Consider the following 72,089-nt stretch of genomic DNA (forward strand, 5'->3'; position numbering starts at 1 on the left):
ACTTAATCCTCCTCACACCATTCGGGCAACTTAATCAAAACTCAAAAAAACACAACATGTGCGTTCGAAGATCCGAATCCTCTATAACTTCAAGGATTAAAGAAAAGTTTTATCTGAGGTGAACCGACTCTTGCAATTAGTAGGTATTCCAATCTAAATGAAAGCAGGTCGATCTCCAGGATCCTGTTGGAGGTTTAGAATCCAAGAGCAATCCATGACCTGACAGCAGTCAGAGAATAATTTCAGTTCTAAATTGGTCTTTGCGTTTGAGGGACATTTAACCAACTTGCGGACTGAAATAAGTAACAGCAGCTAGACCTGAGAATTTACTTAATTTAATAGGGGTGAGATTATGACGGTCTAAAGTAGTCTGAGAATCTAAATAATTTAACAGCAGTCAGTAGAGTTCCAATCTCACCATACATCAAGGTATGCAGAGGAGAATGATTAACCTAGTCATAAACTAGTACAGATGCATACAAACCCAAGGTTCCCTAATCCATTCCATATAGATGGATAATTTCATAAAACATTCAGGATCAAAAAGGAAACAGTTGATGTCCAACCCTTCATTGGAACAAATTGCATCGAACTCTACTGACTGTCGACATAAACATAAAAAGATGCATCATTCAGGCCTAGTTTAAAAAACATTTAGAGCCTGACTGTCACAGAAATTACAGTAGCACATTCAATTTTGCAGTTGTACAAGTCTGATCACGGAATCAAACATTCTTTTGCTATCACCCCCAAGGATCCAACCTTAGCTATCAGTTGGATATGCTTGGGATTTTCTTCCTGAATCTTGAGCAGTGAACAGAACCCCTGTTATCCAATCAAATTGTGGTCTAAGATTACTTCAGCATACAAAAATGTGCTCCCTATGCTGCAAACCAAGGCCCTTGGTGACAGCACTGCCACTCAAGTATAAACCACATTCAGCAAAGTAGCGTATGTTGCTGAATAAGAAGCTGCCCTGGCTTGGTCAGCAGCAAATGTCAAGTATTTTGCTTGCTCTCTCTTGTATCGTTTCAGTTCTTTAATAGCCGCTGGGAGCACATGCAAAGAAACTGGAGCGAAAAAGGGCTGCCAGAATAAACAAACAGGAAAAATAACCATATGCTCATCACAAAATCAAATAAAAGCTGTTACATGAAGAGCCCACCAAAAATAAACTACACTGGTAAAGAGACGTCTTGCCAGGTACCAGAGCTGTTTTAATAAAGTGCAAACATATGATGAACAAAATTTTCAAAGAAATGCCCAAACAGGGTGGAGGCAAAGCTCAGCATCGTACCACAAACTTCAAATTTTCGGTACATGCTGGTTCAATACCAAAGGTAAGCAGAATTGCAAAATGAAGGGCAACCAAGCAGGTCCATAAAGCTATTATTTTGATAATCTTATCTATCCGGTTCACAGACTGCATCTGACAGCTTTCTAATTTGCATAAGATATGCACAGGATATCTACCTTACAGATTGCATCAAAGACGAGAGAGCAAACAAGTCAATATCATAGCAGTAGAGCAGCAAACTATATTAGAAAGTACTAACCATGTATATCGCAAAGTAGTGCTCAATGGAGGAATAACTGATTGACATAATGGATGGATGAAAAAATGCATCTTCTGCTAAAGCCCTAGCTTTCCTAGCGGACACTAAAAAATAACAAAACAAAAGGAGAGAAAAAAAAAGAAGCATCAATTATTTGCTTGTCTTGCTTGTGCATGCATTAGAAAACAAATATATATTTCTTATAAAATTACCAGCTGAAGCATCATATATTCCAAGAGAGGCATTTCTCAGAGCTAGACTTGCTGCTTCAAGTGAAAATTTTACCCGAACAAGCAATTGCAACAGCCACATTAAAGCAAAAAAATATGCATATAATAGGAGGGCAGGAATCTATTTGACTAAATAGGGTAATGTGCAACATCTAGACATATTTGAACTACTCAAAGTTTTAAACAAGCATTTGGACCAGTATGCAGCAACTAGCAAACATAAAATAAGGCAGCTACAGAGGATCTTTAATGTCCTATTTTTATTTTTTGCTAACATACAACAAGCAAGAAACAAAGTAACAAGTCGGCAAACTATTGTGTTTATTCTTGAAAGAGTAGAAGAATGACATATGTTTGCCAAAAGCATCAACATTTTCAAAATGATGGTGATTGTATAATGACAGAAACTTTTCATGGTTAAATATAAAGTTGTGGCATGCAGCAGGGGCTGGCATACAAGTCTAAACGCATGCAGCAAGAGATGGCATACAAGCAAGGTATGCTGAACCGGTACCACCGGCCATATTGGCCGGCCGACGGTACAGTTCGGTACGGTTTCGTACTGTACCGAACTGACGAAGGCAAGAGGACCCGAATCGGAAGAAAAAAAGAGAGAAAGAGAGAGAGAGAGAGAAAGAGGAAGAAAGAAAAAGAGGAAGGGGAAGGAGCCGGCGGGCCGCCGGACGGCCTCCGGCTGGCCGCCGTGGTCGCCGGAGGGTGCAGTCCACGCACACAGCACCGTAGGCGTAAAACAAGGACGTCGCCCCTGTTTTGCAAATTTTTTTAAAAAATCTAGTTTTAAGTGAAGTCGGCAAATAGTTTGTCGGCTTCATGATTTTTGTATTTTTTTTTTTAAAATCCCTTAAGTTACCGACTTCATAAGTTTAAAACCAAAAATAAAAAATAAAAAATCAAAACAAACGGTCGTCTATTTAGAAAAAGAAGAAGTCCGGGGCTCCGCCCGCTTGACCGTCCTTAGGCCGTCGGCGTCGGCTCGCCGGCCACCGGGGCCCTCGCGACAGAGGCGTCGTCCGTCCGGTAGGTCCCTCACCCCCCTCCGCGGCTCCGCCTGCTCGACTACCCTCAGGCCGTCGGCGTCGACTCGCCAGCCACCAGGGCCCTCGCGACGAAGGCACCGTCCGTCCGGTAGGTCCCTCGCCCCCCCTCCGAGCGCTCTCTCTCTCTTTCTCGCTCTCTTGAAAGTCCTATCGGGCGATACGGGGTTCGACGGCTCCCACCTCCCTCCCTCTCCTCTCTCTCTCTTTCACTTTCTCTCTTTTTTCCTTCCGTACTGCCCGTGTATCGAATTTACCGGCCGAATCGTGCTGGTTCCCCACCGGTCCGGTACGATACGTGGTGTACCGGCCAGTTCGGCACGGTATGGAAAACCTTACAAGTATAAACAAGCAAAGTAACAAATGAGAAGCCTAAGTTTGATAATATCATTATCTTTTCCACTTGGCCAAACTTACTTGCAGCATTCGGTATGGAAAGAATATAAGTCGACTGACACATCAATCTTTTTCATCAGTGCCATACTTCACCAACACCTCATACTGTAGACAATTCTTATTGAAAACAAAACAAACTAACTCTTCCATGAGCATATACAAGTCATTTCAGAATTATAGGAACAACCTTATTCATCGCCATTCCACGTTGGTATTTAAGATGTCACTGATCAATTTTTCTTAGTTTTGTGAACCGATCAGGTTGCCACCGGCACCTATAAGCAATAAACTGTGCCTAACATGTTGAAAGTTCTAAATAGGCAATCAATGGGTTTGTTTAAATTTTTCTTTTTTTGTCTATTATCGTTCCTACATGTATTAGTCATACAATTTCAAAAGGTCATATAACGAGAATCCAAACCTCTTAAAAAGAAAATAACCAATAAAATACAACCAAATTTGGAATAAGCTGAAGATGACTGCAAACAAATTTCTAAAGCAAAGCCAAGTAATAGAAGATTTAACATCAAAATGCCCTATAAAGCCCTATTTTTTGTAAAGAGTTTATCATACAAGTTGGTTATCTAAAATGGTTCTTTGTATTTATCTTAGGATACAACTTCAGGAGTACGTGTCACTAGCCTGGGAGGTGCCAGCTAAACAAGTAGTTCCACGACTGCCCATCTCATGCCAAGAAGGAAAAAAGGGACTTAAGGACCTTTTTTAGTTCAATATTGAGTGATCATCAAGCTGCCAATCCATGCCTAACCAGCATGGGCTAATATAGGCTGACACCACTCTTTTACCTATCTAAGTATCAAATAACAACCAAGTGTCAGGTGCCAGGACTGGGCCTGCATGGTATGTGCCAGCCAGCATGTACAGGCATGGACTGGCACTTGTAACCACGATTAAACTAGTAAATTTTCATTTTGCAAAACACAATATATCAAATGTTTTGTTAGAGTAACAATAATGATTTTTCAGTGGACCTGATCTATTGGGTCTTGAAAAAAACAAGGCACTCACCTGCTTTCCTATTTCATCCATAATGATCATTCTTGGAAGTGATTGAACCTAAAAAATGATGGAACCAACCAGAACAAAAATATTGAACATCAAAGAAAACGGGAATAAGGTTTTATTTCATGAAACAATACAAAAGACCAAGGAACTATGAAACATACTAATTTAGAGAGAGGCTCAAGTGTGGTGGCACATGAAAGCAGATTGAAGCATGTATGATGTCCATATAACAAATCCAGCTCCCTTCAAACAATAAACACTCAATGTTAGTAGCTGACTTCACTCAGCTAACCTACTTCAAGCTAGAAAATGCCAAATATCACATTTTGATGCTTTCATGGGGTTTTAAAAAAAAAAATTCACATAAATGGATATGTTATATGTCGATCAAATAAAAATCATGATGCTCAAAACATTGGAGACAACAGCTTGTTGAAATTACTATATGGCATATCAATACATTGATGATAGAAGAAAATTCACAATTACACAAAAACAAGTTTGGTAAAGTGTTAAAAAAATACAACAATATGTTATCATATTTTACTATAGGTTACGATTACGAATTTGCAAGAGGAAACATATTAAAATTGAAAGCCTTAATAAAGATCTAAAACTATGATGTACTACAAATCATATCCAATAAATTTGCAGTATCACTTGCATTGTTAAAAATTAAGTACCAAGTTTAAGTTATGTTTCATGGCTCTCCCAAGCACCTCTGCTTTCACAAGACAATAACACATGAAAAAAGATTAAAAGGCGATGATTAGTTTTACATTTTGTTAGGTCATCTAAAATAAAATATATTTGAATGCTATATTTCAAGCAAAGCAAAATGGAAGAGTTTATGGCCACCTCAACAGCATTCCTTCCTTAAAAAATTATGCTTTTGGAGCCACCATATCAAGATGAACTCCAATATGGAAGATCGAATAATTGAGTGGCCGCAGACCAAAATTCACAGCTTTTTGCAAATCATATTTCAATTCCCTCAAAAGTGGGTAAGAAAGGAAATAAAAAGAATATTATACGCAATCTGAGGAGCATTTGCCAGCTCACTACAAAACAGAGGGCATCCAAAAATTTTCATTTTTGGGCAAAAAAATGTGGGGGGAAATCCAACCCATGGTCATAAAAGGAAAAAAAGGGGGAGAATATAAAACTTCCCATGGTAGGAAAACAGGGCATTCAATATTGGCAGTGCTAAGACAACTACATGACCTTACAAAGAGCCATAGCAGTTCCTAGTTAATGAACACACAATACATTCACAAATGGCATGTAGATATACAAAAATGAAGACAAATTCTAACGTAATTTACCGTCTGTTTCTAACCCAACCTTTCCACACCACACCCAGTATATCTTTCCCTTATGCAGGCTGAAAATACATAGGAGTACGGAGTCTTGGCTAAGTTACTTATTCCTTTCGAATAAAATATTAAAAAAAGGAAGCAATAGATCCTATGAGTAGCAGGAATTGATAGAGACAAATTTTGCTATTTATAGCTTTCAATTTGCCATGGTACAAGAAAAATGGATCATCAGAGACAACCTAAATTGGGATCGAGTTGACAAAGTCAAAAAATATGATGATAGGAACTACTTAAAACTCATCCTCAACACCAAAATAAGAATGTCCTTTTGATCTTAGCTAGATAAGTTGGAATGCAAATGTAGGTCATTAGGATGAGAAGCTCAACTAAAATTCTTACACCTAGGAGCTGTAACAACTAGGTCTAGACTTGGTAGCCAAAAATAAGTGTGAGTACGTTGAAGCAGCAAGCTTAAAAAATAAGGTGGAAGCACCTAGGACCTAGGTAATATTTGTATAAAGAATACAAGTATATTGAATACTAGTTATCTTATTTATTTATTTTTTTTTTGTTTCATACATTTCAAATAACTACCCTACAGAAAGTAGGGCCAGATAGAGATGGAGAATGAGTGGAGGGAGCTATTTTCCTTCTGTGTCCCTCCCCAAACAACAATCTCACCCCACCCCACTCTCAATCACAACTCACAGCTCTCAACTCCCATTTCCTCCTCCTGCGCACCCCCCCCCCACAAATCTCCTTCCTAACCAGGGCTCCCTCTCCCTCTCTCTCTCTCAAACACACACTCCACTGCCTCTCTTTATCTCTCTCTCCCTCCCTCCCCCACCCAATATCCAACACCTCCCTTATCCTGCCTCCTCCCCCCACCATCACCACCCACCTCCTCCCACCTCTTGTTTCCCCACTCCTCTTATCATGTCCCTCTAAGGCTCTAACACATTACCACCTTCCTCTAGCTGCCTCCACCTCCCTCCTCCTCCATCACTGCCCCCTCATCCCGCTCCCCCCCCCCCCTCCCCTACCATCATCACATGCATTCTCATCCCGACTATGATCTCCCCCCTCTCTGCCTCCCTCCATATCCCATCTCCCACCTCCTCCTTTTCTCTCTAACAGTGGCCCCTCGTCACCACCCCTCTTTCTTCCCCTCACCACCAATCATGTCTCTCTTTCCCTCGTTACAAGTTTCTCTCCACAACATTCAGCAACTCATCCCATAAATGATAGCTTCACTTTGAGAAACCATTGACCCTCGATTTCATGGAGTCCAGAATCCGAAATACTAGATATTGTCTAGATTTAGAGATGGAGATTTCCATGGATGGTGGATCTACCCGTTCAAATATTTCTTTTATGAAAATTCTCTTTTTGAAACCCTTTTAGATTTCTATCTTAGAAAGAAGGGTGGCGTTTCCACTTCCTTTGGATCCACGTTTTGGGGATTTTTGGAACCACATTTCCTAGCTGAACACAGTTCATAAACATGGAAATATTCTCGAATGAAAGGAGAAGCAGGCATTTCTTACTTCCAAGGGTAATAAAATAAGGGTGCAAATAATGGTCACGTAAAATATTTAAAAAAAAATGCAAAAATAACTGTCTAGAATTTACACCATTAATGCTGCCCTACAGAAGACATGGAGAAGACTGGTACTTCAGCCATGTTTTAATGACAGAACTGCATCTTTAAATAAATAAGCCAAACTTCTTTGACACAATGTAAACTAACATAGTACTAATAATCATCAATTATAGGTCACTGGATTCTGTAAAAGTTCCGCAACAAAAGGTGCCATCGTGTCAGTGTGGACAAAGAACCACATATATATTATGAACAGCTGGCCAATGGGTGGATCTCTAATGAAAAGTCTCCAGAGAAGTCACTACTACTTTGAGAAGATAACTTTCATTTTTGATCCCCCTGCAATTTGAGCAGCGAGTGGTCTAATGCTTCAATGTTAAATAGATGCACCATTTTGGGCTACATTAGACCATAGCCCCCAACATACATCATATGTGCACACTGCAACTATACCTACTTATGTGTAGAATGCAACCATATACTGTTTCTACTAATAGTTGAGCAAGAATGCTTGGGAAATGGGCTCATATAAGTTGTCATCTGATAGTTGTAATAAAACCTGCTTCTAGAGATTGGCATTAAAGCAGTTATTGATCCCTTTGTCCTATCTGTGCAGTCTCCTTGTACTCTCAGAACTACACTAAAATTTTTGGTGGTCTTTAACAGAAAAGCAAAGACCAAAGATTCATTAATAAGTAACTAATTAGATAGACAGTTTTTAGATTGCACAATAATCTTTTGCCGATAACTGAGCATATCATGAAGGTTCACCTAGAGGTTCATAAAGAAATCTTAGGGCATATGAATCTGCATATTTAAAACAAAGTTAGAAAATAAGGCAAGTTGACACCTAAGATGATATGTAATATCCAAGCAAAGTGGTAAGCACTTAATTATGCCTGTATAACATGTTAAGTAACCAGATCCCTTATGCATAAATTCAGATACTTGAAAGGTGGCAAGCCATGTACCACACCTTAAAACAAACTCAAAAATTCTCTCTTCTTACCATTCTGTAAAGCCTCTTTCACTGTTTAAAAATCTAGATATTCCCATCTCAGTAGCATCAAGATAATTCGATCTAAGACCAAATAAAAGCCGATGTTGCCCAATGAAAACTTGAAAAATCTTCTGAAGATCCTGTTTAGATCATGAAGTCATGGGTATTCTAATGTATTAGAAGCTATCTTAAGAGCATGAAGGCCAAAATTGAACTTCAAGTGATTAAATTAATTAATATCGAATTTATAGTACTTAATGATGCTTGCACATGTCAAATGGAAAACATGCATTTCTTAAATATGACGAATCACAGATAATCTGGAATTGTGAAACAAACTACATCAAAAAGATTGAGTTTGTGTTTGATATATAGTCAAAAGAAGATTATAGTCTAGATCCAAGAAAGGGTGTGGATGTAACTTCCCTGACACATAGACATGCTCCATACTTAATAGAGTAGGGACAAGTTAGAGGGGCGAAATGGACTCCTACCTACCATAGACCTTTTCTTATGGAAATATATCAGTTATCTATTATTTAATTTAATAAATGATTTTATAAATCTAAAAATTGCTTTATCAATTTCAAGACTTTTGCTTTTCCACGTCTGATCCCTGTCCAGGCTGAATGGCAGAGCTTCCATACTGTCCATCTAGGCTGCATTTACAAGCAGATATTTACCCATCTCGGCTCTGGAATTCACCAGAAAACAACCTGTTCAAGTCCAAACTTAACCTGTTTCAGATATGGAGCAGATATGACCAATGGGAGACCTGAAGAAAAACCAAGCAGACCCAAAACTCATGCAATATGTTTGGCCTATCCAACCATATCCTCCATATTCTATTGCTGTTAATAGTGCCTATACAATGTTATAATTGCTATCTCTAGCATAATATGTACATGGTATCATGTCTCAGAAAAAAAGTATACAGTAACACTAACACATTTACCCATGCAAATTATATTTTTTGTTTGGGTTCCTTCTAGCTTGACTAGACTCTCAATGGCCTATTTGGGAGCTCCCTGCCGGATCCAAGAGGATCGGTTGATGAGAGCAAATGTGGGGGAAGGGCAGGAGGGGGAGAGGGAGAACAAAAGGACTCTGGGACCCAATCGCTGCGGGATCATTTTTTGTGAAAAAAAGGAAGGACCATCCATTGGAGGTCCTTGTTTGATCCCATGGGGAGTGGGAGATGGGACACACCACACTCTCCCTTCTCTTCTGCCTGCTCCCTCCATTCACCCCATGCTCCAATCCCAGCCTATCCCGCAAGATCTAGCCAAACAGGCCCTAAAAACCTGAAAAAGACCAAATGGATCAATATAATAAATATTAAATCCAAACAAGTGCCATCCTAAATGGAAGTAGATAAGGCTTAATCCAAATTCTGAGTGAACTCAAAGATGAATCAGGCTAGCATTGTGTGCAAGACGAATCCAACCCAATCATTTTAAAGCATTAGGTCTCCTGCTCTTGTCTCACCTTTTGCATTAAGTCTTTCTTCACCCTCATTTATGGGAGCCTACTCAATCCACCATTTCAATTTGTCCTGAAAAAGTGTTAAACCTCAACTCAGCACACCACCTAAGAAAGCAGACCAATCAATTGGAACTCTAAATGAACTCCCAAGATATCATAACCTAATTTGTCCAAGTTGATGTAATTGATCCTGACTGTACTATTCTTTGTCATACAGCCAAACTCTGATAAGGTGTTTGCCTATGGCCTTGAACCTCCACTAGTTTGCTCAGCTTCATTATATTCCTTGAAAGACAATTCCAAGGACCAAGGAATGCCGAACCAGACTGATCTGCCCAATTCGGCCTGCACCGAGCCGAACAGGTGCAGAATTGGGTCGGTTCAGCCTTGATTTTCGGAACAGGGCCCGAACTGGGTGGTTTGGCCCTGTTTTTTTTTTTTTGGAGGGGGGTTACTGTAGTTATAGTGTTCGGCAGTGTTACTGTAGCTACAGTGTTTTGATAGTGGGATGTTTTAAAACAACACTTTTGAAAGGAAGAGAAGTCAGAGACATCTCTTCCTTCGGTTTTATCTTGTTTCCTTCAGTTTTATCTCTTCCTTCCCCTAAAAATGATCTCACCTGTCACCCTTACTGTCTCTCATGATTCCCACTCTCTCTCCTCTATTTTGCTCCCCTAGTTGTGATCCCATTTTGAAATGCTTAATAAAAAAAGAAAAGGGGGAGAACACAATAAACTAACCCAATCTCTCTCTCTCTCTTTCTCTTCATATCTCACACATCTCTCCATCTTCTTGGTTACTAATTTTTTTATAAAACAAAATTACCACTCCTTAATCATTTTCTGCTTTTAGATTCTTATTTAAAAGAAAAGCAGAAAAAACAAAGAAAATTTGCTAAAACAAGAACTGGAGGGACCATAGTATAGTCTATGGGCTGAAATAAGTCAAATACGATTATAGTTGAGACAGAGTCAATTTTATTTCAAAAGAGTGACAGAAATTTCAGCTAGGTGAAATATTGGATTTTCAGTACATGTATTGCCCTTCATCCCAATTAACCTTGTTCCCAAAATAACCATCCCAGAACACCCCCACACAATTAAAATTACACAGAGAGAACCTGCACTCTCTCAATCATATCTAACTCCCTTTCTCGTCTCGCACTTTCTCCTATCTGCCCCTCCCTCAAAATCATACCCCTCCTTCCCTCTATCCAATGCCTCTCTCTCTCTCTCTCTCTCTCGCCCCCCCCCCCGCCCAATCTCTTTTCTTATGCCTACCCATCCATCTCTCTCTGTCTCTCTCTCTCTCACACACACACACACACTCACAGTTATCCACCCTCCCCTCTCTCTTTCTTTCTCTAGTCCTCCATCTACTCATCCCCTTCTGTTTGTTTGAAAATGTCAAGACCACACATGGTTTGGGACCGGAGATCACCTATTAAACAACCTATATCAGGTCTTTACATTCGTATATACTTGCTTTTTTTTTTTTGTCTGGATTCGAAGTAATGACCCAAGCTGATAGAAATCTGTGATTTAATTTTTTAAGAAGATATCTATACTAAATTCATTATTTCATGCTCTCAAGCAAAATGCATGCCTGAACATGCTAGACACAATCTATGCATGCCTCATCCATCTGCACCAACACAAGCAGCCTCTACCCTCTATAGAACCACTTTTTCCAAATGTTAGAACTTAGAAGTATTATTAAGATATACTTAATTTTTTCTTGATATTTGTTAGATGAAATGGATGTCTAGTTGTCATTTTCATCCATCAACCTAACAAATATTCCAGTGACTAAATGACTTAACCGACTAACAATTTTAAATAATCAATAATCTCGATCACATTAGAAAGAACAATTCTTCTCATAATTGGACAAACCAATGGTAATACTATGGGCATATAAGGAAAACTACTAAGAAAGAATTAGTTTGTTTCATTAGTGAACAAAACATGCATACTGTGAATTTTAAAGCTAATGCTTCTATTAAACTTATACAGCTAAGTAATCAATTTTGCCATATAGAAGATGGAAATTAATTTAACCATTTTAAAAAAATTAATTGCGACAAAATGGAAGCATAATATATGTCCTAGGTATGCAACCGTCCATACCATCAATTTGCAAACCATTAGAGTTTCCATTCTAATGCCATGATCAAAATCATATTATTGAATATAGTTTCTTGAATTGTAGAGGTTTTGCATATCAGTTTATAAGGAAATATAAAGAACTTATGAAACTTAATAATGTAATTTGTTTTTGTTTTTACAAAAGGCCCTTCTTTCACCCAAGTTCTAGCGGCCATCAAGTCATACGAATTTTGAGGTTGATACTAAGCCAAAATATCCAATGAATCCATTGATAAAAGCCCTAGTGACTTACAACCCTCTATTCTTACCATTTTTTTGGGAGAAGACATAGATGATGGTGATGATAATTTTGTTAATGAAATAAACGGGAACTTCTTTACTGGTAAATGCAAATCTTAATGGGAAAATTATTCCATACAAAATTTATTATGGAAAATCCAAAAAGTCAAATGCTATTGAATTCTAGCATAGGTTATCTCTGCAATTATTATGATAAGAGATTTCTGAACCAGCATGACCTTCTGAATAATAAAAGATTCACCTGCAACTGCCCCAATCTTGACACACATGGATAAACCTCTCTGATTCTTCTTCTTAAACATTTCACAAGAAGCTTCAAACTCTTCCTAGCATATCCTTAATTATTTAATTTTCATGTTCGAACACTCGAAAGGATCTATTCTTAGCTTCACTATATTGAGCATATTATATAGCTATTAACTTTCTTTTTCCGGCTCGTGTCTTTATCAAATCTTAGAAGAAGAGGAAAGTGTGGATCACGTGGGGTGCTCAATGTTTATATACACTTAATATATGGTACATATCTTTGGATTCCAAACACAACAATAGTATTTATATGGATGGCCTATCCAACAATCTACCTTGATGCTATAACATCATATAATTTGTGTGCTCTAATCCTAATGAATAAACAGCAATATGTTAATCCGCTATATTCTCCCTTTCTTATAAATAATAAAAGTCCATATAAAGATGAGGGTGCAATGACAAAAGGCTTGAGTTGACAAGCGCAATGGCATGGGTTCAAATCCTGCAGTAGCTGCTTGGTGCAAAAAATGCCAAAGGTTAGGTCTATTCCCAGTCTGCCCCTCCAAGGACCCTAGATTGTTGAGACCCTAACTGGGTAATGACCCTTTTCTATAAAGCATCTGTACATAATATGCAAAAAGAAAAGCATGCTTTCAAGGCTTGCTTCGTCACTCCTCATGTGGCTCTCATAACTTTTCTAGTATGAGTGTTAATTTCCTGTTAACAACATCACCAAATGTATATCATGTTCATCATCTACCAACATATGCTGAATTTTACACCCTTTAGATATTTGATGCCAAGCAAATATATTTTGCAATTTATCACCAATCTTTGGATACTTCATAGTTCATAGTGAGTTTGAAAATCCAAAATCCACCAAAATTAGGGTTTTCTTGATCATGATGATTTCTGTAAGGGAACAAACATAATTCTTCTTTTTTAATAGCATATGCAGAAGGTCTAGGTTGAAAAATCTTGGAACTCAAGGACCACTTTCATGTCAGATTTGACTTTGAGATTGAGGATGAGATGGAAATTATGTAGAATCTTCACTTAAAAGAATGGTTTGGATCATCCAAAGAAGCACTCTTTTCAAATCATCCACATATTTTGTAGACACCTTCATCCATCATCTTATGCAAGTTGCTACCCACCTTGACTGTTCTCCATCATCTGCAATACTGAAATTTTTGATAAAGAGGATCTTTTGAACTCATCTGGGCACACAATCTACTTATTTTTCATTCTATAGAAAAGCCTCTTTAGTTCTTCATCCTCTATTCCTCTCTGTTCTTCAGTTTAGCATCATGTAACGAACAATCATTGCCAAAAGGACTTGGACACCATAAGACAATTTTGGCTACAATCTATCTTCATTCATTTCTAGCATGACCAAGTCTTCTTTCTAGTGGGACCATTTCGCTTATCACCTTGAAGGCATACTGTCATCGATATTATTCCTTTTACTTTGATTCTCCTATTTATTTGAGAGATTTGATGAATTACAGAAATGTGGATATTAGCTTATGATATAAGGCTCATGTGCTACTCACATGACTTGCCTCAATAAGGTTCATCATATGATCGATTTACTCAAGTGAGGCCAACCAACGGATCATCATTGTAATTCAGATGACAAGTGTATTTTGGACTAATATGGGAAAAATGACAACAAGGACCATCTAATCATGTAAAAAACCTAACCTCTTCCTTCTCTTGCCATGTCTCACCATGTTAAAGTGGCAACAACCCCAAACTAGCCAAACATCTCTGGCTGAACAACCAAACGACATGGGCCGAGACCCTCCCCCCCTCCTCTCTCACCTGCTTTTTACTCTCCCTGGAAGGGACGTTGTTATCTCGGAGGTGCCAAAGGTTGGCCACTCATGGTAGGGGCTGTTACTTTTTAATGATACCGACCACCCCCTTTCAAGGCTCTGGTCCTCACCCCACAACCCAAATCTCTCTCAAGGTTTGACCTCTTATTTCACCACCTTCATCCACTCTCAGGTGCAGGAAAGGCAAGGAGAGGATGCATGGCAAAGTGTGGTCTCCTTTTGGTGCACCTAACATGAAACTACTTCCTCTATTTTCTTGTTTTCCTCAAAATTCTCTTCAACGACAATCTTTTATTTTTTCCAATATTTTCTTTCTCTTTGCTCCTTCAGCAATAGCCCCTATTATTTCTGCCCACAAACTATGAATCGATGTATATTTGCCTCATAAACAACCCCAAGTTCAAATGTACTTTATGAGTATATCTATTTGTTAATTTACTGATTAGATATGATGCTAATCATATAATACAGCTTATTTAATTTAAGCATATTTATTACCTTAATCTTCCTAAGAAACAACAACAATCATTATATTCATATAAAGTAGTGAAAAGATGCATAAGATATAACTGTTGGTGCGTTAAACCAGTCTTAAGACACGTGGCATCATCATACGAGATCAAAGAGATGTCAATCTGATAGTGCCAGATCCCCGCAGACTAATTTACCGGTTAGCAGATTCAGTTCGGTATTGTACCGATCTGAATAAAGGACGCCCTTGCATTCTATCCAGATGATGTCTCAGCTAAAAAAGAAATGTTCGGGTCGGATATTTACCGACCTGAACCCCGGTGCATTCTTATCCGGAATGAATATTATGACATCTCTATTTCATCCCGATCATCTATCGAGGTGAACTATTATAGTGATAGACAGAATCGCTCTGCAAACGCCCGCTGCGGTTTTCTCAACCAAGCCACAGCTGGCCACGATCTCATGTCTAGCTCATATGCACGGCTGTCCGCCAGCTCACTTACATGTGGCTCTCTAACCGCCTAACAGACTCCTCTAATGACTTAACAAACTCTGGAATGACCTCCTCAACCCCTCTATAAATAGAAGGTCAAAGATCCTCCATGGGTAAGTTCTGCTTTCGAAAATTGAGGGAGACTTTGCCGGTAGAAAAACATGTCAGATTCTTGGCTTCCACCTAGTTCTCCTCCAGTTCCACTTAATCTCTCTTACTCTTCCATTCTTTTCCACCTCTGTTTTCAAGGCTCGAACCAACTTAAGTATTGAAAGATCAAGAATTGAAGGATCTCCATCTGGTTTCTTGACTAGTTTTGCAGATTGAAGAAATTCTCATCAGGTTGCAAGGATCGTTCCAGCCCAGCCTCACTCTAGTTGATCAACTCTACTCCAGATTTTGAGCCTTGCAGCAACAGATTGACGCTAGAAGAACGACTCTCTGATTTCTTTTGTCGAAAAGATGGTTAAAGCACGAGCCCAGCACCCCTCTCCCTCCACTTCAGAAGGAGCACCTGAGGCACTACTATAGTAACCAATTGCTGTTGATCCTCAACAATTTAGCCTCCTTATTCAGCAAGTCTACGCCCTGACAGCAGCTGTTCAATAGCTTCAAAAGGAGGAACAACCATCGAAAAAAGCTCCTCCCCAAAATGCTTTGTCCCAACACATCCCTCAACCAGCCCATCAAGATGAACACCATATTGATGAGGCTAACAGCGAATTTGCCTCCAATACTCTAAAAGTTCAAAGAGGGGGCGACTTGGAGCACAACGTCTTGGATCTTGAAAGATGTCTGATGGAGCTCCAAATAGGAGATCGATCTCAGAATAAAGATAGTTTCAATTTTCGATCTCCATTCTCTCATGAGATTTTGAGTGAATCAGTTTCGAACCGGCTCAAAATGCCCGCCATCGAGTCTTTTGATGGCTCTGCTGATTCGATGGATCATATCGAGGGTTATAGGACCCTCATGATTTTATAAGGGGCTTCTGATGCCCTACTATGCATTGCTTTTCCTGTAACCCTCAAGAAAGCAGCGAGGATTTGGTTTTCCAGACTCCCACAAGGGTCCATCTTTTTTTTTAGCAGCTTGGGAGATTGTTCGTCACTTATTTTGGTACTAACAGACCTCATTTGAGGCATATGGATAGTCTTCTCTCTGTTCAGCAGCAGAAAGGAGAAGATCTCCAGAAGTACGTGACTCGTTTCAATGTGGCCACCCTGGAAGTAAAAAATTTTAATGAATCAGTTGCCATGTCTGCTTTGAAGGAGGGACTCCGGAGCAATCGTCTGATTTTTTCTCTGAATAAGAACTTTTCGGATACCTACGACGACATACTTGATCGAATGCGTAAGTACGTTCAGGCTAAGGAGGAGGAGGCTATCTTAAGGCAGGCAAAGAAGGATAAAAATGAAAAAAAAATGATCGAGGGAGTATGATGAGCAGACTGAAAATTCAAATCGATCCCGAAAAAATCTAAGGTCAAAAAGCCCACCTCGGTGCTTTAACTCTTATGCCCCTCTGTCTGCTCTCCGAGCTCAGATTCTAATGAAAATTGAAAGGAAGAGATATCTTTGAAGGCCTGATCCTTTGAAGGCCCCTCCGGAGAAGAGAGACAAGTGAAAGTATTGCCACTTCTACAGAGATCATGGTCATAACACCAAGGAATGCAAGCAGCTGCGGGATGAGATAGAAACCTTGGTGCGACGGGATTACCTTGGCAAATATGTCAGACTAGCCAAAATCGGGGAATACAGGCCTCTAGCAGAAGGAACTTCTGATGATCATAACCGACTAACTGTTGGTGTTATCAATATGATATTCGGCATCCTATCTGGCACTGATGACCCGTCCCCCAAGAGGCAGAGAACTGAAGATGTTATTTCTTTTCTTGAAAATGATGTAAAGACGATCCAAATCTCTCATAACGATGCTATCGTCGTCTCTATGACGATAACAAAGTATAATATAAAAAAAAAATTTGTTGATAATAGAAGCTCTGCCGATGTATTGTTCTATGATGCTTTCTCAAAAATGAACCTGATCGGACAATTTAGACAGATCGATACTCCCCTCGTCGGATTTTCAAAAAATCCGATGGCGGCTGAGGAAGAAATTACTCTATCGGTTACAACGGGACAGAAACCAAGGCAGTCAATAGTGCAGCTCACTTTTCTAATAATCAGAGTCCCATCTGCTTATAATGCTATCCTCGACCGACCTGATATCAATGCCCTCAAGGCCATTGTCTCTACTTACTATATGTTGGTGCGTTTCCCGACTAAGAAAGGAGTTGGTGAAATACGTGGCAATCAGACGGTGGCTCGACAGTATTTTATGATTTCTACTAAAATAAACCAACCGACGAAAACTGTGTCAGTTGATATACCGGATGTATTAGATGAAGTCGGAAGAATCCGAGGTAAACTGGTAGAAAAGCTTGAAGCCATTCTTTTAAGAGATGATCTAGAAAAAATGGTCCAGATCGGTGTAAACCTTAAGCCTGATTTAAGAGAGAATGATCGAGTTTTTACGAGCAAATGTTGACGTCTTTGCTTGATCGGCTTCTGATATGTCTGACATCCCTGCTGATGTGATTATTCATAAACTAAATCTGGATCCAAATTTTAAGCCGGTTCAATAGAAGAAAAGAAATTCGCCCCGAAAAGGCAAAAAGCCATCGATGAGGAAGTTGACAAGCTTTTAAAAGCAAATGGAGGATATGCATCGACTATAAAGATCTCAATAAAGCTTGCTCAAAGGACAGTTTCTCTATCAAAAATTGATCAGCTCGTAGATGCTACCTCCAGTCATAAGCTCCTCAACTTTATGGATGCTTTTTCAGACTATAACCAAATGGCTCCAAAAGATGAAGAAAATACTGTCTTTGTCATTGAAAGAGATTTGTATTATTACAAAAAGATACCTTTTGGTCTTAAAAATGCAGGTGTTACATTCTAATGCCCCGTCAATAAAATTTTCAGGCAACAAATTGGCCGAAATATGAAGGTTTATATTGATGACATGATAGTAAAAAGCACCGAAGAAGATCGGCATATTATCGATCTGAAGAAAATATTTAGAGAATTTAGAAGGCACCAGATGAAGCTCAATCCTAACAAACGTGCCTTCAGAGTTGGCTCACGTAAGTTTCTTGGCTTTCTCATTGATCAAAAAGGAATAGAAGCTAATATTAAAAAGATTAGAGCATTATTGGAAATGAAGTGTCCGACCTCTATCAAAAAAATCCAGTAGCTCACCGGATGAGTGGCAGCCCATTGGACGTGGCAGCCCTCAATCGATTTATTTTCAAGACAGCTGAAAGATGCCTTTTCTTCTTCAAAATATTAAGAAATATCAAAAATTTCAACTGGATAGAAGAATGTCAGACTACTTTTGAGGTTCTTAAGAAGTATTTTGGCTCTCCGTCTCTTCTTTCTAAGCCAATCGAAGGTGAAGAACTATACATCTATGTTTCTGTTTCATCTTATGCAGGCAGCTCAGTTCTTATCCGAAAAAAATAGACATTCAAAGGCCTATCTACTACTAGCTGATTTTATTGCAGAATGCACTATCCCAGATGATGGGTCAATCCCGGCAAATTCTAAAAGTGATGATTTATTTTGAATTCTATATATGGATAGGGCCTCAAATTTTCAAAAAAGTGACGTCGGTTTGATTTTGGCTAGTCCTGAAGGATTCATGACTAAGCAAGTCCTAAGCTTCAATTTGAATATAAAGCCCTAATGGCGGATCTCAGAATGGCAATAAAGCTCGGAGTCAGAAAATTAAAAATTTGTACAGATTCACAACTTGTCGTCGGCCAAGTCCGAGATCAATTTAAAGCCAAGGATTCCACGATGGCTCGTTACTTATAGAATGTCAAAAAGTTATCCGAAAATTTTGAAGAGCTTGAAGTGCTCCAGATTCCTAAATCGAAAAATGTCCGGACTGATGCTCTATCCCACCTCACCACTTCGGGTTTTTTCGAGAATCAGAAGATACTGATTGAATAGTTGGACAGACCTAACATTGAGGTGCTCTCTGTATTTCAGGTCGCTCATGAGCCGAGTTGAATTGATCCTCTCATGGATTATATATCTAAAGGAGTTCTACCCAATGATCCAACCAAGATCAGAAGTATAGAAGACAAGCTTCATGGTATATTCTTCAAGAAGACCACTTATATAAAAAATCTTATTCTCTTCCTCTACTTTGATGCTTGACACCATATGAAGCTGATTACGCACTTCGAGAAGTACATGAGGGGATATATGAAAACCATTTTGGGAGGAAGTCACTTGCTTATAAAGTAATCCAACAAAGTTACTATTGGCCGACTATTCAAAAAATGCAACTGAGCTCGTCAACAAGTGCGGCCAATGTCAGATACATGCTAATATCCAACATCAACCTGCTGCTGAGTTTATTTCTATTACCACCTCCTGGTCCTTTGCAATTTGGAGGATGATATACTAGGACCTTTTCCAGTAGTGGCAGGCCAAAAAAAATTTCTGATGGTAGCCATTGATTTTTTCACAAAATAGATAGAAACAGAACCTTTAGCCCAGCTCACAGAGAAAAAAATGCAAGATTTTGTCTAAAAATCTATAATATGCCGATTTGATTTATCTCGGATCATCATCACTAATAATGATCGGCAGTTTGACAACCCCAAGTTCAACGAATTCTGCTCCAAATTTCATATTGATTATCGACTCACTCAAGGTTTGCTGAACCGGTACCGCCGGCCGTTTCGATCGGCCAGCGGTACGGTTCGATATGGTTTCATACCGTACCGAACCGATGATCCGAACCGGAAGAAAAAAGAGAGAAATCGAGAGAAATAGAGAGAGAGAAAGAGGAAAAAAAAGGAGGGGAAGGAGCCGGTGGGGCCACCGGACGACCTCCGACTGGCCGCCGTGGCCGTCGGAGGGCGCCGTCCACGCGCGCGGCGCCGCAGGCATGAAACAGGCCCCTGTTTCGCAATTTTTTTTAAAAACATGGTTTTAAGTGAAGTCGGCAAACGATTTGCCGGCTTCACGATTTTTATTTTTTTTTAAAAAAAATTCTTAAGTCGGCAACCCAGTTGCCGACTTCATAAGTTTAAAACAAAAAAAAAGAAAAAATCGAAACAGACGTCGTCTGTTTCGAAAAAGAAGGGGGCGGAGCCGCGGAGGGGCTCCGCCCGCTCGACCGCCCTCAGGCCGTCGGCGTCGGCTCGCCGGCCACCGGGAGCCTCGCAACGGAGGCACCGTCCGTCCGATTGGTTCCCCGCCCTCCCTCCGAGCGCTCTCTCTCTCTTTTTTGCTCTCTTAAAAGCCCTATCGGGCGATACGGGGCTCGAAAGCCCTCCGACGGCCGCAGCCGGCCACCGCCGGCCACCGCCGGCCTCCGACGGCTCCCACCTCCCTCCCCTCTCTCTCTCTTTCTCACTTTCCGTTCTTTATTCTTCGGTACTGCCGGTGTACCGATTTTATCGGCCGAATCGTGCCGGTTCTCCGTCGGTCCGATACGAGATGGAGTGTACCGGCCGGTTCGATACGGTATGGCAAACCTTAGACTCATTTCTGTTGGACATCTACGGTCAAATGGTGAGGCTAAAGTAACCAATAGAACTATCCTTCAAGGTTTGAAAATAAGGCTCACTGATATAAAAAGATTATGGGCTGAAGAGCTATAGAGTGTACTGTGGACATACCGAACCACGTATCGAATTCCGACAGGAAAGACTCCTTTCAAGCTCACCTATGGGACTGAAGCGGTGATTCCCGTTGAGATTGGCCTATTATCTGATAGAGCCAGAAATTTTCATGAGGCAACCAATTCTAACTGATTGAGCACTGATCTGGATATTCTTGATAAAGTAAGAGAGCAAGCCCATGTTAGAATGATGACCTATAAGCAGAGAATTGCAAAGTATAACAATGCCCGTAAAAAATCGAAGTCATTTTAGAAGGGTGACCTCATCCTGAGATGAGTTGAAGTCTCAAAGCCTACTGAACAAGATAAACTAGCTCCCAATTGAGGACCCTATTAGATCACTGATGTAGTTCGTCCAGGAGCTTATAGAATTGAGAATTTAGATGGGTTTGTTATTCTCTGCACTTGAAATTATGAAAATCTCAGAAAATATTATCAATGAGAATGCTCTAACAAGCCCCTTTCTCATATGTCATGTTTTTTCTTTTATCGAGATCTAGATTTCAATTCGATAAAGTTCCGAAGGGCATACATATTAATCCAGATTTCAATTTGATAAAATCCCGAAGGGCATATGCGTTAATCCAGATTCATGTTCGATAAAGCTCTAAAGGGCATACATGTTAATCTGAATTCCTGTCTGGTAAAACCCCGAAGGGTATACATATTAATCCGAATTCCAATCCCGTAAAGTTCCGAAGAGCATACGTATTAATCCGGATTCCAATCCGATAAAGACCCAAAGGGCATACATATTAATCCAGATTCCAGTTCGATAAAGCTCCGAAGGGCATACATGTTAATCCGGATTCCAATCCAGTAAAGTTTCGAAGGGCATACATGTTAATCCAGATTTTAGTCCGGTAAAGCCCCGAAGGGCATACATATTAATCCGGATTTCAATCCGATAAATCCCTAAAGGACGTATATGTTAATCCGAATTTTAGTCCGACAAAGCCCCGAACGGTAGACATATTAATCCAGATTTCAGTCCGATAAAGTCTGAAGGGCATGCATATTAATCCGAATTTTGATCCGATAAAGCTCCGAAGGGCACACATGTAAATCCAGATCCCAATCCGATAAAGGCCCGAAGGGCTTAATCCCTCCATCAATCGACAAGTCTTATTCTGAATACAAGACCAAAATGATCTTACGTCGGTTTCGAATCTATATAATACTATATCAATCTCTGGATTGAGATTATCTTTGGATTCTCTTGAGAATATCAATCTCCGGATCGAATCTTAAAACTTGATCCCTCCGCGGTCATACAAATAAAGGTACATCCGAATCTTGATTTTTACTTAATTGATGATGGGTGAATTTAAAGTTATCAATTTTCGATTTTGTTGAATTATAAAGATATGTGTGGTTATTTTGTCCTGACAAGCAATGAAATTTACTAGAATACACAAATTAAATCATGATGTCTGCAAAAATATATCTTGCATTGATATGAAAAGAAAATACATAAGCAAAAACCCACATCGGGTCTATATGTTCCAAAAAAGAAAAAGAAAAAAAAAATCTATATCAGGTCAATACATCTCGAGAAAAAAGAAAAATCTATCGGTGCATTAGAATCCCCCTTAATTGGTTTCTTTTTGGTCTGCTCCAGCTTCTCGATAGTATTAGTAGTAGCAGGCTAAGCGGCTAGGGTGGACTTCAATTTTTTGCCGGCCTCAAGGACTTCAGTCCCTATTAGAGGCACCACAGATATAGGCTTCGCAGTGATGGCTTCAGTGATGTTCACCTCGATAGGAGACCGACCAGATTTTTTTGCTGGTTCTCTCTCGCTTCAGGGGGCGACTCAAGATCTCCCTTTACGTCCATCTCGATGGCTACCTTCAGAGTAACCTTGGAGATATCTACCTCAGGATACAATTTTTTGATCAGGTTGCGACACTAACTGAAGGTGTAATCATATGCACCCTCGGTGCTCTCGAATACTTCATCCTCAAACTCCTCGGAGGCTTTGTATAGCTCCACCGCCTTAGCCGCCTTGTCTGCTTCTTCTTAACTTGCCTCTTCAAGGCCTCTATGGCCTTCTCATGAGCCTCATTGGCTTTTTCCACCTCTTTAAGTCTCGACTCCAGTTTCTTATTCTTTTTGACGATAGTATGCAGATCAAAAATCATTTTCTTCTATTTATTGATCTTTCGCTAAAGATCCAATAGATTTTGATTCTTCTCCTTCAGTGCCTTCAATTTTTTTTCAAGTTGATATTTGAGTCCCGCAGCAAGTTCGGACTACTTTTTCTTCTCCTCCTAAAGAATGATAGATTGGCTTACATGGCCTCTTTATTCTTTAACAAGTAGGCCATGTTCTCATACATGATCTTGAAGTCGACAGCGACCTGCAAGACAAAGGTTCAGATCGGCCATTCACCGAAGTGAAAAAAAAAAAGAGAAAAACTCATGTGTATGAGCTATTCGAATCCGTGATTGGCGATCTCCTCTGGTTTATTCTTCCGACGCGCCTTCAAATCGACGGTTGGCATCACTGATTCGAGAAGATTGCGGCCCAATTGGGGCCGCTCCAAAAGTGACATCCTAGTCATGGCATCTCCCTCGAACGAACTCAATAGGGCCACAGAAGTTGCGGTCGGTTTGCGTCCAATCTCTTTGGAAGGCGGCGCAGGTCGAGCGGTGTTATTCTTGATCCTCACTACAGTAGGTTGGCGAGGTGGGGATTCTAGTGATAAGGCTCGAAGAGAATTTTGTGGTCCCCGAAAGGCTTCACTTCTCCCCAAGTTAGTCGAAGAAGGGGTCGCTAAGGAAGATCGGGACACAGCCAAGGCTAGAGGAGGCACCGCACCTTTGACTCTCTTCGGTGCGGGGTCGGTAGTAGACGGCTTTGGTTGATCATTCCTCTTCCTGTCCTCAACCTTCGCCAAATTGAACCTCATTTCTGCATTAGATAGGTGTTTTAGAATAACGAAGACAGAAAAGAAATGATAAAGTTGAAGAGTAAAATATTTCGATCTTATCTCGAAGAGAATACAGACTGATACTGACATCATACAACATCTGATCATTTACCAGAGAAGATAACTTGGGTGTTTTGATGGTAATCAAGGTTGAATAAGCATTCTCATCCCTGAAAAGAATTTCATCATTAGAGTTATGTTTGGTGTCCGAAAATCTCCAAGAAGTCCTAAAACTCCATGGAATACGAGCTCGGACGAAGAAAAAATGGCCTTTCCAGCCATGAATTGAAGAGGGAAGACTAGGTCCAAACTTATGATTTTTTTGAGGTGAGAAGTACCACCAATCCTTCTCACTCGGATATCTTTTCAAAAGGGACCAAAGACCTAAATAGAAAAATTCTAAGATCTATGTGAAGGAAATTACACATAATTATGAATACTGTAATCATCTTAATTGCGTTCGGAATTATTTGAGTGGGATGGATCCTATAAAAATCAAAGACATTGCTGAAAAAGGGATGCAGTGGGAACCGCAAGCCGGATCGAAGGGACTAATCAAAGCTATACAACCCTCGGGAGGCTCAGATACCCAACCTTCTGGATCCGACACTATCATTTTATACTCGTCGAGTATATCATATTTTTCCCTAAGGGCTAGAAGGTTCTCCTCAGTCGAAATAGATCATTCTATCTCGGGACCGAGGTAGTCCGTGACATCATGCACAGGAGATTCTGTGCTATAATCCAAACTCTCCTCACCTATGGAACCCATTTCAGGGCTCTCTTGGGATGGATTTCCTACCTCAATGGCCAATAAAGGCTGGGTCGACCTAATCTGTAAGTCCCCTACGGCCTCTTTCCCCTTCCTACCACTCTTGGACATATTTCTCAGGGAAAAATGTGAAGGAGAAGCGAAAAGAATCAAAAGAGAAAGAAAGGCTACCCTATGATCGAAAGAGAATAAATAAGGGAGGACCGATACCTAAAAGAGACAGATGAAAATCTCCCAAGAGATGGAGAATGAACTCCTTTTCCTCCTGCTCCGGCGAAGCTTCTCGCTGTCTCCGACGATCGTTCAACGCAGAGAAGCTTCAGAAAATAATTTGGCAGCACCTTCGCACGGTAACAGTAGAAATGAACAGTGACCGAAGGGCAAAAGCCTTTTATAGACAGACCAACGGTCTGGATTAACTGATTTTCTTGTCGATTTATGACACCTGACGTTGATCTGATGCTCGATCAAACGGCGATTAGGCACACCTCCCCCCAGATTTAGCCACGACAGACCGATCCGTGTCCAAATTGATAAGCCAATTAAACGTTGACATATGGCGCTCTTATTTGATATTTTCAAACCGCCCATCCAAGCAATGATGATAGAAGATCTGGTGGATCATTTTCTGAAAGGTCAAGTGTCTTCATTTTCGACCAAGTAATTAATTTTTATGCTCTCGAGGTACGGTGCATTTATTCCAGGCGGAGACAATATCAATCCGAAAAGTTCCGAAATAAAACATGGAGATAAAATCTCCTGATCGATGAACGACTGAGTCAAAAAGCAAATATGGAGATAAGATCTTCTAATCAATGAAAATCGAATCGAAAATTTAAAAATGAAGATAAAATCTTCTGATCGGTAAAAGACTGAGTCAAAAAGCAAATACGGAGATAAAATCTTCTGATCGATGAAAATCAAATCGAAAATTCAAATGTGGAGATAAGATCTCCTGGTTGGTGAACAACTGAGTCAAAAAATCAAATATGGAGATAAGATCTTTTGGTCGATAAGAAATTGGGCCAAAAATTATAACTCCAAAATAAGATATCTTGATCGATAAAATCTGATCTCCATGACAAACGCCTCTCAAATTGGTGAAAATCTAACCTTATGAAGATACCTCTACTTCCTAGTCCAATTAGAGGATTATCACCTCTGACATAGGAAGTGGGAGACAAAGTGTTGCTGTATTAAACTAGCCTCAAGATACATAGCATCATCATACGAGATCAAAGAGATGTCAATCTGAAAGCGCCAGATCCTAGCAGACTAATTTATCGATTAGCAAATTCAGCTCGGTATTGTATCGATCTGAATAAAGGACGCCCTTGCATTCTGTCCAGATAATGTCTCAGCTAACAAAGAAATATTCAGATCGGATATTTACCAATCTGAACCCCGATGCCTTCTTATCCGAGATGAATGTTATGACATCTTTATTTCATCCGGTCATCTACCTAGGTGAACTATTATAGTGACAGACAAAATCACTTTGCGAATGCCCACGATGATTTTTTCAACCAAACTACAGCTGGCCACGATCTCATGTCCAGTTCATATGCCCAACTGTCCGCCAACTCACTTACAGATGGCTCTCAACCGCCTAACAGACTCCTCTAACAGCCTAACAAACTCTGAAACGACCTCTTCAACCCCTCTATAAATAGAGGGTCAGGGATCCTCCATGGATAAGTTCTGCTCTCTGAAATTGAGGGAAACTCTGTCGGTAGGAAAATAGGCCAGACTTTTAGCTTCCATCCAGTTCTTCTCCAATTCCACTCAATCTCTCTTGCTCTTCTACTCTTTTCTACTTATGTTCTCAAGGCTCGAACTGACTTAAGCATCGGAGAGTTAAGAATCAGAGGATCTCCACCTAGTTTCTTGACTGGTTTTGCAAATTGGAGGAATTCTCATCAAGTCGCAAAGATCGTTCCAGCCCAGCCTCACTCTAGTTGATCAACTCTACTCCAAATTTTGAGTCTTGCAGCAATAATAATAATTACTGATTTCTGAATAATTCAACAAAAAAGATTGTGACTGTTATCCTTACCAGTAATAAACCCAGTCGCTGGGATCAGCATTCAACAGGCTGAATGAAAGAACAACACTCCCATCAGCACCGACAGGCATGAACTCTCCTTTACCCATCTCCCCTACTTTCTTCCCACCATTCATGAAAATCTCAACAAAAATCTTCCCAATCATCGAAACCGCCCCGGGCTCCGAGACCTTGCCCACCATCCAAGCATGCCGATGCTTCCCCACCACAACCTGCACACTCTCTCCAGCAACGTCCCTCTCAATCACCACAACAGTGTAAACTCTCCCACCGCCAGACCCCAAACACTCGCTGCCTTCCCTCAGTGTCGAATCCAGCAGCTTATCCACACCCTCATCACCACCGCCCAAACCAGAGGAATCCACCACGCCGCACCAACGGAGCTCCGAACGCATCCCGCACCGGAATCGATCGTCACCAAGACAGAAAAGTACTTCCCACAGCCACCGCAGACCGGATCGTTGCTGGTTCTTTTCACCAGATCTTCTGAGATCAGGGATCCCAGCCGGTCGGCGAGGAATCGGTCACCATCGGGGCGGAGAAGGACGGCTTGGAAGCGGCAGGGGTGAGTGGGGCGGTCTGATTGGAGGCGGCTTGAGAGGGAGTCGATGGAGCGGAAGGGGAGGGGAGATCGGTAGATCTCCGTGGATTTGAGGAGGAAAGGGAGGCCTGAGGGGCGAAGGAAGACAGGGTTTATAGATAGGGAAAGAACGAGAGGAACAGCCCTAGAAACGGAGAGAGGGTAGGGGAAATACCTGAAAGGAAGGAGAGGAGGACGGAGAGCGTGAGGAGGAGGCGCTTGGCGCCTGGTCTGGTGGTCTGGCGGGTGGAGTCGCCGTCGGCAGCAGCGGCGCCGGAATCTTCCGCAACCGGTGGTGTCCACTTGCACTGGTGCATGCAGTTATTTGTCGTCGAGGTTTCCGGTTGGCTGTAAATCTTGCGTAATAGAACAAGTATAGTGACAAAATAAAGTCAGTCGCCAAATTTACCTGGGAAATAGTGGGAAAACGGGGAAGGTTGCGTTTTCCTCTAATTACATATTGTTAATTATTTATTTAACCTAATAAGGTTGCCCGTGCATTTTGATTTTTTTTATTTGTTGTGTGGGTGAGGGGGTTGTTATTGTTTTCTTCGTGCGTGTGTGTGTGTACATATACATATGTATATGTATATAACATATACATATGTATGTATATATATATATATATATATATATATATATATATATATACACACACACACACAGAAAAGTATATAAAAAATCCATGGCCTTTACAAGTATTAGTCCTTGGATTTCATATACAAGAAAATAATATTGTAATATGTTACATTTTAAATTAAGAGTGCACAATTACTCATATTTTATGGATTTTTTTTAAAATATTATTTTTTAATAATTAATTCTAAAAGTACCTTCAATCTTAATTTATTTTTGAATCTATCATCTTTTTATGTGAACCTACGATTTCAACGTTACCTCAACTGAAATCATAGGTTCAACCTACAATTTCAAATCTAGATAGCCAGATCGGGACGATATGGCAAAAATAAAAAAAAATATAAAATTACAGGCTCAACCCACGATTTCATTGAAGTTGCAGGCCGAACCCATGATTTCATTCGTAATTTTTTTTCTTTTCGTTCTTCCTCCCCTTCCCTCCGGGGTCCTCCGTCTTCCTTTTCTCGCGACCGCCCCGCACCCAACCCCTCTAGCACCACCCATGGCTCTTCCGTCCGACCACCTCTCTTCCACACCCTCCCCATCCCCCGGCTCCACACCCACCCACATCCCTCCTCCCTCGGGCGCCTGCCCATGGCTTGTCCGTGCCCGCCCTGTCACCCCACCCTCTACCCCTCCCCCTATCGCAATGCAGATCCGTGCACCCCACCCCGCCCCCTCCCTCGCCCCCTACCACCTCCCACCCCGTGATGCAGCTCCATGCATCCCCGCCGCCACCCCCCACCTCAAGAGGGGGGGAGGTGGGGCTGCAGCGACGGTGGCAGTGGCATGGAGAAGCCACGGACCACAGAGGACACTAGGGGGTGGGGGGCTGAGAAGGGGGGGTGGTTGTGGTGGCATAAGCCTCGGGGGAGGGGGCACGCAGGGTCGGGGGTGGGTGCAAAGCAACCGTAGCCGCCAGGAGTGGAGCGGGGGCGACGCCCCCGCCTCCCCCCCAGCCTCCCGCTCCGGTGCCCTACCCCACCCTCTATGCCCCTCCCCCACAACATCCCCCACAGCCACTGTGCTCGCATCCTCCCTCCCTCCCATGCTCACGGCCGCAAAGGAGCCGCGGGAGGGGAACGGAGCTGGGCGATAGGTGGGGGGCGGGGAGGGTGGTGTTGGGCGCAGAGAAAGTCATGGAAGGAGAAGAAAGAAAAAATATTATTTTTTAAATAAAAATAAAATATATTTTTTTAAAAATAATTTTTTAAAAAAATAAAAATTTTTTAATATTTTATATTTTATATTTTCAAAACTATCATCTCTCTCAGATAATTTTCAAAACTACCGTCCACCTCGAAATTGTCGATCAGCAATTTCACGGCCACCTTGGCACTGAGGTGGCCGGAGGAGGGGAAATCGTCGGCTCAACTGGCAATTTCTCTTCTCCTTTTTTCATTTGTGGGGGGCAGATGGAGGGCGAAGGGGAACGGGGTGGGGTTTGGGGGCTGGTGGGGGGTGGCATGGGCGGGGGAGATGGGGGCCAGCGGGGGTTGTAGAAGGTGGGGGTGTGTGGTTGGGGACGGCATGGGCGGCACGGGGGGTCGAGGGGGGTGCGTAGCCAGGAGAGGGCGGAGGGGGTTGCGGGGGTGGGAGTGTGCGATCGGGGGCGGTGCGGGGGGCCGGGGGGCAGAGGCGGGTCGGCCGGGGGTTTGGGAGGAAGGGAAGGGAGAAATGAAGGAAAAAAATATTAATTTTAAAAATAAAAAAATACTAATTTTATAATAAATTTTTAAAATACTAAGAAAATTTTAATTTAAAAAAATAATTTTGATCTTTTTAATAATAATAAAATAATATTAATTTTTAAAATAATTTTTTAAATAATAAAAAAATATTAATATTTAAAAATAAGAAAATAATAAGAAAATATTAATTTTAAAATAAATTTTTAGATACTTAGAAAATTTTAATTTTAAAAAATAATTTACAATAACATTGGATTGGATAATTAGTAATTAAATATTATTATTTTATTAATAAAAATATTATTGTATGATTAATAAAAATGTTAATTTTATTTAGTGATAAATTTGTAGTGAGTCGACCCCTCAAAGGGTGACTTTTTGGAAAAAAATATTTTTATATTTTATTTATTTATATTTTTTGGTAATAAATAATTCTTTCTAAAAATAATTTTAAAAAATAATCTTTAAAAAATAATTTTAAAAATATATTTTATTTATTTATATTTATTTATTTTTTTTAAATTTTTTTCTCCCTCTGCGGCTCCGTATCAAGCACGCACCACCACCTTTTTTCACCGTAGATCAGAAAGTTGATTCGAAACCATGGTTGCCACTATACCTTGGCGACATCAAATTATTATTAATCAAATTATAATAATTTATTATTAATCAAATAATAATAACTTATTATTAATCAAATTGCTGATTTGATACTGCTTCTATTTTCAAGCTCCTTCATGGCAATTTTGAGCTTAAACAGTCTTATTGACGTCAGAATAACAAGCCACACATAGGGTCCTCATATTCTCTCCTGCCATGGATTCTTAGATAGTCTTTCTTCTCTAATTTGATTTCTATGCTAGACTTGCTTTCTTAACTTAATTTAATTCTCGTTAAAATTCTTTCAGGTGGCGATTTCAGTGACCCTTGCCATGGGTTGTGGCGTGCAGGGAAAGGAGATGGAAGGGAAAAGAAAAAAAGTAAAAAAAATATTTTTTAAAAAATATAAAAATGAAGAAAATATATACTAATCAAAATATCACTAGAGCATTAGAACACATTTTCATAGGCCTTTCTACAGTAGCAGCAATAGTAATTTCTTTATCTATGTTTGTAAATGCATATCTAGAGTACTATAGGGGTGTTTGGTGATCCAATTTGGATCACCGTCATCATTTAAGATCACTGGTGATCCAAATTCTGAGATGATCTATACTGTAGTGATCTAAGATCACTATGTTTCGTTTGCCATAGTGTAGCGATCTAATCCGTAGTGATTTAAGGGAAGGTGTCTCTCTTCTCTTCCTCAAAAAAAAAAAAGAAAAGAGAAATCACTAGTTGAGCCGACAATTTTTGAAATTGCCTTTGTTTATCAAGATCCTTGGCAGTGCATATTCCAGAAAAAAAAAACAATATCCCTAACCTTCGTTTTCCCCTTTCATTTCTCCCTTCCCTTCCTCCACTACCCCAATCGGCCCCCGACCCCCTGTGCCCCTCGACCCCTTGTGTGGGGGGGGGGGGGGGGGTGTGGGAGGAAGGGAAGGAAGAAAACAAGAAGAAAAAGATAAAAAAAATATAAATAAATAAATAAAATATATTTTTAAAAATTATTTTTTAAAAAATATTTATTAATAAAAAATATAAATAAATAAATAAAATATAAAAAAATATTTTTTTCAGAAAGTTGCCATTTGAAAAGTCGACTCACTACAAATTTATCACTAAATAAAATTAATATTTTTATTAATCATACAATAATATTTTTTATTAATAAAATAATAATATTTAATTACTAATTATCTAGTCCAATGTGATTTCAAATTATTTTTTAAAATTTAAATTTTTTAGTATTTAAAAATTTATTTTAAAATTAATATTTTCTTAATATTTTCTTATTTTTAAACATTAATATTTTTATTATTTAAAAATTTATTTTAAAAATTAATATTATTTTATTATTATTATAAAATTAAAATTATTTTTTAAAATTAAAATTTTCTTAATATTTTAAAATTAGTATTTTTTTAATTCTTAAATTTAATTTTTTTTCTTTTTGTTTTCTTTTCCTCCCATGTTTCTCCCTTCCTTTCCTCCCAAACCCCCAGCCAACCCACCCCCGACCCCCCGCACTGCCTCCAGCTGCGCACCCCCGACCCTCCCAACCCCCTCCACCCTCCTCCGACCATGCACCCCCCCCCCCCCCACCCGGCTCCCCGTGCCGCCCATTTCGTCTCCGATCGCATAGCCCCACCCCTCGCAACCCCCTCCGCCGCCCAGCTCCCCCGCCCGTGCCACCCCCCGCTGGTTCCCTAACCCCTCCCCCTCTGCCCTCTAATTGCCCCCCACAAAAAAAAAAAAAAAAAAAAAAAAGAGGAGAAGAGAAATCACCAATGCAGCCGGCGATTTCTCCTCCCCCGGCCATCTCAGCACTAAGGTGGTCGTGAAATCACCGGTTCAACTGACAATTTCGAGATGGACGGTAGTTTTGAAAATAAGTTGGAGGAGAGGATAGTTTTGAAAATATGAAATAAAAAAATATTTAAAAAAATCTAAAATAAGGTCATGGAAGGTAGAGGGGCCATAGGTGGTGGCGTGGGCGGAGGCGAGGTCCTCCACTCGCTTCTGCCGCGCAGCCCTCCTCCGCAGTCCCTAATGTAAGACGTCCCCACTCCACTTCTCTAACTGCAACCCCCTCGTCGGCATTTTTGATGGGGTGGCCGGCTGCGGTTCATCATCATTGGCGGTGCTCATTTCGTGGGGTCGTATCTCTCGCGTGAAAGAATGTTTGATCTGAATCTATTTTGATCAGCGGGGCGGAGGATCCATAGGGACGCGGGGTGGGGGTGGGTGCGGGGTGCGCCATAGGGACGCGGGGTGGGGGTGGGTGCGGGGTGCGCCATAGGGGAGGAGCAGGGGGCGGAGGAGCCGCGAGCACCGTCGGAGGGGCGTGGGGGGCCGCGGAGGGAGAGACGGACAGGGGGCCACGGGGGATGCAGTGCGGATGGTGGCGGCCTGGACGTTGCGAGGGGAGAGGGAGGCGGGGAGGTCCATGGTGGCAGCACCAACGGCGGTGGCCTGTACGTCGCGAGGGGAGAGGACATCGCGAGCGGGGAGGGAGGCGGCGAGGTCCTCCACCCGCTCCTGCTATGCGGTCCCTGGCGCGAGACTTTCCCGCTACAACCTCTCGACGGCGTCTTCACGGTAACAGCCATGCCGCGCAACTTGTGTGTGCGATCCCGGACAGTAGTGGACCGACGAGGTGATGAGGTAATTGGCATTGTAGCAGGTGAAGGAAAGTTCCTTCCAGCTGTTGGGCCTAGGAATGCTTGTACCGCCGGTCGGAGAGGACGAAGAGTGCAACTCGTTTCTTAATGAGGGCACACCAGAGACTTCTTAAGTATAGAGCGATAGATCTTCTCTTGACCCAAGGAGTCATACGCACTGATAGGGCCGAGCAAATAGAGCGATAATCTTCTCTTGACCCAGGGAGTCACGCACACTGATAGAGCTGAGCAAATAACCAAAATCCACAGAAATCCACATAATCTGATTTAATAAATATCAATTTTAATCGATTGAAAGATATAAATCAAATAAAATTATATTAAAATTTATAAAAAATTAATTATTTATAATCAAATTTCATTTCTACACTTTTAACCGTATGAAACTGAATCTAACTAATATTATAAACTCACTTTCGTTTTAAAACAACAACATTTAGACTTCAATACTTCATTCTAGAAAACACCCATCATCCATTTAGATTTATAAAAATATTAATATTAAATTATTGATAAAAATATATCAATTTGAGACAATTCTAAAATGAAAGATTTCAGATATAGTTGCTTTCAGATGAGTAAATCTTTTCTTTTTCTGTTTTATTTTGTACAGATTCAAAAATAAGTTCAAAATTTATAACTTATAAGGTTTAGATCTTTTTTGTATTAAATTAACAAAAAATAAATAAATAAGCTTAAGTGGGTCAATATTATACTTAAAATCAATATTGGGTCAACATTGAATCCCAAAGCGATACAATCCATTCGAACCCGCTACAAACTGTTTACTTCGATTTCAAACAGTTTATATATGATAAATGATCGGCAGCGGATTGAATTTTCTTCGATCCGATTGGGATCAGTCGGATAAAATTTTTCTCTTAATCCAACCGAACCCATCCCATGATCAGCCCTACACACTAAGATGACAAATCATCACAAATGAATGTTTGTGATCATTGCGTAGGTAAAAGAGTAGTCGACAGCCGATGAGGATTTGTTCTCCAATATTTTTTCTTTTTTTTTTAGGGGATAAGGTTCACCAAGGCTGGATGACATAATTATTAATTATTAGAATATGTCATAATTTTGTTAGGGGATAAGGTTCTCAAATGAATCAGCTACCACAAGCAAATGGGTTATTAATTATGAACATTTAATTACTGATCCTCTGATTGACACCACTCTAACGAAAACTCCCTGTTGATCAAAACTACAACACTTGGTCCCTATTTAGTGTAATACATCAGTTTTGGTGTGATATGTCTTTAAAAAATATCAAAAGTACCCTTTCACACCTATTTTACAAAATGATCCCAATTCCATACTTTACAACATGTATCTCTATTTTTTTTGGAAGAAATAGTAGAAGGCTATTCTTTAAGGGATTTCTTGCCCATCCTCATCCTTCCAAATTTGGTAAAACTCAGGGCTGAATATTCTGATGTGGACATTCACTTTTTGAGGGATTTTCTGCCTGTTATGGCCTTCTCAAATTGCTTCGGAGGTAGGTCAGGTTTTGAGGATTTTTCTACTCATTTTGATCTTCCCAAATTTTATTGTTCTCAGGTCAAAATATTCTGATACAAATATCAAGTTTTAAAAAATTTCATTCAGGTTTTTTTGAGATTTTGTTCTTCATTATTGTCTAAGGGATTTAAAGGAGCTCATCTAGTATTTTAAACAATCTCATCTAGCTTTCTAATAGTCATGGATTCTAGAAATATCGAAAATCTAGTTTTCATGGATGTGTGCTCTTATGGTAGCGAGAGCTACATTATTTTAATTTCATAAGACTCAATCTTCGATTACATGGTTAATGAAATAGTAGAGAGATGGAAGCATCTATCCCCTGTAATAATGAAAATCAAATTCTATATTCCTAATAATTCAAGAATACTTATTAAGCTCATGGTGGATAAGGATGTTAGGAATATGCATGAAATATATTTGAAATTAAAAGCTGCAATAATTGAGATGGTTGTATCTCATTGTATATCTACGACTGAATCTTCTAAAGTGATAATCAATATGAGATAATACAGAATTTAATTATAAATTATATATCTATTTTTATTTTTAATTAGTTATTTTATGTATTTATATATAGTTGCAGCATGAATATAGTACTTAAGATATATGTAATAGTTCAAAATTGATTGATAATATAATAAAAGAATAATCCTTTTATATTATAAGGATAGTGGTCCAATCCATAATGCTGAACATACAAGTTATTATAAAAATGGTCAAATGGTTGATTCATCTCGTTTTTCATCATTTGCTGGCTTGAGTAATTTTATTTGAGTTGTTAAAGAAACAAGAGCTGTAATTGAAGATGAACCAAGTCAAAGAAATACATTGGATGCTTGGAAGAGATGTATAGAGGGTATAGATCAAGAACTTAAGAATGTTAAAATCCTTCATGCTATAATTCATAAGTTCTGCATTGCAAATTATAAAGATTTTGTATTTGTTAAGAATGATCGTATGCGTGTGACTGTAGAGTGTACATATAATAGATGTGGATGGCGCATTCATGCTTTTCGCCTTAGAAATCAAGGTAAGTTTGCAATTAAAATTATGAATAATGAATATACATGCAGAGTAGGACTGGAAAATCGATATCATCCCAAGGCTTCGAAACATTGAATTTCAAATATTATCAAGGAGAAACTTCAAGACATGCCTTTATATAGGCTAACTGATATTGTAAAAGATATTCATCATGAATATGGTGTGGAATTATCATATCATCAACCATGGCATGGAAAAGAGATTGCTATCAAAGAGATCTATGGTGAGAGGTTAGTATTTTATGAAAGGATACGATGGTATTGTGATGCCATTTTTCAAACTAATCCTAACAGCATAGCAATGTATGAAATCATTGAAGATCAACTTAGATGTCTATTTATTTCATTTAAAACCTCAATTAATAGTTTCATAAAAAGTTGTAGACCTCTAATATTTATATGTGTATCATTTGTTAAGTATAAGGATGGAGGAGTTTTATTTGGTGCTACAGATAAAGATGCGAATGATGATATGTTCTCAATTACATATGTTATTGTTGATATAGAAAATGATGACAATTAGGACTGATTTTGTCGAATATTAAAAGAAGCCTTTGAGTCTTGCATAGACTATCATGGGCATCATTTTATCATTATGATAGATAGACATCAGGGATTTATAAAAGCAGTATCGAAATCATTTACTAGTAGCTACCACTCATATTGCATTCATCATGTCAAAGATAATTACAAAAATCTTGTATGTATCATATTTTTCTGAATTTTTAAGTTATATCATTAAAATATCTGATTTTATTAAGTCATTACTATCCTTTCATTGTGGTACATGTAGGTGCTTGTCCATTACTGTGTAGCTGAAAGGAAGAGATTAATTGATTTATTATATGCTGCTGTATATGCTCCAAACTTGAATATTTTTTAAAAACTAATCAGCAAGCTTATGGCAATATCTCTAAGAACAAGTAACTTTTTGATACATGCAAAGCTGGAGTATTGGGCAAATGCAGTCTTTCCAGATCGGCATTGGGGTATCATGATATCTAATGTAGTAGAGTGTTTCAACAATTAGATTCTAGAGGCTCGGCATCTTCTCATTCCTTAGATGGTTGATTATATAAGACTCCAAATTATGAAATTGATGCACGATTGATGGATTCGAGATTACAATATGCAAACTCATCTTTGCCCCAATCTGAAAAAAATGTTGCAGAAAAATACAAAAGAAGGTTGAAGGTTATCAGTCTTTAAATCGAGCATTATGATTTACGATGTAAAAGATACAAAATACTCACATAAGGTTGACCTACGGGAATGTACTTGCTCTTGTGGTGAATGGCAAATCTTTCGGATGCCATGTAAGCATGCATGTGCATGCATTGAGAAGGTTGGTAGATCTTTGTATCACTTCACTGATAATTATTTCAAGACTGACATATATAGAGCAGCATATGCAGAATTTATCAATCCAATTTCAGATATTGAGATGACCCAAAGTATCTCAGATGAGATATATATTTTACCTCCTATCATCAAGACTCATCCTGGCAGGCCTAGGAAGAAGAGAAGAGCTTCACAAGTGGATTCATCAAAAATTCTAAAATGTGGGCGATGCAAAAAAGAAGGACACAATAGAAGAACTTGTAATGAGATTATTGAATAACTATTTTAGAATTCAGTTGTGTTGTGAGAAAAGATATTTTGGGAACTTGCATTTTGTTATGAACTTATATTTTGAAAACTTGCATTTTGTTGAGAAAAGACATTCTGAAATATATTTTGGAAACTTGCAACTGTACACACTTAAATGCATGAAATACACAGTTAAATAGACACTATACACAATTAAATAAATTCTATATACAGTTAAATTAATATGATATATAGTTAAATGAATACTGCACATAGTTAAATTAATATGGTATATAGTTAATTTGTCACTACATATAGTTAAATCAATCCTATACACAGTTAAATTAACATCGTATCTAGTTAATTTAACATTGTACATAGTTAACTAAACTCTGTACACAGTTAGATGAATATTGCATACAGTTAATTTAATACTGCACATAATTAAATAAACTTTACATATAGTTAAATAAATACTACACACAGATGGAATGAAAAGTTGAATGCACTTTGGAGCGGTAGTTGACCCATTTCATCCATTTATTATGCCAAAAATGGGCTAGAAAACTAGCCGTTATGCACATTTTCATCTCAAAAATCGACCCATGGGTCGCCCTTTGGCATAGCGGTCGCCCCATGGGTTGGCCCTGTGACAGAATAGAAATAACTACTTTCTATTTTTGGCTTGCGGCACAGTAAAGGTCAACCCATAAATTGCCTCCTTTTTGCATGCCAGTCCAAAAATAGTGTGCCGTTGTCCCTTTTCAAAAAGAATCAACATAAGGGTCGTCTTTTTTTGTCCAGATTGATTTTTCTCTAAAATTTTGGCTTTCGAAACTCCCGTGATTGCCTCTAAATATTTCGAAGTCTTCTGTAATGCTCTTGAGACTTTCAAAAAATATTATCTTGATCTCCAACTTGATGAAATTGTAACTTTGGCCTTCTTCAAGCATTTTTACCAATTCAAAAATTCTTGAATATTCTTGAAATAATAAGGTATCTATAACAAAATGTACCAAATAAGATACACAAGGTAGTGCCAACAAGAGTCACATTTGGTATTTACTACATAATGTAATCCAAAATGCCATAAGAGTTCACATCAATAAGAGATATATAAGTTTAGTAGAGTACATCAATCATCATAAGTTTACACATAAGTATATAATATCAGCCCAATACATCAATACACAAAATTTAGCTAACGTCCAAGGTCTCATACAATAAAAGACAATAAGGAGCACAAAAGCTAACTAATCATCAGAATCAGAGGAAGTGATCTCTTGAGAAATATCAGGTGTACGGCCATGACCATGACCACACCTGCCCCGACTCTTGCTAGAGGAACCAGCATGGATGGAGGAATGAGGGGATGATCTGAAAGGCTGGAAAGAAGATGGGGCTCTAGCCAATAATAGAACCCTAATAGAGTCAAGCAACCTAATGCCCTCGACATGGACTGTAGAAGAGAACCAACCCCACTAACAATAGCACCATTCGATCCTCTGAACTCCTACCTCAATGTCTCGATCCTGGATTCAATTATACTACAAAGTCTTCCTGCTTCGACTGATAAATCTGATATCTGAGTGATGTCATCGCTCGACTTGATAGAAAGTGATAGTTTTCTCGACTTGATATCTGAGCTTAAGAACTGTGCTCTCGAGCTGCTCAAAGCGTGCATTCATGTCAAAGAATATCTGCATCACCACAAAAATGTGAGGAACCACTGACTGATCAGATGAGGGGGCCATGTGGAAGCTCTCCCCTGAGATGTGCTCCTGGCTGTGAGAAGGATCCCGACAACCTGCTGTGAGAGAGTCTGAAGCTGATCATCCTCCAGTATGATAGGTAAATGATCGGATCGACATCCAGACTATGACTCAATAAAATCTCCCCTAACTATCTCAGAAGGACTTACCTCAGGATCTAAAATCAATTGAATAACTGAGAATTTGTGCTCACGAGGCGATGAAGAAGGTCCCTCCCCCTCAGCTCTGTCCTCCTCCTCCTCAGTGCCTTTACTCCAATGGCCAACAACTTAAGTGAAACCTATCCAATGTAGAGTATTACGGTTGTAAGTATCCATATGGGATAGGCAACTAGTAGCCTCCCCTCAAAACTAATCCCAAATCTCTTGAAGACAAGTGTGAGAGCCATTCCATAAGGTAAAAGGCTTTAGATCTATTTAGGGTCTCACGCATTGCTTCAAACATAAGCACGAGAAGGTTAATGAAAATTTCATAGATAATATGGTGCATAACACATATGTCTCTATCCAAAAGAAAATTATGTCTACCTCCTCTAGAAAAAAATATTTTTGTTACCATGTGATGGAGGAGTCTGATTTCAACATTTAAATCTTTAGCTTCTATTTTACTGATTCCCCTTACATCCTTCATTCCCAAAATGGATTTAAAACCATCTTCTTTGTTGGAAAGTTCTTCTTCATAAGATCCTTCTTAACGAAGGTGTAGAATTTCTCCAAGATGATATGGATCCAAATCAATTTCTACACCCTTAATTAAAGATCTACCAATTCCATCATGACAAATAAAGTTTTGATAAAACTCTAATACGATCAACATAGATTGTTTCCTTAAGCATATAGCAAAAACTCCAACCTTGCCTCTTGATCTTTTCTCCAATTGAAAAACCTTCCCTTTCAAAAAAATTAAAATCTATATTTCTTCCTAACTCAACTTTTCTTGCAAAGAAGGTTACCTTGCTCGGAGTAACTAGAGACAAAGATGGAATAGGAGCCAGAGCAGCTTTCTTCTTCTTCTGTTCTTCAAGCATACGGGTGGTTTCCTTCTTTAAGGGAGCCTCAATCTCGATGCCATAGGAAGAGCTATAGAAAGCAAGTCTCGGCCAAAGAGGGTGTAAGAAACTAAGTTCTAAATAAGGAAAGGTGGGAGAAGAAGCTTTGAGGCGGAGAAGCAAAAGAAAACCTCTTTTGGTGAGGACAGGATTTTGCGGCAAGAGGAAACTTCAAAATCAAATGATTTCAATCCAAATGAGGATAATAGATGAGAGATCCTACTAATTTAAAGAGAGATTTGAAAATATTTGAGGGAGATGAAGGCTAGCTCATAGGATTTTCTAGAGGAAGAAAGGATTTGACAGTGGGAAGAGGAAGAAGAGGCTGGTTTTCGATGGAGGAGTCAATTCGTGGGATGCAGAGAAGGATTTTTTCAAAATAAAATAGGACGTCCCGTGAGCCCTAGGGAGAAGATTAAAATGCCCTTATGGGGCATTCCTTTCTCATGGGATGACTTAGGAGTCGCCCCATTTGGACAGATAAGCCAAATTCATCAAAAAAATTTGAAAAAGGAGAAAAAGATGGAAAATTCAAGGATGAACATGCACAACAGGCAATTTGAGCTTAAATCAAGGAAAATAAGACTTAATAAGACTGATTTAAGAGAATTTAAGGAAAAAAGTGGAGATCAACAAGAAATTATTAAGCATAGGGATCTAAAATTTTTAGTTCTCTTCTACTTTCATAAAATCTATCTTCATTCAAAGATTTTATAAAAATATTCGTTAATATATCTTTATGTTTTTTGTCATTTCGGAGTGTAGAGTTTTTTAGGATGAGCTTATTTATCCCTTCCATAGTTGGGGGTGCATCATCAACAACCATTCTCTTTCTTGATAGAGGATCATTAGTCTCATCAAAAATTATATATATTGATTCTTTTAAATATGGTACACAGTTAAATTAATATGATATACAGTTAAATAAATTCTGCACACAGTTAAATTAATATCATACATAGTCACTTTAACACTACACATAGTTAAATAAATTTTATACATAATTAAATTAATACTATATATAGTTAAATTAATATAGTATATAGTTAATTTAATATGGTACATAGTTAACTAAATATGATATGTAGTTAAATTAACATGGTATATAGTTAAATAATATTATACATAGTTAAATAAATCTTGTATATAGTTAAATTAAAACTGCATAGTTAAATTAATATAGTACATAGTTAATTTAATATGATACACAGTTAACTAAATATAATACATAGTTAAATTAATATAGTATATAGTTAAATTAATCCTGTACATAGTTAAATTAATATCATACATAGATAATTTAACACTGTACATAGTTAAATAAATTCTACGTATAGTTAAATTAATACTATATATAGTTAAATTAATATAATATACAGTTAATTTAATATGATATACAGTTAACTAAATATAGTACATAATTAAATTAATCTTACATACAATTAAATTAATATCATACATAGTTAATTTAATATTGTACATAGTTAAATAAACTCTATACATGATTAAATTAATACTGTACATAGTTAAATTAATATGATATATTATTAATTTAATATAGTACATAGTTAAATTAATCCTATACATAGTTAAATTAATATTGTACATAGTTAATCTAATACTATATAGTTAAATAAACTCTGCATATAGTTAAATTAATATTACAGATAGTTAAATTAATATATTATATAGTTAATTTAACATGGTATACAGTTAACTAAATATAATATATAGTTAAATTAATATCATATACAGTTAATTTAATACTGTATACAATTAAATAAACTCTGCATACAATTAAATTAATATTGTAGATGGTTAAATTAGCATGATACATAATTAATTTAACTTAGTACATAATTAACTAAATATAGTATACAGTTAAATTAATATGGCATATAGTTAAATTAACATAGTATATAGTTATTTTTAGAAAAGAGTCATTGGCATGCTATTTTTGGTCTAGCACACTATATGTGTTAAAGAGGAAATAAATTTTCTATGATGGAAATCTAGGGTTTAAGGAGAGTTTCAGATGAGTATTAGTAGAGTATCATGGGAGGAGTAGTAGCAGCAGCAAGAGAAAACAGCCAAGTGATTCACATCTTTACATGATTTTTGTCATGAAATATCATTAACATGGTACAACATCTAGGATAGGGTAGGAAAGTTATAAGCCAAAAGGCAATAAATAGCTGCCAATGGTTGGTCTTAACTAAATTTATCCAAGATAGTTCTATATAATCAAGTTGGCTTTCCTTCAATTTATTGATGCTTAATCTTATAGACAGAAATTTTCATAAAATTATGCCGAGGTAGATCCAAGATATATGAATGCAACATGGTAGCATACAATTGGAAAAAGAATAGTTACAAAAAGATAAAGAACCCAATACTTAGTAAAGTCCTCCATATCCTGCAATCGAGACTTTCCAATAAGACATATCAATTTATTTTTAACTAAATTTTTAGTAATCTTTTTGTGGTCACCATCAAAAAATCAGATGATGAGGTCTGATTGAACTCTCTCTTCCCTATACAATTCAACCTCATCATCTGTAGCCCTCAAATCAAGGATGAGGGTAACGTTAGTTCTCACAAAAGGAACCATATCCTACCAAACCTAAAGCCCTCCTTCTCATCATCGCAGAAGAAAAGCAATGCATCCAATAATGCTGCTTGATGTATGGAAGCTGAAACAAATGGCCAAATGGAGTCACAGCCACCTTTGTCTTCTACTCTTTGGATATGGACTCTGTATGTATGTCTATAACCTTGATGTAGTGATTGAAGTAGTACCTCTCATTCACTATATTTATTAGGTCAATATAAAATTCTTTCGCTCTGCTTAAACTAGCTATCATAACATTGCATCACAAATCAAATTCAAATAATACATATTAGATTACATTATCATAGAAGCTAATTTTGACTAACAAAATCAGATTACATATGAATATGGTTGAAACTCAAGTTATGTGACTTGATATTTTTATTTTCTGGATAGTTTTTCAGTAGCATTACTCTTTTCAATATATTTTTTTTGAAATAATGGTTTGATATTTTCATGTAACCAACAATATTTTCATGTGGTTACTTAAAACAAACAATGAGCATTCATGTGAATAAAACAGCTGGTTATATTTAGAGAACCAATTCCTAAGTAAATTTTTTTAGGGTTTTTCTCCATATATTAGATGATATATTGGTGTAGAATTCAAGTAAACTCCCTCTAAAATCCTTAGACTGATCAATCAACTAGTTTAGGATCATTATGAACAAACATCAATCATCATATACAAAATGATTGCTTGAAGAATCAAATAGAGAGGAATAACTTTGAAAAGAGAAAATAAAATAAAATTTTTTTAATAAATAAAATTTATTTAAGTAGGAGAACCATTTATAAAAGCATTCATATAGTCCCATTCATAAGGAAGAGAACCCCTGCTCTAATAATGCGTCGATTGAAATTGCTAAAATCCATGGAGAGAGAAGAGAGGAGGAAAAGAGAGAAGAAAGAAGAGAGAAGAGATGGAGAGAGAGAACATTATCAATAGGTATGCTGATGAAGGATTCTGAAGGTGGGGAAGGATTCTCACGGTGGAGAAGGGAGTGAGGGGATGCACCAAGAAGAAGAATTTTATGGTAGGGATTGGAGTTTTTATGATAAGAATCGAGGTTTTACAATAGGAACGAAGGTTTTATGATGAAGAAGGGGAAGAATCAGAAGTTCATGAGAAGAATAGTGGGGACAGTAGGTTTAGAAATTTTGAAAAGATCGAAAATATCAAAAAAAAGAATCTAGAGTTAAACATTTGAGGCTGTGGATCGAGAAGTTAAAAAAAGGTCAACATGGCTTAATTGTTAAACAAAGGTTAATATGTGGATCGGGAATCAAAAACCCATATTAATTATTAGAATATGACATAAATAAGACTACTAACGTAAAGGGGGCCTGAGAAGGTTCTCCACTACATAATGCCCTCACTGATCACAGATAGTATGAATGGCAGTCACTGACAAAATATTTCAGCTTCTTTAATGTTGAAAGAATCAATATAACATCCACATTTTGGCACATGGTAAGCACCTTAACTGGCCCCATGCCACACCCACCGGCGCCCCATCTCCCCCCTCGACGGCATTATCCTCCTTTTTTTTTTGGGAGGGCTTGAAATCACGATACCGAGCCCTGCCATCCATTCCATTCTATTACTATTTTCTATTTTGATAGCTAAGCAATTAAATAAGCAAGAAATAAAATCAAAAATTTTCAAACAAATATCATTCATTTTTTGATATTAAAGATGAATTTTTCTTACATAATCGGAGCAAGAGAAGAGACTATTGATCCACAGACCTAAGGACTACAATCTATATCAAGTGCGTGTGTATGTGAGAGAGAGAGGGAGAGGATAAAATGCTTTGTTGGTGTGTGTGAGAACAAAGATAAGATGTGCCATGAAAAAGGAGACCTGAGGGAAAGGATCTTAAACTACTATTCGCAAGAAAGAAAAAAAAATCGAAAGGGTGACAGAGGTTAGTCTAAATAGTACTTTCTTCCAGAGATGTTGACCCAGAAATCCAATCTAATCTCCATGGGGAGTGACGTAGGAAATCTTAATCTAAATAAGAAAAACTATCATACCTCCAGCCATTATTATTCAAGTATTAGATGAGTCAACGATCAAAAGCCTGCAACGATCTGTAGATGCTCCTCATTGTCAATGAGCAGCATCTTGATTTTTCTGACCCTAATCCGAGTATTCTCGATGGAGAGGATCTCACAAGCTCTCGAATAGATAGGAGATCAAGTTTGTAGAAATTCTTTTATAACATGCCTCATCCATCAGAAACAGTATTTGAATCAGTCATAAAGACTAGAAGATGGACTTTATCCACAATGATTGTATTGACTTCAACTTTATCAAACCATCTAATATATCCCTATCACTTTATCGAAGATTTATCTTTAATTAGAGTCTAGATCAATTAAAATATATAAAATAAATCCCAATGTATGTTAGTGTGGGCCATTTTGGATGGGTTTAATCAAAGAAATCACAACATTCTCCCACTTGGCCCAACCTAATAAAGCATCTTCATTTTAATTATTTAAAGTATTTCAAAAACTTTTAATGAAATTTTATCTGGATTTGATAATTGAAAAATTAATGTGGCCATATTTAAAAAACTTAATTCTCTCATAGGATATACTGCATACTTGATTATAAAATAATCATCAGTGCGAATCATAGCAGTAATGTGTTATCAATCAACACACGACCTTTTATGTATCACAATACTAATGACACCTCATAACCACATTCTTTATGTGGAACTTTACTTTATAAATAGATGAAACATTATGCCTATTTCTTGATCATCTTTATATCCCACCATAAATAGCTAATCAGCACAAAATAAACTAAACTTTATCATATAAAACCCAATATGATGACTTTATATATAATGTCCAATATATATCATAAAATAAGCTGTATCCCACATGATCTATTTGATCCTCAAAATTTTGAAAATGATTTCTTTAGTCAGTGGATCTACAATTATCAATTTTTTTTAATATATTTTACAGACACTATGTTCTCCTTTATTATTTTACAAAGAGTAAAATATTTGATATCTAAATGCCTACAAATGCATGTATTCTTCGTATTATAAGAGAATCTTACTGTAAAATTATCACAATATATCTTTATTGGTCTGCTGATAAAGTCAACAACTCTAAGTTCTATGATAAAATTCTACAACCTTATAGTTTATGAGGAATCTCATATAGGCATGTACCTTATCCATAACGGATGTAGTAATTAAAATCTTATTTTGCATATATCTCTGATATAACACCTCCTGTAAGTAAAAAGATATATCAGCAATTTGTACTATTAGTACATCCAGTAAAGTGTGAATCCTAATAATCTATTACTTCATGATGATCAGACCAACTATATGTAAGCATGTAAACTTTTATACCTTATAGATAATATATAACTTTTTTTATAGCTTTTTTATGCTCCACTCCTGGATCCTATTAATAATATTCAAACATCGATGCAACATAACCAAAACTGGACCCATATAAACATGTGCATAGGCTCCCAATATCAGAAGCATAGGTTATGAAACTTATTTCTTCTATTTTTATCTTAATTCTTGGATATTAAGCTTTATTAAATTTATCATCTTTTACAATATGAGCACACTCAGAGGAATATTTTTCATTCTAAATTTTATACTATAGAAGTAAGTCCCCTAAGATAGTTCAAGTAGCCCTAAAGATTTATCTCTATGAATCTGAATGTCGATAATATAAGTGGCTTCACTTATATCTTACATTTTAAAATTTTAAAATAGAAACTGTTTGGTTTCCTTAAGTGGACCAAAATTATATTGGTAAGCTGAATATTATCTATATAATATCAAAATTATGAACTTACTCCCATTGACCTTCGGATATATATATATATATATATTAATCAATAGTATTTATTTTTAGACCCAAAGAATGTAATTATCTCATTAAAATGAGATACAAGTATGTGAAAGCCTGTATAAGTCCATAACTGAATTTCTTTAATCTATAAATCATATGCACTTGTCCACTAACCATAAAAATCCTCAGATTATTTCATATGGACCCTTTTCTTTAGATCATCATTAAGAAAGGCTGTTCTTACATCCACCAAATGTAGCTCTAAGCCAAAATGAGCTACTAAGGCCATGATAATCTTAAAAGAAGAATAGTCAGTGCCTTTCTTTTTATGTAGATTTCTTTGCTATAAGTCTGACTTTATACTGTTTAACCTTTTCATTGGGATTTCTTTGAGTCATATAGACCCTTTTACAATTTATTTGTCGTATTCTTCAGATAAGTCAACTTATTTCTAAACATGATTATTATCCATAGAGCTCAGCTCTTCTTTTTATGACATCCAACCACTATAAGGAGTTCTCACATTTTATGGCTTGTAAGAATATCTCAAAGTCATCAATATTTTTCATCCATATCTATCAAATATATCGCATAATCTTATACTAATAGATCTCCAAAGAGCTGTCCCTTGATCCACTTATGGTAGTGGTTAAACAGTTACTTCATCGGCAATAAAAACTTCATGGAGTGAAACTTGATGAAGTGGTGATCCCTTCTGAATGTTATCTCAAGGAATAACAATAAGAATTACTACTTTATTTGCTTTACAGGCTCCGTATTATCTTAAAAACAATGTTTCAAGGTTCTCCACTCCCACTAAATATGTCATTCTCTAGAAATCTAATTTTATTTGTTTCTATCATCCGTGGTTTATGAGATGGATAATAAAATCTATATTATTTCTGATCTCTTTGGATAACCAATGAAAAATCACTAGTTGTACTGAGATCAATTATCTTTTTTGGTGGATTACGAACTTTGGCTTCAACTAGACAATCCTATATATGCATATATTTCAAAATAGGTTTTTTTACCAATCCATAACTCATGAAGAGTTTATGAACTACCTTAGTAAGGATCTTATTCAAGATATGCGCAGTTGTCTTTATAGCCTCACCCTATAAGTACATAGATAGAGTATAATAACTTATCATAACATGAACCATTTTTTTAAGCGCCATATTCCTTCTTTCAGCTACACCATTTTGATCTAATGTACCTTGATATTATATATTAAAATATAATGATATATTCTTTTAAAAATTTTGTTAATGGTTCCAATCTTTATCCAATCTCAATATATTTACTATAGTACTTGTCACCTCTATTGGATCTGACTATTTTAATCATTTTTTTTATTATCTCTCTATCCCTATTTCAAATTCTTCAAAGATCTCAAACTCATCAGCTTTGTCAAATAGAAGGAATAGACATATGTATAGTAAATAGTCATCAATGAGTATGACGAAATACTTTTCATTTATCATATACGGAAAAAGATTTGCATATAATAATGTGAATAATTTTCAAAATTTCTGTAATCAACATGGTATCTTTTTTAAATATGTATGTCTATTTTTTCTTTATATAGTCAATACATAATCATAAAATTAGTGAAGTTTAATGATTACAAGATCCTATCCTTCAATATCCTTATGACCCTTTCTTTGAAGATATGCCTCACTCTCTGATAACATAATATAAAAAAATTTTCAAAATAAAAATCTACTCCAGAATCTAAGACTATGGCCTATAGTATCCAGCTATCTTGATAAGTGAACGTACTTAATTTTTAATAAAAATAAACCATTCACTTTCAGTCAGAAGCCTTCTTAATAGGAAGCCCTATAATTTATTAGTAATATGCACAAATGCACTGGAGTCAATATACCAAATAGAATTAGGAATATTTAGTAAATTAGATTTAAAACACACTTAAAAGTAAAAGGTATTATTCTTTTGTCGCTACTTTTCATACTTCATGTAGTTTTTTTTTAAGTGTTCCTTTCTTTTACAGAAGAAGCATTTGACAACTTTATTATTAGCTTCACCTAATGCCATAATAAATACTTTTTTTCTTTTACATTGGATACACTATTTTTTTATCTATTTTTTTACTAACTTGATGTGAAATAAAATTTATACTCTTTATCTTCTTTTTTCTCTCAATTTTTTCTCTATTTGCACACATTTGGCAAGTAATTCACTAATTGTCCAATCTTTATTGTGTATACTTATAGGAGATCTTAAAGAGATCATACTCTGATGGAAGAGAAGTGAGAATAAAGTGGATCAAAGGATATCTGATATAAAAATTTTAATATCAGATTATTGTGCTGTAATATTTTTTTATCTCTATAATAAGCTCACAGATGTCGACCTTTATTTTATTAGAGCTTATTTATTCTGCTCTACATCATTCAAAGAAATATGTGCCTTATGATATGAAGGAAAAAATTCTCTAATATGCTATATCAAATTTCTTATAGAGCAAAGTAAGTCCAATAGATCGCTTACATTTCTCAAAAATACTCTTCTTTTTTGACATACTTTCATCCATAAATAAAAAAAATTTATCTACTCAAAACATCTGATTAAGGCTGAAACATCCTAGTGTGAGCATTGTTTTATTCTCTTTATTGGTACAAAAATTCACCTGCGTCGGAGAAGCTGGAGTCGAGGGAGTCGCGGTCGCCGTCGGGACCTACAAAGGAAGTCTAAATCGGAGTTGGGGGTGCTCCGGCAAGACCCTTCGATGCTCAAGTCAGTTCTCTGCCTCAACAAGAATGGAGTGCTCGAACGAAAATTTTAGCAGAGTTTTGAAATAGAAATTAGAGCTTAAAGAATAACGTATCTGGGGTCCCCCATTTGTAGGCGGAGGATGCAACAGACTGATAGCGACGTTTGTAACCGTCTGGCAGTGGACCTCTCGGGGTCATGAGGAGTTTGTTATGAAGAGTAGTGGAGTGAAATCATGGCCATCACCGTGGCCTGCCACGCGGAGCCTGTCGCGGGGAGTGGGACAGCGTCCGTTGTCGTGACTTGCCAGAGAGTGGAGGAGTCACGTGGAACCCGTCGCAGGAAGTGGAGCAGAGTCGTGGCCATTACTGTGGCCTGCCAGGGAGTGGTGGAGCCGCACGGTATCCGTCGCAGAAAGTGGAGCAGAGTTGTGGCCATTACTATGGCCTATAAGGGAGTCCAGGCCTGTCGGTCGAAGCTCGGTTGAAGCGTCTGACGGAGAGAGGTAGCTATCCATCTGAGAGGAGCTCGGATGTTGCTGGCGAGCCTTCTATCGTTGGGTGCTGTTGGACGTTAATACTATAGGCGAGGGCCATCCGCTGTAGGAGCTCAGTCAGAGGCTTTCCATAGATGAAGTTTGGTTTCATGCAAAATTCGACAAAGGGTCGACCGACAGTGAATGTCGGATAGCGCTGGAGAGGTTCATTCGCTGGAGGGGTCCAGCTGCTGGAATCCATGTGCCGTAGAAGTTTGTCTAGAGTCTATCCACTACAGGAGTTCGATCGGAGTTCGATCTCCGTAGAAGCCCGGATGGGGATCATTTACCGAGGAAACTCGATCGAAGCCTGCCTGCAATGGAGATCCGAAAGGAATGCATCCACAATGGGAGCTCGGGTGAAGGCTTACAGTGAAAATCCGATGCGGGCCACTCGTAGTAGAAATTTGAAGTAGACCACTTGCGGTAGAAGTTCGGAGTCCGGCCTTTGTAGGAGTTCGGATGAGATCTACCTGCAACAGGAGTTCTGGGTGGAAGTCTGGCTCCCGTAGGAGTCCGAATGAAGACTACCAGCAGTCGGAGTTCAGGGAAGAAGTCCGGCTCCCGTAGGAGTCCGGATAAAGTCTTCCTGCCATCGGAGTCGGGGATGAAGTTCGACTCTCGTAGGAGTCCGGATGAAGTCTTCCTGCAGTTGGAGTCGGGGATGAAGTTCGGCTCCTATAGTCAGAGTCGGGGACAAAGTCCGGCTCCCGTAGGAGTCCGGATGAAGTCTTCCTGCAGTTGGAGTCGGGGATGAAGTCCGACTTCCGTAGAAGTCCGGATGAAGTCTTCCTGCAGTTGGAGTCGGGGACGAAGTCTGGCTCCTGCAGTCAGAGTCGGGGACGAAGTCCGGCTCCCGTAGGAGTCCGGATGAAATCTTCCTGCAGTTGGAGTCGGGGATGAAGTCCGGCTCCCGTAGGAGTCCGGATGAAGTCTTCCTGCAGTTGGAGTCGGGGACGAAGTCCGGCTCCCGTAGGAGTCCGGATGAAGTCTTCCTGTAGTTGGAGTCGGGGATGAAGTCTGACTCTCGTAGGAGTTTGGATGAAGTCTTCCTGCAGTTGGAGTCGGGGACGAAGTCCGGCTCCCGTAGGAGTCCGGATGAAGTCTTCCTGCAGTTGGAGTCAGGGACGAAGTCCGGCTCTCGTAGGAGTCCGGATGAAGTCTTCCTGCAGTTGGAGTCGGAGACGAAATCCGACTCCCGTAGGAGTCCGGATGAGGTCTAGAAGGTGGTCGATCATCGTGAAAACTTGGGTGGAGTCCGTCTGTCGTGAAGAATCTGATCGACGCTGGTGAGGGTTTATCCATCGACAGAACTTGAGAATGTTGCGGAGGCTCGACCGTCGGAGAGGTTCGGAAAGATATCGCCGAAGGTCGGGAGTCGGTAGAATCCCTGGAGGGTCACTCCTGTCACGAACTTCGGCTGGAGGGTATTTTATACCCAACACCAGTCCCCCTACTTTCGAGTTCGAATTTCGAATGAAGAAAGTACAGAGAAATTTTCACAGCCGAAGTTGTCCCCTTGAAGAAAAGGCTGCTGAGGTAGCCAACCTCCAAGAGGCCCTTGAGAAAGAAAAGCAGGCCTCGGAGGAGATGGTGAGGAAGGCAGAGGCCGAGGTCGCAAATTTGACGGAGCAGATTCTGGTTCTGATCTCGGAGGCTAAGGTCCTGGCAGTGGAGGAGTTCAAGGCCTCTGCAGAGATGAGGGACCTGAACGTCAAGTTCGGTCAAGAAGCATTCATCAAAGGATTCGAGCTCTGTCAAGAGAAGGTGGTCAAGAAATTTTCCGAGCTCGACCTCAGCTTCTTGGATGAGACGTCTGAAGACGAAGCCGGACCCTCTCCCACTGCCACTGCCACCGCCACCGCAGCCCCCTTTCCGAGAACACCGAGCTCCCCAACTCCTATTTCAGAGGTCTGAGACCTCTGACTTTATAATTTTCTTTTATTGTAATTTTTCTTTTCCCTCTTGTCTTTAAGAAACATTCAATCAATAAAATTGGGTTTCTCCTTATGGAGGGCTTCTCCACTCCTCTTCCCCCCCTTTTTTTTTTCTCTCTGCAATGAGACGCGCCTTGACGCTTTTGTCTCCCGATGGCAGTATCCTGCCGAAACGCTTTCCTTGCCACAGAAAATTCCGCTAAAGTCCACGATCCAACGTCTGAAGAAGAAAGTTCATCATTTAACAAAAAGATCGAAGGAGATGGATAGCGAACTTCGCAAGTTGAGGGAGAGTCATTCTGAGGCCACCGCAGAGGCCACCTACTTTCAGAATCTCCACGTGAAGGGGATCATGGAGTACAGTCAGAGGAAATCGAACTTCGAGAAGGAGCTCGAGGAACATAAGAAGCACGCCAGCGATCGATCTTGGGCTCAAGCTTCCAAGATCAGCTCTCTCAGAGCGGAGCTGTCAGCTGCACAGGAGAGGATCAACCAGCTGGAAGGAAGCTCATCTTGGCTTTCGACTCGGGCCGACTGCGACCGAGAATGGTCGAAGAAGGTCTCCGACTTTCAGCAACAGCTCCAGGAGGCCGAGGCGAATTATAACGCGTATCGGGCCGGCTGGTGCAAGCAGGTGGACGATTACAGGGGGAAGCTCAGGATGGCGACCGACGAGGTTGCCCACCTTCAAAAGCAGTTATCTGAAGGAGCTCCGTTTGCTCTCGTTCAGGATCTCGACAAACTTCAATCCTTGAGAGGAACCGTAGAAGAGCTATCTATCATCCTCGGGGAGGGGAAGGCCGAGCTGCAGTAATTGAAGATCCAGCTGGTATACGAGCAGCAGACAGTCAAGGACGCGGAGGCAGAATCCGAGATCCTGAGAAAAAAGTACCGAGAGGCAGAGAACGAAAGCTAGCGGCTTCATCTGAGGTATGTGGAGATGCTAATGAGGGAGAAAGAATTGGAAGAAGAAGTCGAGAGCTTAAGGTGCTCCCTAATGAGGATTGAAGCCGAAAGTTCGAAGTCGAAGGAAGCCGGGCCCCCTTAGGGCTCTTTTTGCTTTTTGTCCTTCTATGTGTCTTCTTTTGTCGTCTGTTTGTTTGTTGTTGTTGTTTTTTATTTTTTTTTTAGCCTTCCAGGCTCTGTAACACACATTTTGAAATGAAAAGAAGATCTTCGTTACCTTGCCCGTGTGTCGTGTTGAATTATCGTCCGTCGGACTTCTTTCATTTTTTATCCCGTGCGATGTCGATGTTGTCCGAGGGTTCCTTGTTCATCTTCGTATTAGGTCATCATTATTGAATTTCTTATTGTTTTCTGATTTGTTCGATGCCGACACCGTTTGAGGGTTCCTAGCCATTGCCGTGTCGATTCGCCTTTTCGCTCGTGCCCGTAGATCTCTCTTTCTCTTCCTCCTTCATGAAGATGAGGTCTTTTGTATCTTTGATGTAGTTTGGCCTCCATTTTTCACTGGGGTAGCCCGCCGCTGTTCCCTCATATCTCCCTCCTCCTTTTAAGCAAGGGTTCTCTCTAGCTTTTTACGGAGTCGCGGTAGTGCAGGAGGGCCGCCGAGAAGGTTTTCTTCTTTCTTGTCGGGTCTCAAATGGTGGAACCTTAATTGATGTCAGGACGAGGTTCTTCTCCCATTTCTGATGTAATCGATTTCAGCTCAGGTTAGGACGAGGTTCTCTTTCTATTCCTAACGGGGCTGCAGGGGCGCATATGGGCACTGTATGGCCTCTCCCTCCATCCGGTCTACAAATAATCGGGCCTTCGACCTTGCTCATGTTAGGGCGAGGTTCCCCTCCTGCCCCTAACGTGACTGTGGGGGTGCATATGGGTGCTGCATGGCCTCTCTCCCCATCCGGTTTACAAATAACTGGGCCTTCGACCTTGCTCATGTTAGGGCGAGGTTCTCCTCCTGTCCCTAACATGGCTGTGAGGGCGCATATGGACGCTGCATGGCCTCTTCCTCCATCCGGTCTACAAATAATCGGGCCTTCGACCTTGCTCATGTTAGGGTGAGGTTCTCCTCCTGTCCCTAACATGGCTGTGGGGGCGCATATGGGCGCTGTATGGCCTCTCCCCCCATCCGATCTATAAATAATCGGGCCTTCGACCTTGCTCATGTTAGGGCGAGGTTCTCCTCCTGTCCCTAACATGGCTGTGGGGGCGCATATGGGCGCTGTATGGCCTCTCCCCCCATCCGGTCTACAAATAATCGGGCCTTCGACCTTGCTCATGTCAGGGCGAGGTTCTCCTCCTGTCCCTAACATGGCTGTGGGGGCGCATATAGGCGCTGTATGGCCTCTCCCCCCATCCGATCTATAAATAATCGGGCCTTCGATCTTGCTCATGTCAGGACGAGGTTCTCCTCCTGTCCCTAATATGGCTATGGGGGTGCATATGGGCGCTGTATGGCCTCTCCCCCCATTCGGTCTAAAAATAATCGGACTTTCAACTTTGCCCGCATGAGGGTTTGTTTTCGTTGTCCGAAGGGGTCATCCCCTGTCGTTACAAGTCCATGCCAAAAAGGGAAAGATGTGCAGATCTAAAAGGAATCTTGATTTAAAGCGAGATCGTTCGTAATACAACATTTACAAGTTTCCAAATCCCAGGACCGTAGAAGGTCTGCTTCCTGTCAAGGTCCTCCAGAGACGGAGTTGATGATCCCAATTGGAGGCCGATCTCTGGACTGCTCTTCCCTCCACGATGGCTCAGGCTGCGGCAGGGCCCTTGTCAATCCTCTCTACCCTCAGGCCGGCGTCGAATGAACCTGTCGAGCCGACCTCGTCTGATGGGCTCCTCGATCTCATCTCGGAGCTGAATGCATTCGTCCGTGTCGTAGCCGTGGTCACGATGGTAGAGGTAGAACTTATTAGGATTGCATTTTTCGGGATACGTGCGCATCCTTTCTGGCCTTGGGAGCTGCTCTCTGACTTCCATCAGCACCTGGGTTTTCGATGCGTTGAGGGGGGCATAGCTGCGAAATCTTCTTGGGGGAGAGCCCCACCGAACCCGGCGCTCCGGGCTTCCTTGCCTGCATGCTCGGGGAGGAGTCTGGGCACGCTTGTGCCCGGGAGGAGTTCGAGAACGTGGCCGAGCTTCTCTCGACCCTTTTTCAACTGCGGGCTTACTCGAGTCTCCCGCCTGCCACTCTCTCGCGGTCTCCTCATCCTTCATTTTGAAGGCTTCTTCTGCTCGGGCGTACCCTTCGACCCGAGCCAACAGATCAGCAAAATCTCTAGGGTACTTCTTTTTCAGGGAGAATAAAAGGTCGTTCTTCTGAAGACCGCCTTTCAGAGCGGCCATCGTGACCGATTGGTCCAAGTTCCGGACTTCCAACGCGGCGACATTGAAACGGTTGACGTAAGCCCGAATGGACTCCCCCTCCCTTTGCTTGATGTTGATGAGGGACTCCGAACCCTTCCGGGGACGCCGGCTGCTAACAAAATGAGCCGCAAACTGGTGGCTCATCTGATCAAAGGAAAAGATGGTACCCGATTTCAGTGTCGAGTACCAGTTTCTCGCCGCTCCCTTCAAGGTGGATGGGAAAGCTCGGCAAAGGATGGCGTCAGGTGCGCCATGGAGCAGCATCATTATCCGGAAGGCCTCTAGGTGGTCAACTGGGTCCGAAGTCCCGTCGTAGCTTTCAAATTGAGGGAGCTTGAAGTTTGGCGGGATCGGTTCCTGCATGATCATTTGAGAGAAGGGAGGGTCAGTATAAATGTCCTCACCATAAGCGGGGTGTGCGTGGCAGAGTTCCTCAATCCGTCGGTTCATCTTCCGGAGCCTTTGATCCAGAAAATTCTCTCGACTGCGGGTCTGGAGGGTCTTCTGGCAGAATGGAGGTAGAGATCTTCCAAGAGTAGAATCATGATCCGACTGAGGGCTCTCCACCCTCAGATTCGTCTTTCCGGGAAAGATGGGGCAACTGGCCCAAGTGGCCCATCCTACCGCCGGATTTTGGAGTTCTGGCGACGCTCTCTCCAGTTGCACTGATGCCTGCGGTTGCTGCTGCTGCTGTATGGCCTGCACAGCTTCAGTGAGGCCTCTGACCTGCTGAACTAGTAGGTCGAATTGCTTCGCGCCAACCGTCGTTGTCGGAGGAGGAGGAGGAGCCTGGGAAACTGGAGGTGAGGCCAGAGCCTGAGATCTGGCTGCGGAGGCCGTGGATCGCCGAGTGGATGCTTTGCGGGGGGGCATCGGGCGAAGATCTAGCGGAGGAAGGAGAAGAGGATGTCGGAGAAGATGACCGGAGGTGGTCCCATTGAGCGCTCCTTTAAGAACAAGGGTACTGCGAAGACACAGCCCCTTCCTCTAGCGCCAATTCTGTTGGTGCAAAAATCCGTCTGCGTCGGAGAAGCTGGAGTCGAGGGAGTCGCGGTCGCCACCGGAACCTGCAAAGAAAGTCTAAACCGGAGTTGGGGGTGCTCCGGCAAGATCCTCCGATGCTCAAGTCAGTTCTCTGCCTCAACAAGAATGGAGTGCTCGAACGAAAATTTTAGCAGAGTTTTGAGATAGAAATTAGAGCTTAGAGAATAACGTATCTGGGGTCCCCCTTTTGTAGGCGGAGGATGCAACAGACTGATAGCGACGTTTGTAACCGTCTGGCAGTGGACCTCTCGGGGTCATGAGGAGTTTGTTATGAAGAGTAAAGAAGGGGTTCTAAACCATGTCTTCCCAAAATCATCGGTGGCCATTGGAAAAACCTAGATCGGTGGTCTACCGTTGTCTTCCCAAGGCTCCGGCCATCTTCATCCGGCAATCAAGAGGGGGGACCACTGGTTTATCAAGACATGATGGGTCCTTCCACCCTTTTCCCCTTTCTTTATTTCTTTTAAAAATTTTCCTTTAGGTGGTTTGTCAGTGACTTTGGGTGGCTGCCAGATGCGGGCCAGACGTCCGGCTATCCTCATCAAAGAGGACATTGAAGAAAGCATGGAAGCCCCGGCCACCATTATGGGAGGTAGAGGGAACATGGTCGGCCATGTTCTTCCCTTTTCCCATCTCCAATTTTTTTTTATTTAATCAAAAATTCTAGATCACAAGCCCAAATAAATAAATAAAAATCACAAGTTCTTCATGGAATCCAGAAAAGATTCCAATCATAGAAATCGATTATATATGATGGCCGGTCTGAATCTAAAGCCCATCCCAACAATTGTTGGAGGAAGAACGGAGGTTTGGAGGCCCTTTTTGTTCTGCATTCTATTCATCAATAATAATATACCAAAATAAACATAAAATTTGGCCTCTAAAAATTTTTTCATGATCGTGTCAAGATCATAGACTGAACAAAATAACATAGAGATTGCTCTGATACCACTGAATTTTAAAAATCTTAATCTGAATGTGGAAAACTATCATACCCCCAGTCATTGTTGTTTAAGTCCCAGATTAATCAATGATGAAAAGCCTACAACGATCTACGGATGTTCCTCATTGTCAATAAGCAGCGCCTTGGTTTTTCCGACTCTAATCTGAGTATTCTCAATGGGAAAGATCTCACAAACTCTTAGATGGAAAGAAGATCAAGTCTGTAGAAATTTTTTTATAACATGTCTCACACATCAGAGATAGTATCTGAATCAGTCACAAAGATTGGAAGATGGACTTTATCCATAATGATTGTATTGAACTCAACTTTATCAAACCATCTAATATATCCCTATCACTTTATCAAAAAATTATTTTTAATCAAAATTCAGATCAATTAAAAAATATAAAATAAATCTCGATAGCGCGGACCACATCTGGATGAGTTTAATCAAAGAAATCACAACAGGTGAATGCTACTGTACGGAAACAAATAGTTACCAAAATGTTATGATTTCTCGTTGTCTTCGCCTACTAAAACAAGAAAGCGCATTTTTTTCTTTTTTTTTTCCTCTTCTTTAATACTCTCTCTTAAAAATATTGTACAAAAGAGAGCCGCCCTTACTGGACCAAAGGGATAGCATCCAACAAACAGGGACCAAGCCTACCACCGTCCTCAACTTCATGGACATCACTGCCTCCCTCTCACGCCTTACCACCCTCCCCCCTGGGATGTCCTGGTCGCCACCACCATGGACATTTCCTCTGTAGTCAACCCCTCCTGTTCTGATGAGTCCTCCGCCCTACAACCCATGAAATGTGCACTGTCGAGAATTGGAGTGGGGATGTCTTACACTAGAGACTGTGGAGGAGGGCTGTGCAACAAAAGCAAGCGGAGGACCTCACCTCCTCCCTTCCCGCCGGTGATGTCTAGGCCACCGCCGCCCACGCCACCACCTATGGCTCCTCTGCCTTCCATGACCTCATTTTTTCAAAAAAATAATATTTTATTTTTATTTTAAAAATAATATTATTTTCATTTCTTCTTCTCCTCCCACGGCTTTCTCTATGCCCAATGCCAAACCCTCCCCCTCGGCCACCTGGCGCTATTCTCCTGTTGCGGCTGTGAGCACGAGAGGGAGGGGGGATCTAAGTGTGGTGGCCATGGCGAGCATCGTGGGGGAGGAGGGTGCGCATGACCATAGGGGAAGTTGTAGGGGATTGGGGTGCCTGTACCGAGGCAGGGAGGGAGGTAAGGGTGGGTTTGCGCGAAGCCGCAAGGGTCATCGCCGTGGTGGGGGAGGGTGAGGTGCGGGCATCGGGGCGCAGTGGGATGTTGGTGGGGCAGCGCGAAGCTACAGCATTGCAGGGTGAGGGGGGCACTGGGGGAGGGAAGCACGACGAGGAGGGCATGGGCTCTGGGGGTGGGGGGTGGCGATGGGGGTTGCACGGAGCTGCATCACGGGGTGGGGGGGTGGCGTGCTGGGGGGTAGGGTGGGGTGTGCGGAGCCACGTCGCAGTGTGGGGAGGGCTGGCAGGGCAGGCACGGACAAGCCACAAGTGGGCGCAGGGGGGCAGAGAGGGACGGTTGAGGACCGCAAGCGGGCATGCGGCCGAGGGGTGGGGAGGGTGCAGAGAAGAGGGGGTGGGTGTGAGGTGACCGTGAGAAGAGAATGGCATAGGATTTGGGGGGGTGGCGAAACAAATGAAAAGAAAAAAAAAATTCAAATGAAATCATGGGATCGGCCCACGACATCAACAAAATCATGGGCTAAGCCTACGATTTCACCTTATTTTCTTTCTGCCACATCATCGGACCCCCTAAACTTGAAATCATGGATTCAATCCATAATTTCATGTAAGAATAGTAGATTCAAAAATAAATTGAGATTGAGGATATTTTTAAAATTAATTATTAAAAAATATTATTTAAAAAAAAATCCCACATTTCACTGCAAATAATATTGCAAATTGTATACAAGATCTCATGTCAAGGTGAATTTGTAAAGATGAATCACCATCCATGGATATTAAAATTACCTTATTACACACACATGCGCATGCACGCCCATGCATACATGCATGCACGCATGCATACATACATATGTACATATATATATATATAGAGAGAGAGAGAGAAATTATGATAAAATGCATCTTTTGAGCTAAGAGAGTGTTGTGTCAATGTGAATCGCTTTAGCATATAACTTGTGCTTGGCCATAGAATAAGAAATTTACATGATATTTTGTTTCAACCAATTAAGCCTTAGTTGTCCAGAAAGATAGCAATCCAAGAGAGGCGAATTGGGTTATTTAAAAATTTTAACTAAATAGATATTTAAGATAATTATATACCTCAAATTAAGCTAACTTAAGTACTTAAGCAATGTGCAGCAACAAAATTAAGGAATAAGTAAATCTATGCAAGAATTAAAATGATGTAAAGCAAGAAGACAAGACACAATCACAAATACAAAGCATTTTATAGCAGTTCGGGAAAACTCCACACCTACATCTACTTTTCAAGCTCTCCTTGAAAATTTTTCTATAGTCACACAACTACAATGTCTTTGTTTTATCTGGACTCATAAATAAATCTAATTGATTTTTTGAGATCGTCAACCAAAATTTATATACTGATTATTTTTTAGATTCATAATCAATCTAGTTAGTTTTATGGACTCATCAATCAAAATATATAATATCCAATTTTGAGCTTGGATATGCTTAATTCTAAGTTTTTTTCTCCCAAAAAAACTTGAAAAAAAAATAAGAATACAAGAGACAAAATTTCAGGATAAATTAAAATAAAAAATTAAACTCTTTTGACATCTGGAGAAGTCACTATTGAATTACTTAAATGATCCTTCAACTTTAATTCTTGATGCTTGAGAGGATATGAAAGAAGTTATAGAATCTTGAAAGATTACTCAATCTTGTGTATTTATTTTTTCTCTTTTTCTCTTTCCAAGGATATTCAATGATGGCTTACTCAAATTAATGAATTTTTCTTTTCAATCTATTTAGCTTGCTTTCCAATTAATTCTCTAGTCTTTAATATACTTGAAAGTTGATGAAGAGTGAATCTTGACCGTTGGAAGCCTTGAAATAGCCATTGGAGCCAAAAACTAATCATTAAAAATGTACAAAAAATCGATCGTTATTGCTAATCCCATCCTAGAAGTCGACTCCAATTCCTCAGGAGTCGACTCAAGTTGTCCATGAGTCGACTTAGTCTCAAGATCTGAAAATATAGTCTTCTATCTTATCTGAGAGAGTCAACTCTTACTGTTCACGAGTCGACTCGAGCACTTCCTCTTCTCCGAAGGTCGACTCTTAAACTTTCTGAACTTGATTTTTCTTTTATTTTCAGTCTATTTCAGTATAGGAGTCGGCTCCTAATCTTCTGGAGTCGACTCTACTAAGTTAGAAACTGAAAAATTCAGCCTTGAATCCCTTGACTTAGATTTTTTTGAGGAGATCTTTTCCATGGATTAGTTCTTCAATTTAAGTATCTGAAAAATTCTACATTAATCCTTAAAATATATGATTATTATCATTTATATTCAACACTTTGGATTATTAAAATCAATCATAAGGTCAACACCATACTACCTTTTTAAGAAGGTTCTTCATTTATTTTGCTTGTCTTCATTAAGTTATACCACAAATTACTTTATAATGCATGCATAACATAAGAACATCATAATGAAGTAAGATGATAAAATTGTATTACTAAATAAGGAGAAATTGGTACAAGAACCTGCAAATACACTTCTTGATGATGACAAACTATAATTTTTGATATATAAGAGTGGTAGACAACTTCAAAATTTAATTACAATTATCCAAGATAAATATTGGTAAAGCTAAAAAAAAAAAAGAAAAGTACTCAAACTTTTGCACTTTCAAATTGGACATCATATCTTTATAATAGTTTATATTGTTTCTTCATTGTTGTTTAATCAAGTAGCTGTTTAGTTGAGTTTTCTTCCCTTGTCAAGGATAAATTAAGCATTTAAATTTAATAAAGATACTTAGTATGAGTTTGAAATAATTATCTCTACAACATCATATTTCAATGCCACTTAAATCCTTTACATTTTGATTTTTGATGTTAAATCATAATTATAGAATAGGTGGTCCTCTTGATTAAGGCAACAAAGATTATTTAGTTTGAACTTGATTTTGAGATTATTTATTGGTGGTCCTCTTGATTAAGGCAACAAAGATTGTTTAGTTCGAACTTGATTTTGAGATTATTGATTGATGGTTAATTTCAAATACAATCCCTTATCCATTACTATTTAGGTTTTTTCGAAAACAAATTGGGATCACAAAACTTCTAGGATACCCCTATCCCATGCTTGGAGAGTGTTTTCTAAATTTCCCACCAGTAAAATCTTCATATTCCATATTTGAATAATAATGACATTTTTTTTGTTGTAATCATCTTTCTCTCCTGACAAGGAGCCAAAATACAACAAGGGAATTGGTTTGTGTGGGTATTATAATAAATCCATTTCTTCTTTTGGTCATAAGAGAAATCAGTTATCGGCAGAAATTATTAAGGCATCATGAGGTGCACGGTGTCAATATTAGCAATGCTATTAATTTTGAGTAATTCTTTATATACCACATCCAGTGTAAAAAAAATACACCATTCCATCTACTTGGACTACATAACCACCGCTTTTTAATACGCATTTAATACATGTAGGTCTGCTTTTTCGTTTGAAATTTTGAATGATAAAAATACCTCTCTTCTTCTAAAAAAATTATGTCATCCCGTAGTCATATTATAACGTCCTACAGTCAAATTATGACTTCCTGTACACAGGATGTCATAAAGAAGGGAGAGATATTTTTATTATTTAAAAATTTATAAATTTTTAATGATGAAAATATCCATCTCTATTTATAACTTCTGGAAGAAAAATTATGACATCTGTTTGCAGAAAGTCATAATTTGACCATAGGATGTTATAATATGAATACAGAATATCATAATTTTTTTAGAGGATGAAGGGCATTTTCATCATTCAAAATTTCAAATGAAAGAGTGAAATGGTAGGTATTAAATATGCATAGAAAAGCGATAGCTATGTGCTCTAATGTGGTTGGATGGTGTGCTCCATGTTAATTTTATTGCATCGCACGTGGTACACAAAAACTTTCTCATTCATTTTTCATTGTATGAGTTGTTTAATGAAGTGGACTAGATTTCTTGTATGTTGGGCTTGGGCCATGAAATGGACATAGGTGGCCTTTTGTGTGTTATATGTTGCTGGGTTTGTCGCCAGATTTCCTTTAACAACTAGCTTGGAGCAATGATGCGTAGCCTATGGCGCCGATTATATCCTGTGGCCAATTTCGATCCCAAAATAGAAAAGAGAAGAAAAAATAGACTAGCTCTTCATTTGGTGCAGAGAATGAATGAAAAAGTAGATGGATGGATCTTTCCATCCATCCTTTTATATATTTGATGAAATATAAAAAGAAGGATAAGAATAATTTCCTCATCTATTTGGTACAGAAAGAACAAAAAGAATAATAGATGATATTTTTACTAAACTATCATTTGGTAAAAAAATATTATTATATTAATTTATAATATTTATTTATATTAAAAAAATAGAGCAATATATAAATTTATAATCTTTATAATTTATAATTACATAAAAAATATAAATATTTAATTTTAATTCAATTTAATATAATAAATTAATTATATATGCATTAATTTATTTATATATATCAATTATATAAATGACTAATTAATTTATAAGTTAATTTAAATAGTTAATTAATTTTATACAAATAATTAACTAAAAATAATAAATTTAAATAGAAAAGTAAAATACAATTCTAATTATATATTTATAATTATGAAAATTATATACAAAAGTTAAAATAATTAGTAATAAAATTAAATAATATAGGATTAGTAGTGTATATAAAATAGAAATATAAAAATAAAATAAATGAAAAACTAAAAAAAATGTTATAGTTTCATCAAAAAATTAATGAAAATTATGTACTAAAGCTAAAATAATTAGTAATAGAATGTAGCATAAATTATGTTTTTAGTCCTTAAACTATATCATATTTTTTTAAATGATTCCTATACTACAAAATCGTAACTTTTGGTCCCCAAAATTTCTGAACCATTTTAATGTTGTCCTTCATCCCACTTCTGGTGACTTTCTCTCATCGAAAATCTTATTTGGCATTATCGGTGCATATGTGGCTAGTTTAACTTGAATAGATGGCACCGGCACTGAGTTGAAAATAAGTTATTTAAAAAAATTGATGATGTGGCATCTGGTGGCAATTTGATTTTCTTTTCAAGGAATGGTGCTGTTCCCTTCTTCAAGCAATTTTTTCACCTCTGCTCTAATTTTCCAGGACCCCTCCTCCAATTCTCTCTTCTTGTCAGAAATTATTCTTCTCCTCTTCAAAGAAGACCGTCAATTATCGCCAGCCTTCTTTTTCTGAATTGGACGTCGGTCTGTGTATTGTGGAAATCCTCATCAACCTTCTTCTTTCGCCCAAATCGAGTACTCACTCTGGGTTTGTGGGAATCCTCGCCAATCAACCTTTTTGCATCAAATGAAGGCTTGTATTCGTATTATTTTGGTTTATAGGATGCATATTTGTGCTTGGCTTTCTAAAAACCATGAAGGTACTTGCCTTTATTTATCACTAGTTGTGCCGTAGGGTGTTTGTTACTGGTTGTGCCCTCGGTCAAATGCTAAGATTGGTTTGCAAGGGATTTGGTAGAGGTTTTTGTTGTGCTAGTTATATTTAATGAATAAGTGATACTGCATATTCAAAATAATCTTGATGCCTTGCTAAATATTGGTTTTGTTTGTCTGTAGTTGTGCCCCAGGGTTTAAATATAGCTTTCGATTTTTTTCTATCACATTTCATTATGGTGACAAGTTCATATTCAGACCTACAGTATAGTATGTTGAGGGGCAAATTTTTATATATGATAGTATTGATCCTGATAGAATATCTATTCTGGAGTTGGAGGGCATGTTAAAGGATATTGGGGTTTCCAATATCTTTTAATTTTACTATGGCAAGCTAGGAAAAGACCTAAACAATGGCTTGAAATTTATCTTTGGAGATCAAGATATGTTAGATATGATTTCAGACATTTCGACAGATGGGATGATACTGTTTATATGGAATATGGAGACAAAGGTGACGGTGGTCATCAAGGAGCTGTGCTGGAGCCGGAACTAGAGTAGTAGGCTGAATTGCAGCCTTGTTCAACTGCAGAACCTTTGCTAAATATAGAGAATGTACCTATTCATAGACCTGGCAAAGATGTTGGGGAAGGCAGTGAGCAGGGCAATGAGCAAAATAGTGAAAATAGTGAAAGTTCAACAGAAAAAAGTATTAATTTAAATGATCTACAAGATAGTGATATGCTAGAAGTTCAGCTGAAGAGGCCAGAGAATGCGCTGCAGGGCAACCAACTGAACCAAGGGCTGAAGGAGGTGAAGCAAGGGCTGAAAGAGATGAACCAAGGGCTGAAGAAGATGAAAACCAATAGGATGTTTTCTTAGAATATGCAGAGTCCGAGGAATTGGTTTCATGAAATTCATCTGAAGAGGAGCATGGACCTACTTTTGATGTATTCAATGAGAAAACTGATATGACAAATATGCAATTTAAGTTGGATATGAAATTCAAAAGTTTTGAGCTGCTTAAAAGAGTGATAAGAGAGCATGCAATAACTGGGGGACATAATATGAGGTTGGTGAAAAATGACAAGATTAGGGTGAGAGTTATGTGTTAGGAGAATTGCAACTGAAAACTGGATGCTTCATTGATGCAGGATGGTTCAGTAGTAAAGATTAAATCCTATTGTAGTGAACACACTTGCTTTAGAGAGGTATGGAACAAGAATATGAAATCAACTTTCCTAGCCTATAAGTACTTGGAAAGGTTCAGGAGTCAGCCATCTTGGAAGCCCAGTGAGGTGGTGAACCAGGTTAGGCAAGATTTCAATGTACAAATATCAAAATCTGAAGCATATTGGACAAAGAAAAAGGGAATGGAGATTATACAAGGATCTGTTACGGAGCAGTATAGCAGGTTATGGGATTATGCTGAGGAGATTAGAAGGACAAATGATGGTAGTACGGTAAAGATGCTTGTTGATACACAAGACTCGAGTGGTGAACTAATCTTTAAGCGATTTTATGTCTGCTTTGCTGCTCTTAAATAGGATTTTCTGGATGGATGCAGGTCTATAATTGCCCTAGATGCTTTCATCTCAAAGGGCCATGTTTGGGATAGTTAATGGCTATAGTTGGAATTGATAAAAATGACGGTATGTATCCAATTGCTTGGACTGTTGTTGAATCTAAATCAAAAGATGATTAGAGTTGGTTTTTGGAGCTTCTTCGACTTGATATTGGCTCATACAGGGACAGAGGCTGGACATTTATTCATAACCAGCAGAAGGTACATTTAGAACTTACCATTCTATCATTCCATACCACATGCTAATCATGTTTCATATTAGTATGGTAATCATATTTCGTATTAGTATGGTAATAATGTTTCATGATCATGGTAGGGCTTACTGCCTACATTGATGATCTACTCCCTCGGGCCGATCATAGATTTTGTGTTTGGCATTTATTTGCCAACTTCAAGGGTTTGATATTGAAGGATGCCCTTTGGAATGCAGCAAGGGCTACAACCCAATTAGACTTTGAAGATCATGTTCATGTAATGGAACAGATTGATCCTACTGCATACCAAAGGCTAATGGCTGTTCCAACCACATTCTGGTCCAAACATGTATTTAGAATTTGGCCAAGGTGTGATATGCTCCTAAACAATTTATCTGAGATGTTCAATTCTTTCATACTGCAATCAAGGGATAAACCTACTGTACAAATGCTTGAGATGATGTGCAAGGCCGTGATGACAAGGACAATCAGAAAGAGGGAACTAATGCTAAAACATGATTTTGTGGGAATTTTAGTGCAGGGGTAAAATGATAATTTTAAAACTTTTTCAAAATTATAATTTTACAGTGAAAATAATTAATTAATCTAATTAATTAATATAAATTAACCCTACATAAGGATCTAAATATGATATAAATAGCATGCATTTAAATTTGAATTTTGAATTCTCTACAGTAAATATTTTACTGTTATGTGTTCAGAACACATTACCTTCGTGCGGATAGTCGATCGTCGCAATCTGATCATCATCGGGAGGGTCTGATCGTCGCAACGCAGCCATACAGTGTGTCTGGCCTCTGTGAATCGTCCACACGAAGCTTTCGATCTGATCGGCTCCTCACGAATGCTAGTTCGTCGCAGAATCTTTTTGACGGTCGATGTTCATCGAACTCCTTCGATCTTGATCTGTCGACTCCTCGGATGCTCTAGATCATCAGCAGATGTACTTGAGAGATTGATGAAGCTCTCTCTAAAATCTGATGGGCTCACGACACTCGTAGCTCACTTTCTCACTTCCCGAACCCTAGGCAGAAACCCTAGGGTCCTCTCAGAAAAGCCTGCACCTCTTTCTGTTTCTTTTCTTTTTCTCTTTTTTTCCTTTCTTTTCTCATGTACGAGACTTTTCTCATGCCCCCTTTTCTCTAGGATCAGATTAGCGCATGCCCTATCTTCTCTTCCTTTTAAAAAGAGTGCAAAACGCATCTTTGCAGCGTTTACTCCGCGTGAGAGGATAAAGATAAGTGGTTGCTCATTTGAATTCAAATCGAATTTGAATTCAAATGCCAACCAACTCATGTTTATCCACTCTTGGCATGAGAAGAGAGGGGGGTGGGCTACTTTGTGCATGGATAATTTTCATGAGAAACCTTTTCTCGTGTGGAAGAAGTGGCGCACAAAATAAAGGGGTGGTGCATGGATTAGTTTCCCATTCAAATTCAAACATTCTTTGAATTTGAATGACCAACAAACCAAACTTTATCCAGATAAATGGCACACAAGAGAGGGCATGGGAAGGCTTCTGCATGGGAGAAAATTCATGAGAAGTTGTTTCTCATGAATTCAAATGGGCGCAGATAAGTGAGGTGGCGCAGGGAGATGAGGTCAAAGTGGTTTCAACCTAATTGAGCCAACCTAATCAAAATAGGTTAGGCATAATTAGACTAAGTTAAACCCAACTTAATTAGGCTTAATTAGGCTCAATAAAATTTTAATCAAATCAAAAATTGACTAAGTCCAACCCCTGATCAGATCAGGGACCAAACCACCTTGGCGATTAGGTCAACACTTAACCTAATCGGATCAAACCCAACTGAATCCAATTCAATTGGACTTGATCCAAAAATAATTACTCAATCAAATTGAGTTAATTAGCAATCAAATCACTAATTAAACCTCTCATAAATACTGAGTCCAAATCCGATGGGCAATTGGGCATCAGAGTCCATCGATATGAAATCCTGATCAAAAAATCCCAAACCAGTGGGACTCTTGACCCCCGTACCCAAAATATATGGAACTCGTGATTAGAGAATCCTGATTCTCGATCACAGAGTTTCAGACATGTAGGACTCAAAGTCTACGAGCATTAGGACTCTTCACCAGCCATCAGATCAGATAGGAACCTCTAATGTGTGTGACCCCGCAGGTTCGAACTTAAGCCGGTAGCACAGGAACCAATTTCTGTACTAATCGAAGTGACCATCTAACAATGGTATCCGACATCCGGATAGGTCGAATAGTCACAATCGCAACACTCAGAACCTACATGAATATGATTACTGCATAATTCATTCCTTTTGACCCCAGTGTTTAGGACGACTCAAGGTTAAACTGTCAACCCTGATTAGATCATCCGAATCGTGCTCAACTCAAACAGTCCTATGACTCCTCACTAGGACTACCCTAACCAAGATTTTGCTAAATTAAAATATGACTATACATAGCTCCTGAACTGGAGTGGTCAATACCATCTTGACACACGCACCGACAAGTTAAGTACTTGACTACACCCAGCAGCCTTCCATCACTGAATTAGAAATTCGGATAGTCCAGTACCTAAGTACAGTGAGTTGCTTGCAAGTCACCATGACGGTCTCAGGTCGGAGGGACAGTTATACCCATATCCCATCGAAGCAAATCTTGACAGTAGAAAAAGCTCCGGAGTCAGTCACGTTCAGTGCAGATGTACCCTTACATCTCACCTGTATGCCATACCAGTGTCTCCACACTCCTTGGTTAAGAGGACAACCAACCCATATGGCACACAACAACCTATGCTTGATAAACATTGTTGTCCTTGGTAACAACATATCATTTGATCGCGAACAGGTTTAAGGACTAAACGACAAATCCTCCTTTGTCGAGTCTAAATAGTCCTAAGGACTTCACCACAACACAGGAGTTCATTAGAAAATGAAATATTTTATGATAAAAAATATCAAAATAACTTTTATTTATTTATAATTCATATACTAATACAAAAAGGAGCACAATCATCAACAGGCTGATGATTGACTTTGGGATACTATTCCCAACAATCTCCCACTTGGCCTAAAGCCAATCAGTGTAGTATCTAATACCAATCTTCGACTTGAAGTCGTCGAACTCCTTCACCGCAATGGCTTTAGTGAATGGGTCGGTCAGGTTCTCCTTTCCGTCGATCTTCTGAAGGTCGACGTCATCTCGATCCATGATTTTTCGGATGAGATGGTAGCGACGCAGAATATGCTTCGTCTGCTGGTGTGCCTTCGGTTCCTTCGCCTGAGCAATGGCTCCAGAGCTGTCACAGTAGAGCAGAACTGGACCAACAAGGATGAGTGCTACTCCAAGCTCGATGATGAATTTTCTCAGCCACACCACTTCTTTGGTAGCATCTGATGCAGCGACATACTCTGCCTTGCAAACTAAATCAGCCACTGTGTGCTGCTTGGAACTCTTCTAGCAGACAACCCCACCATTAAGGGTAAAAATAAATTCTGACACACTCTTGCTGTCATCGTGATCAGACTGAAAATTAGAGTCTGTAAACCCTATAAATCTCAAGTCTGATTCATCATAAACAAGCCATTGGTCCTTAGTATTTCTCAAATACTTCAGGATGGTTTTAACAACCTTCCAGTGATTCTTCCCTGGATCATATTGGTATCTACTCACTACCCATAGTGAGTATGCCACATCTGGCCATGTACATGTCATGGCGTACATGATAGATCCCACTGCTGAAGCATATGAAATTCTACCCATACGCTCTCTCTCTCTCTTGAGGTGTTGTCGGACAATCCCTCTTCGAGAGAGAAATTTCATGGCCTATCGGTAGATAGCCATTTTTGAAATTCTCCATGTTGAACCTCTTCAGCATAGTATCAATGTACGTTGACTGGGATAACCCAAGCAACCTTTTAGATCTATCTCTATAGATCCTCATCCCTAAGATGTAGGAAGCTTCTCTCAGATCCTTCATGGAGAACTGTGACGACAGCCAAATCTTTATTCTCTGTAATGTAGGGACATCATTTTCGATTAAGAGAATGTCATCCACATACAATACAAGAAATACCACAACTGGATAATTAGCCTACTTATAAATGTAGGGCTCTTCTCCATTCTTAACGAAGCCATACATCTTGATCGTCCTATCAAAACGTATGTTCCAACTCTGGGATGCCTACTTAAGTCCATAAATGGACCTCTGTAGCCTGCACACCTTAGACTTATCTGTGGATGTGAATCCTTCAGGTTATATCATATACACCTCTTCGTCCAGCTCTCCGTTTAGGAAAGCTGTCTTCACATCCATCTGTCAGATTTCATAGTCTAGATGGACAGCTATCACAAGCATAATCTGAATGGATTTGAGCATTGTCACAGGAGAAAACATCTCGTCATAGTCTATACCATAATGTTGACAATATCCCTTGGCAACCAAACGGGCTTTATAGGTCTCCACCTTTCCGTCTGCGCCCCTCTTCCTCTTGAAGACCCACTTACACCCTATGAATTTTACTCCTTCGGATGGGTCAACCAATGTCCACACATTGTTGACCTTCATGGACTCCATTTCGGATTTTATGGCCTCTAGCCATTTCTCAAAGTCGGGTCTTTGCATTGCATCCATGTAGGTGATCGGATCCTCATCGTTTTTATCAAGTTCGACAGGATCGCCATCCTGGATAAAGAAACCATACTATCTGTCCGGTTGACGTGGTACTCTACCAGACCGCTTTAAGGGTGCATGAACAATGGGCTTCGAATTTGATCTAACCAAATCCGGTTCAGGTTCAGCAACTTGTGTCAGTTTTTCCACCTGCCGAACTTTCTTAAGTTCGACCTTAGAGGCAACAGTCCCTTCACCAAGGAACTCCTTTTTCAAAAAGATTGCCTTAAGGCTAACAAACACCTTTTGCTCATCAGCTAGGTAGAAATAATATCCTTTGATCTCTTTTGAGTACCCTATGAAATAACACTTGTCAGACCTAGGTCCAAGCTTGTCCGTAATTAAACGTTTAACATAAGTCAGACACCCCCAAATCCTAAGGTGCGAGAGTACTGGCTTACGTCCTATCCATATCTCATATGGCGTTTTGGTTACAGATTTACTCAGAATCCTATTTAGAAGGTAACAAGTCGATTCGAGCGCATATCCCCAGAGGAAGATCGGCAGACAAGCAAACCTCATCAAGGATCGAACCATGTCCAACAAGGTCCGATTTCTCCTTTCAAACACACCATTATGCTGTGGTGTTCCAAGAGGAGTCCACTGAGAGAGATTCTCATTCTCCCCAAGATATGTCAGAAACTCATTGGAAAGGTATTCACCTCCTCGATCAGATCGAAGAGTTTTAATACACTTTTCAGTTTATTTTTCTACCTCATTTCGGAATAGTTTGAACATTTCAAACGACTCTGATTTATGCTTCATTAAGTAGACATACCCATACCTCGATAGGTCGTCTGTGAAGGTTATGAAGTAGAAATATCCACCTCTTGCACTTGAGCTCATGGGTCCACATACATCAGAATGTACCAAACCCAAGAGTTCACTGGCTCACTCATCTTTTTCAGTAAAATGTGACTTGGTCATCTTCCCAAGAAGATAGGACTCACAGGTTGGAAGTGATTCACAATCACCAACTTCAAGAATTCCTTCTTGAGCCAACCTGTTTATCTTGTTCTTATTGATATGACCTAGCCTACAGTGCCAAAGGTAGACTTCTGACATATCATCCATTCTAGGACGTTTACTGGAGGTTTGAACCACATTAACAGACTGTGATAGTAAGTAAATTCTATTATTTAGTTGTCCAACAAACATTGTAACACCATTCAAAATGACATTGCAAATATTTTTTTTATTAAAAATTCATAACTGTAAATGGCCAAAAGGCCTACAGAAATAATATTTAATAAAAAGTTTGGACAATAGTGACATTCACTCAGAATTATATTACGAGAATTGATTACAAGATTCATGATTCCTAAAGCTAGAACTGAAACTTTGCTTCCATCTCCAACGTTCAGGAATCTCTCGCCTTCATCAAATCTCCTACTAACCTGCAGACCCTGTATCGAATTACAGATATGATAAGGGCTTCTGGTATCCAATACCCAGAAAGTAGTATCACAAATGAAAAAGTTGCAAGGTGTTATCATATAATTATCTTGCTTCTTCTTCGGCTTGTTCGGATCCAGGGAGGCAATGTATAGATGACAGTTCCTCCTCCAGTGCCCCTACTTCTTGCAAAAGAAGCACTCCGCCTGGCTCTGGTCGGGCTTGCACTTCTTGATCTGACCCTGTGTAGATGTCCCAGCATGTGGCTGCACCTTCTTGTTCTTCTTCTTGTTCTTCTTCCCTTTCTCAAAGGGTCGACGACCAGAAGAAGACCCTCCCACAACATTCACTGACTCCTTATAGAGCTGGTGGTCCTTCTTAAAGTTCTGCAGCAACCTCAACAAGTCGTGGTAGTTTACTGCAGGCTTTGTCATCCGAAAATGAGTAAGAAAGGGGAGGAAGGACTTGGGCAAAGAATTAAGGATCGCATCCTTAGCGAGCTGCTCGTGTAAGGGAAAGTCCAGTTTACTTAGGCACTCAATCATTTCGATCATGTACAGTACATGATCGGTGACTGAAGCCCCATCCCTCATCCGAGCATTGAAAATGGCACAACTAGTTTTGTGCCTTTCAACGTCGTCAGGTGTGCCAAAGGAGTCGTTCAACATTTGAAGCATCTCCTGCGGCTGGATGTTCTCAAACCTACGGTCGAACTCATCATTCATTGCCGCCAGCGTTATGCACCGAACGATGGTGCGATCGTTG

At 39.3% G+C, this 72,089-nt stretch overlaps 1 non-coding gene and 1 pseudogene across 1 annotated transcript; one reads left to right on the forward strand and one right to left on the reverse strand.

Annotated features, from left to right (window-relative positions):
* Positions 1-490: 490 nt before the first annotated feature.
* Positions 491-27,552, reverse strand: LOC105057571 (uncharacterized). The gene is made up of 7 exons (XR_012136737.1): positions 27,366-27,552; positions 26,602-27,279; positions 4,425-4,506; positions 4,265-4,314; positions 1,769-1,839; positions 1,557-1,660; positions 491-1,086 (listed from the first exon to the last, which is right to left on the reverse strand). It is a non-coding gene; the product is annotated as an uncharacterized protein (transcript).
* A 7,550-nt stretch (positions 27,553-35,102) lies between these two features.
* Positions 35,103-37,001, forward strand: LOC140853624 (uncharacterized; annotated as a pseudogene).
* The last annotated feature ends 35,088 nt before the right edge of the window (positions 37,002-72,089 follow it).

This window comes from Elaeis guineensis, chromosome 14 (assembly GCF_000442705.2).
Source record: "Elaeis guineensis isolate ETL-2024a chromosome 14, EG11, whole genome shotgun sequence".
NCBI classification, from domain to species: Eukaryota; Viridiplantae; Streptophyta; class Magnoliopsida; order Arecales; family Arecaceae; genus Elaeis; species Elaeis guineensis.